General features: G+C 36.2%; 6 protein-coding genes and 2 non-coding genes across 11 annotated transcripts; 5 read left to right on the top strand and 3 right to left on the bottom strand.

The window, feature by feature from the left end:
* Positions 1 to 5,418: 5,418 nt before the first annotated feature.
* On the top strand, positions 5,419 to 6,053 carry LOC114354203 (uncharacterized). The gene is made up of 2 exons (XM_028306474.1): positions 5,419 to 5,889; positions 6,027 to 6,053. The coding sequence occupies exons 1-2, from the start codon at positions 5,419 to 5,421 to the stop codon at positions 6,051 to 6,053; spliced, it is 498 nt and encodes a 165-aa protein (XP_028162275.1).
* Positions 6,054 to 20,508: 14,455 nt separating this feature from the next.
* Positions 20,509 to 20,580, bottom strand: TRNAD-GUC (transfer RNA aspartic acid (anticodon GUC)). Its single transcript has one exon. It is a non-coding gene; the product is annotated as a tRNA-Asp (tRNA).
* A 492-nt stretch (positions 20,581 to 21,072) lies between these two features.
* TRNAD-GUC (transfer RNA aspartic acid (anticodon GUC)) lies at positions 21,073 to 21,144 on the bottom strand. Its single transcript has one exon. It is a non-coding gene; the product is annotated as a tRNA-Asp (tRNA).
* Positions 21,145 to 27,747: 6,603 nt separating this feature from the next.
* Positions 27,748 to 30,012, top strand: LOC114354178 (WUSCHEL-related homeobox 7-like). Its single transcript, XM_028306439.1, has 5 exons — positions 27,748 to 27,753; positions 28,684 to 28,830; positions 29,217 to 29,501; positions 29,563 to 29,823; positions 29,881 to 30,012. Exons 1-5 carry the CDS (start codon positions 27,748 to 27,750, stop codon positions 30,010 to 30,012), a joined length of 831 nt encoding a protein of 276 aa, XP_028162240.1.
* LOC114354211 (transcription factor AP-2) lies at positions 29,247 to 50,575 on the top strand. Of its 3 annotated transcripts, none has more exons than XM_028306486.1 (9): positions 29,247 to 29,326; positions 30,709 to 30,864; positions 32,967 to 33,080; positions 34,806 to 34,860; positions 38,193 to 38,382; positions 46,984 to 47,102; positions 47,380 to 47,522; positions 47,942 to 48,109; positions 48,396 to 50,575. In XM_028306486.1, the coding sequence occupies exons 2-9, from the start codon at positions 30,718 to 30,720 to the stop codon at positions 48,501 to 48,503; spliced, it is 1,044 nt and encodes a 347-aa protein (XP_028162287.1). In that variant the 5' UTR covers positions 29,247 to 29,326; positions 30,709 to 30,717; the 3' UTR covers positions 48,504 to 50,575. The 3 variants fall into 3 exon arrangements, with proteins under 3 accessions (XP_028162287.1, XP_028162286.1, XP_028162285.1); XM_028306485.1 differs by lacking the exon at positions 29,247 to 29,326 and adding an exon at positions 29,591 to 29,674; XM_028306484.1 differs by lacking the exon at positions 29,247 to 29,326 and adding an exon at positions 29,721 to 29,823.
* A 708-nt stretch (positions 50,576 to 51,283) lies between these two features.
* LOC114354202 (uncharacterized) lies at positions 51,284 to 54,113 on the top strand. Its single transcript, XM_028306473.1, has 2 exons — positions 51,284 to 53,658; positions 53,899 to 54,113. The coding sequence occupies exons 1-2, from the start codon at positions 51,520 to 51,522 to the stop codon at positions 54,007 to 54,009; spliced, it is 2,250 nt and encodes a 749-aa protein (XP_028162274.1). The 5' UTR covers positions 51,284 to 51,519; the 3' UTR covers positions 54,010 to 54,113.
* A 3,198-nt stretch (positions 54,114 to 57,311) lies between these two features.
* On the bottom strand, positions 57,312 to 63,380 carry RpL7 (ribosomal protein L7). 2 transcript variants are annotated; one of them, XM_028306464.1, is made up of 7 exons: positions 63,276 to 63,380; positions 62,344 to 62,491; positions 61,527 to 61,646; positions 60,720 to 60,809; positions 59,420 to 59,563; positions 58,483 to 58,632; positions 57,312 to 57,472 (listed from the first exon to the last, which is right to left on the bottom strand). In XM_028306464.1, the coding sequence occupies exons 2-7, from the start codon at positions 62,485 to 62,487 to the stop codon at positions 57,332 to 57,334; spliced, it is 789 nt and encodes a 262-aa protein (XP_028162265.1). In that variant the 5' UTR covers positions 62,488 to 62,491; positions 63,276 to 63,380; the 3' UTR covers positions 57,312 to 57,331. The 2 variants fall into 2 exon arrangements, with proteins under 2 accessions (XP_028162265.1, XP_028162266.1); XM_028306465.1 differs by lacking the exon at positions 63,276 to 63,380 and adding an exon at positions 63,200 to 63,221.
* Positions 63,381 to 63,630: 250 nt separating this feature from the next.
* On the top strand, positions 63,631 to 66,713 carry LOC114354201 (zinc finger MYND domain-containing protein 10 homolog; the record flags this gene model as incomplete). The annotated part of the gene is made up of 7 exons (XM_028306472.1): positions 63,631 to 63,785; positions 64,074 to 64,182; positions 64,309 to 64,422; positions 64,682 to 64,821; positions 65,111 to 65,233; positions 65,662 to 65,816; positions 66,562 to 66,713. Coding segments are annotated over exons 1-7 (897 nt in total), but the record flags the coding sequence as incomplete, so codon positions are not given.
* Between the last annotated feature and the right edge of the window lie 4,997 nt (positions 66,714 to 71,710).

The raw sequence follows: 71,710 nt of genomic DNA, 5'->3' as shown, positions 1-71,710 counted from the left end.
GTAGCCCCCGGCAAGAAAATCATCTGTGTGATATCTTAGGATATATGGTCCCTTACTTGGAAGTCACGACGATTTGTGTCTTGTCTACGGCATTATTTATTAACAAAAGGAAGATAGTGCACTTTATTCACAGGTTAATTCATCAACATACCTTCGAAGTTCGAACTGTAATAGATAACAATTTTAGTAAAACTCTGTCAAAGAGACAAGAAATAACATTTAAAAAACCATTTGTTATGTTCTTACATAACTAAAAAGCAATCACACACAGGTGGCACCACCAGTTACAGAAATGAAAATATTTTTGTTGGTCCTCCTGTAAAAAAATAATTTAATTTTTGCTCATAATTACGCACTTCATACTAAAAACCTTGAGGTTTTAGAATTTATTTCTCAAACCTTAAATTTATAAAACTCTGAAAACATATTTTCAGCTATGAACGAACATACTATATTTTCTACAACAGTAACATTTTATTCTTCGACTAAGGAACCCCAAAATACGTAAGTGGCATCATTACTCCATCTCACTGACGTAGGTGATGATAATTGGCGGTAATTATCCCGTCAGGACCGATCTATAAATCAATATCCGAAATTAAGTACATCTACGAATAGCTACGAATTAAAATCTAGTCTCTAATTATTCTAATTACGTAGGAATTTGAACAATAATGGTCCTTCTCAAAAAATAAATTGTTAGAAGGAATTCGCGAGCAAAAAGTTACAGGAAAGGATTAGTCACTGTATAGTTAGTACCTAACAATAAAAATTAATAAAGTCTACTTTTTTACTGAAAGAAAATAACTAAATTTATAGAAGTCCAAGAAAATGGAGTGACATGCTGTAAATATTTAATTATTTTAATAATAAAAAGTTTACTTTAATATGCACTTGCACAACACAATGTTTGTGACTCTACATTCTACATAAAGAGTCTGGTCCTAATATTTCGAAAAATTGCGAAAACCTATGCATGTACAGTATAAATAGCTACTTTCATATTCGTATTTTAAGATTCTATGATCAATCTTACTGAAAAAAATAAAACATCGAACGATTACAAAATAGCTATTAATCTTATCTTTTTTTTTCGTATTTTCTTCTGTATCACTAAGTAAGTGTTTTGTTTTGTTCTAGGTAAGCTGTGACAAGAAATTCCAATGTAAAAATAATTTTAAGTGTAAAATAAGTTTATAGAAATGACTTTTCGTTGTGTTCCTACATTTCAAGCAGTCTCCAATGATAGTAACGCCACCTGGGTAAGTTTTTTGAAACTACTACTTTAGCTACTCCTCAATAGATGGCGCTGTACATGCTTTTTATATTAGCATGCTTTATGTTAATGTTTCAATAACAATAAATTATAGGCTTGATATCAAGCATTATAAAGCAAAATATTAAAATTGTTTAATAAACGATTAAAATAAATTTTAATTATACGTTAATTATTGTCACTGATATTTTTTTGATCGTAAAATTTTTAAGTGTACAGCGCCATCTATTGTGAAACTATAAAACTAAGTGCATAGGAAAAGCATGGTTCTGACATGTAAATACTGCTACTCGACAATAGATGGCACTGTAGTATCGTTGCCATAAAATGTTATTTTATTTTTGAAAAATATTGTTTTGAGAATATTGAAAACTTTTCGCAGAACTTTAAAAGTCACTATTGTATCGGTAATCATTATTTACTTTCGAATAAAAGCTATTTCATTTTAAAATAAAGGCTTATTAATTATTATTATGTGTCACTATTGTATCGGTAATCATTATTTACTTTCGAATAAAAGCTATTTCATTTTAAAATAAAGGCTTATTAATTATTATTATGTGGTGAACTTGTGATAGAGAAAGTATTTTTCAAACATCAACATCATCCATCAGTAACTGTCTAAGCACAATTGAATATGATTTAGCGACAGCTTCTTGTTTGTCGGGCTATTGGGCCTACGCACTGCAGTCGATGACACGGTAAGTGCGTGGCAGTCGCTTGACATGTCAGTAGGTTGAAGATAGAGTCACCAATCTTCACGTTTTAATAAAACTGTACGTTAATAATAGCAAAAAAAAAAACAAATAACACATTGCCAAAAAAACTGCTTTAATATAATTTCCGTAAAAGAACCTCATTAAACTAGAAGCATTTAGTTTAAAAAATATTTCATGAATAAGGTTTTTATTTTCTTGAGTCAATGGTTCTCAATGTTTGCCTTTTAGACCAACTTTTAAGATCTTATACTTAGTCCCCAGTCTTAAAGAAAAAGCACGAGCAAAAGCTTCTACACAAATCATTAAGTTTGGCATGACTGCCAAAAGAACGCTACGACGATACTACCGTATACTACGAAATTGGAGTAGGTTAGGGATGATGACTGGGTAATGAAATCGAAATTCTATTTAGTTTGTCAGACAGATAATTAGAAAATATTAGACTCATATTTTTATTTTTTTCCATAATCGAATAATCACTTTCCATAATCACTTTTGAGTAAAAATTCTACTCAAGCGTGACGTATCGCGCCATTTCAACTCGATGTAGCACTGTTATTATTTAATTATGAAAGAAAATAAAAAATATGAGTCTAATATTTTCTAATTATCTGTCTGACGGACATATAATTGAAATTTTGTCATCTAGCCTATTTATTTTTAGTTTCTATCCGTTTTATTTTATTTTTCTTTCCTAAAAAAAAATACTCTTGCAAACTTGTCAAACTTATGGTCACCCCCAAAGGCCACATACTGACCCCAAAGCTGCGCCCACGCATCAGCGAACTTACTGTTTGATTTATCATAAAGTGAAGTTTGTTCTAACTGGACAGTTAGTGGTTTACTTTAATTTGGATGAATCACAGACGCTGTGACTAAGTTATTGCTAGAATGTGTAAACTTTCGTTTAATATGATGATATCTCATCTATATAGTTATAGAAATACTAGCTTTCCGCCCGCGGCTTCGCCCGCGTGGAATTTTGTCTGTCACAGAAAAACTTTATCGCGCGCGTCCCTGTTTCAAAAACCGGGATAAAAACTATCCTATGTTCTTTCCCGGGACTCAAACTATCTCTATGCCAAATTTCATCAAAATCGGTTGCGAGGTTTAAGCGGGAAAGCGTAACAGACAGACAGACAGACAGACAGACAGACAGAGTTACTTTCGCATTTATAATATTAGTTGGGATTTTCATGCTGATCTGTAGCAAAGCAAGTGTTTTATTCGTAAAAGAAAATGCCTCAGCTCAAAAAATACAAAAAAAAAGTTTTGCTCCTTGATAAAGGCTTGTTTAAATAGGGTCTAGAACTCTTCAGCCAAGTACAATGTATTTTTTTCTCAATACAGGTCAATCTCTAGAGTCTAGAAGATTTAAATCATTTTTTATAGTATCTCAAAAGCTAACCAAAAATGCCGCACTATTTTTTACAAACGTGTTTCTTTCTAATCAATTATTTAAATGCAAAAGACTTTAAAGTCAGTCATGAAATCTCGCAGAAAATTTATTTTCAATAATTTTCCTAAATCGTACCAATCATGTAAATGCCTGTCTGTGGTTTAAATACAAATAAATCAAATTTCAGGCGCAAAGAACATCATTGATGCTCTATCCTCATTAAATTTCTCGGTCCTACCGAATTTGAGCTCTACGTACCTTGTTATAAAAACGTTTAAAATAATTTACTTTCACGTTGATAAGCGTAGCGGAAACTGAAGCGTTTTTATAAATTTTCATACCTGAAAAAGCTTAGCCTGAAATGCGGGAAAAAATTATTTTGTAGGCATGACAATGCTATGCAAGTGTACGATGATATTTTAAAGAAAAAAAATTTTTAAACCACCTCTACCGATGAAAGGAGAGGAAAACAGTTGAGCAGAGCTTTGATTGATATAACCTGTGCACTATGCCGATCATCCCCGCACGTCTTGTCTCATCACTTTGGCGGAAAACGGCAAATCCCATAAAATAATCTCCTAAGCGGAGAGCTTTTATCCGCTACCCGCTCTGCTCCGCTTAGCTCTCTCCGCTCCGCTCAGGCGCGTGTCCTCCGCGTAGCGGTGTATCGCGCACACGCCGCGATCAAACTGGATATGAGAGGAACAATGTTATAGATTCGCGGCGGCGCGAGTAGCGAGCTTTTTCTGGTGTATACGCGCAGCTTTCAGATGAATGAAAGCTCTAAACTTTAAGTACAGATAAACTTAATAATTAATATTTGAGCATTAGAAAAGTTAAGATTTTTAGAAAACAGTCAATGTGCTAATCTTATTCAACGTATTAATTAACAATAGAAAACTTTTTTTTCAGTCAAAGTAAAGGTACAAGTAAAGTATTGGAATAAAATTCAGTAAGATTGTTTTTAAATTTATTTAATTTTTAGTTATCTATTAAAATTTGTACGTGATCTTTCGTGTTTACTTTATGCATGCTTTTTATAGCCCCATAACAGTTAAGACTGCATAAATTAATTGTTTTAATAAATTAATTAATTGTTCTGAATTTACTATAGTATGCTGTGCGGACAGCATCAAGCTAAACACAGTGGTGTCTTATCTCGTTGTGATTTATGGTTGTGGGCTATTTTGCAACAAGAATGTATATTCTTGTTGAAAAATAGCCCGTATACAGGCTAGACTATACAGTCTAATAATATTATGCTGTCGACTGTACAGCAAAAGCTCCCAAAAGCTCTTACCGTTTTATCTGCGGTCGCCGTATACTCGTCTCTCCCCGTCTCTATCATGTCTCGGGGCCTGCGTCTGCGCACTCCATGTGACCGCCCCGAGCGACGCGCGCGAAGCTCACGTGGCGCGCGAACATTCCAAATTTAAATCGACTCTCCCAAAATTCGAACTCGGAACGTGCCTTTTGTACAGTGCAACTTTTTCAAAACGTGCAGTGTTACCGGCCAGTGTTACCTCTAAATAGATAAAAAATCGATAAAGTTATCCTCCAACACTGAAATAATACCCCGCAAAGATAATCACATATTGGACGTGATGAACAACGATTTCCTTTACCATCAGTAACGGGGCAAGTAAACAATAACATTATTTGTTGTTAGAGCGGGACGGGTGTACGCGCAAGAACGAGATGGATTTCAAATCATCGATCTAAAGAAAATAGAATTCTCATACGAAATGTAATGGCGGTACAATAATCGTGTAAAAGTTCACGATGGTTGCCCAACGCTGTAACAATAGGTAGAGGCGGACCAGTGAAGGTTGGTCTTGAACAAATCGATTTTTGGGTTGTTGTTACATCTGAAATCGGGGTTCAGGGTATAGTGGTGGGTGGTGCGGTCATCATACTTGGAGATAATCATCGATCGATGATTTACGCCGTGTTAAACCGACAATGCGATAACCCCGTGCCGCGTACAATGTGACCAATTAGGTTCCTTTGAGCCTTTCGCTAAGATGACCAAAATGAACGTGGACCTGCCCGGCATGATTGGGCAACAAAATTTAATCGTCGACGACATTTTTACGGACAATTTTAAGCGCAAGAAACTGCAAGATGAATACGGTGATGGAAATCTTAAGAAGCCCGACGCGTTTAATAATAACAATTTGAAGTTGATTAACAAAGAAATATCCCCTAAAAGGAAAACTTCAAAAAATATAGAAGATAATTACGTAAATACGGAATTAAATATAAGTATAGACAAGGATTCTAATAGAACTATAAGGCTGGAGCTTCGGCATCCAGGGAGTGATTCAGATTACAAAAATGGTCACCGGGATGACACGAATGATCATAGAGGCATAGAGAATGGGATTGAGGAGTATTCTTTGAAGGATGGTGTGGATGTTATGGAGAGGGATGAGAACAGTGAGGACATGAACAGGCATGATGACTACGCGAATGGAAACGACGAGGAGAACGACGTAAGTCTTAACTTACTTTTTCCAATGAGATATTTTATAGAGATTTGATCTTATTTTAGATATTGGTCTTTATGTTCGTTCAAAAGCGACATCCATGGGATTATTTATTCAATCTTTCATGACATATAAATTCGTAGGAACATAAGGCAAACTTAATTCCATAAGGCATTCTCTACCAGATTTATTTATTTATTTATTTATTTATCAATGCCAAAAATATTAACATTAGGCGAACTTATTAACAGATTACCATCGCTATTTCGTTTATTCATACCTATACAATGTCGCCCTGTAAAAAGTATATTTTTATCCACTACGAGGAAGCTCTTGGCCTGTATATCACCTCATTTTGGAAAAAATATAAAAATACTTTCAATTATATTAAAAATATTAACATCAAGCGAAATACCAGTCAAATATGTAATTTATTTAATAAAAAGACGTATTTAGAATTTAAAAAATGGTATAATCACACGTCACATCACACTACACATTTATTACATCCTCTTTATAATAGAGATTATACTTATTGCAGCAGTTATCTAAACCATCATGTTTAAAGTGTGGCGGAATTAAATTTAATTAGCAAAAGGCAATAAAGAGAAAGCGATAACAAATGACGGCCGAATTTAAACTAGATCTAATAATTTAACTTTTAGATCGCTGTGACAATTTCAAACAGGTATTAGTTAATTGTAACTTGTTCTTACATTTTGAAGCATATTTATTTAAGTTTTTACAGTTTATTGATAGTCAATTTAGTTAAATTAAGCAACGATTAATTTTACATAATTGACTTTATTAACTCAAATTCCAAAAAAGAAGGCTGATGTTACACATTATTGCTTGTTTACTTAGCTACTACATACTTACTTACATTTAATTACTTCTTGTAAGAATTTGCAGTTTCGAAGATAATTTCATTTTATGCTAGGTGACAGAGAAAAAAAGAAAATTATAGTTCAATTAAGTATACTTTACTAGAAAGTTGAAACTCAAAAAGGAAAAAATATGCTAAAGTAATAATTAAATTATTAAGCCTCATTTACACTACCTTAACTATAACTTTAACCGGTGTTTGTGTATGGAATTTGACAGACTTTAACGTTAAAGTTAAAGTAAGATGGTACAAGCCTAAGGGTTAAAGACTTCACGATTTTCAAATGATACCCTTGAAGTTGCAATATTCATAATTCTCTCGTTAACATATCGCGTTAAGAATATTCTTTATGCGTAATCAAATCTCGGGCACTAATAATTGTCGTTAAAGCCGCCATAAACTGACTCAAACACGCGTTATCAATACGATAGCGGCTGATAATAATCCCGCGTACGAAAGGCTTTTGGCACGCGGAACGAAATTTTCGAAAGAAATGTTTTATCTCTTTACACTTGATACAACTTGTTGTACCATTATATCAAATTCTTTGATTTCATTCATTTGAAATGTAAAAACATTGAGAACAATACTGTTTTCAAAATGGGTTTGTCAAATTGCAATGCATGTGTAACAAGAAAGACACCATTAATTTGATTTTCCGAAGGCAATTCTTAACACAGCCCCAAGATGATTAGGTAACACACTTATCTATAGAAATATATTGTAGGTACTTCTATAGATAAGTTCTTGTACTATAGATAAGTATAGGAAATAATACTTAACTATAGTGCAAGGGATAAGGGTTTTTGATTTGATCCTTCAGTAGAAGTAATACCATACCATGTAATATTAATTTATTCAAACAAAACCACAGATCAGATGCAAGGCATTGCAAGGGCCTTTTAATAATGTTCAACCACAAACTCACGAATATACCGATATACATACTTACTTTTACAGTCGGAAGCACATCAGGCTATACATTTTAGTTGCAAAATCACCCCTATTCCAAGCACATAAAATTCCTTGTTTACCTCAATATGCCGGTATACATAATTCGCATAAATGCAATCGTGCGTCGGCCCGCACAAAGGTGCCCTCAATTGGGTCAAAATCACTGCAAGAACAAATGAGGATCTTATGGAGTCACGAACTTTCTAGAAAACCGTTAATTTTATAATAAAATTTTTGGACAAAAAAGTTTTTTTGTAAAAAAAATTAAGAAAAAATCGTAACGCGTTGAAGTCTAATTAAGGAAATGTAAAAAAAATATTTTTTAATTTATTTTTCTTTAACAATTTGGTGTTTTTTTTAAACAGAAAATTCAAAGATTCTCTTAAAAGTAAGACTCTTGAAAATCATATTTTTGTTAAACAGCATAATAAAACACTTAATTTACTTAATTTCATAACATTTAATTTTATCACTAAATATCACACAAAAAGTGGAGTGCGCAAATCTGTAGTTACATAAATTGGACAATAATTTTAAATAAATCGGACTGCTCTGGCATACCATTGCAACACTAAACTTGAAAAATGTCACACAACCTGTCTCTTTTACGGTCACCGAATGGATTCGCTGACAGGTAATGACCCTTAAGTTTTAAGAAATAAGATGCACTAACTGTCAATAATATACGTTCCAAAAAAATTTTTTTTTTCATATGGCTGCGTGCGGCTTGACTGTGGCACATTTGGCCAGAGTCAAGAAATTAAAAAATCAGTTAGGTATCGAGTTATGAAATTAATTATTTTTAAATCATAACCATTATCCTCACTTAACTTGAGTTTCAGTAGACATGTGTCACTTTGAGACCTCACGTGGACTTCTTGAGATAATTTAGAGTGAAAATGCCTACACTCATGTACTTTTACGTATCCCTACTTCCCTTCTAATATTATAAATGCGATGCGAAAGTAACTTTGTCTGTTACACTATATTAACGCCTGTACTTATGCCTTTTGTTGCCAAATAAAATTATTTTCTTTCTTTCTTTAAACCACTGATCTGATTTTGATGGAAAGCATCAAGATAGTTTGAGTCCCGGAAAAGGACATAGTTTTTATCCCGGTTTTCAACAGGGACGCGCGCTATAAAGTTTCTCTATGACGGACAAAATTTCACGCGAACGAAGCGGCAGGCAAAAAAGCTAGTGGTTCATTAAAATCCACGAATAATAAAGACTGACGAACACGAAGATTCACTTTATCGCAAGAAGTCAATTTTTATGCTGCCTGTACTCGTAAAAAGTAACAAAATATGGCGGTAAAATTTGTAAGAACTTATCGGGTTGACCTTTTGTAAGCCGAAAGTGGGCACCTGCGCAAGAGTGCTTTCCGTTATCCTTTGGTCAGGTCACATGTAGTTTAGGGCAGCCATTTTTAAAAATCTGGGGACGATGGATAACCCAATAAGTATTTATATTGCTCTTTATATGTAGAGCAAAAAAAGCTAATAAAAAATTATTGTCTTTTTTCTGATTTTCACAAAATCGTGAATGCTTACAGATATTATTATTGTTCAGTAGATAAGTCAAAGGCAAGGCTTTTATTCATTACTTCGGCTAAGTAGTTTCCAGGGCGTTTACGTCCCAAATAACGCTTGCCCTACACCACTTTGGGACAACAAATAGGCTGATGCTGAGTTAGTATTTCAAAACTATCGCCTTATTAGACCTTCGTCTTCCTAACAACTTTCCCTTGTAAAGTAATATTTCGATTTCAGTAAAGTGTCTCTATCTGTAGCATTTTTTCAATTTTTATCGTGAATCTTATTTCCTTGAAACGTTAATTAAGTTTATTCAAACCTTTTTTCTTTGAATCCATCATTTCCCACAAGCTTTTATTGCTAGAAAGTTTTATAAACTTCTATTTTAGAGTGTGTCGCGGCCTAAAATGTTTGCTACCAGACGCTATCTATCACACCTTGTAAAAATACAATGGCGTGTCCCAACAACTGGCCATATATTACTGTATAAACATTGGAGTTACTACAAGCGAGAGTTTAGTTCGATATAAGAGTGAGAATAGTGTGCTCAGAAATACTATACTTATTATTGTAGAGTTAAAAATGCGTGTTTTTTGCAAAATAGCACCTAATACAACTAAATGAGATGTTATAGGTAAAGTTTTAGCTTGACCTGTAGGCCTAGCCTACAGCCTAGGGATAGGTGCCATTTTATCGATTTTACGCGATAAGTATATGTTGTCTAAAATCATCGATATGATTTTATCACGGCGCATCCAAACCCGGCTTATATTAGCTCGCGAGTCGCCTGCTCTCTTTTTGTGACATCTTCCTTAGTTGTAACTGGCGCTGTTTTGCATCAAAAATAATTAAAATGGAATGTTTACTTATAGTTTTCTTACTATACAAGTCATCACCTCAGTCAGCAAACATAAGGTTGACCCTTTTACCACCATTATTCCTACGAAATACTTTCAGTAAGTGCCTTAAAATTATCAACTTTTTCCACCACCTCAAAAATCTTACAAACCTTATCAAGTTCTTATCAAATTAATAATATCTTGACACGCAATATCATTTTATTATTTTGGTAAGTAATTTATTACTTCCGAGAAACGATGATAGAGACAAGTTGTGCAACAACGCGTGGGCAGCCAGTGTGGCTGGACAAGGTGTACAGTCAGCGTCAAAAACTGACACTCAAAGTAGCCAAAAAGTTCGCAACACGTCTTTATTATAATGAGAATAAGGTTGTGTTGTCAACTTTTTGGTCACTTTGGATGTCACGAACTATTTGACGCTGACTGTAGTTATCAGAATATACATTTCTTGTCGCAAAAACACTCTTATTACAATGCTATTGATGTGCTGTCGTCTGTACGTTCAATAGACACGTAGTCTACTTGAATATTATATTTGGGTGCTCGGCTTAAACTCGATACTATTCGATTATTCAAATAAGCTACTTCACTAATTTGGTTGTGATGCGCGTAGGTAGGTACTTTAAAAAAAATCAACTTATTTTTTCACGAAACAAAAGAAGATCAAAAAACGATCATGCCTAGTTTTGATTATAAATTAAAAATAATAGTCGGTTGGTAATAAATTCCTATTTTAAATTCACATGGCTGTACTCACTGGAAAATGGATAGACTGGCTGAAAAATCCACTTTTCCACTTTCTCCACAGAACCTCATAAAAACTCGACCAAAAATACTTTTTTAAATTAGTCTACCAACTATTGGAACCATGATTCTTATGGTAGTGACCACAAAAGTCCATAGCTTTCAGCAAATTATTTCCTAGATTTCTTTATCGAACTATAAATAATGTCCGTCTGACAAAACTCAATCCATTCTAGTGTCGCTTTGTCGGCCGTGTCACTCTTGACATATTTAGTGGGGGTCAGCCACCTCCGGCAAAGATACATAAACAATAAATCAATTTGAATCGAGCAAAAAAGACCGTTAATTGACTTGGATTGTTCGCAGTTTCCGAGTTAATGAAGCATCAAACTGCTAGTTGGAGAGATTCCATTGTTTGCACTGTGCAATCATGGTAGATAGAAACTTTTTATTTAAATAAAACAAATCGAACTCGGTGGTTCACGTGGTTTCTTCTTTACTATATTTCTTGGTGTTATCGGACGAATGTTGTAGTCAAGGAGCATTTTACTACAACATTATTCGTCAAACTACAATTATAATACTTAGAATAGAGATGTACAACATTGTTGCATATTTGTAAACAACTATGCTATATTCCTGCCATATTGACGCTTACAAATGAATAGCATAAATAGTACTTTTATAGATCCCATTATCCTATTTTATTTTATTAAAAGCCTCCATCTTTTAAATAAGTTCTAAAACAATCTAATGACAAAAATCAATACAGAGGTAAATTCCCGCGCAAACCGATCTGTCAATTGAACGCCATAGATAAAAAATGGATGCTCATAAGTTTTCAATTGATGCTATCAGCTCTACAGGCAGTTTTCGGTGCCCTTAGATCTGATATTTGGTGGCCATTGTGTTGGTGGTGTCACACAGTTTATCTTTTAATTGGCAATGCGGTATCACCATGTTGTAATTATAGATTCAGGGTCAATGCAGTGAATGCGAACTTAGGAAAAGCTTAGCTGTGTATTTTTTATACAAACCTAGGAGATGAAGTTTCAGAGATTATGTACTTTTTATTTTAAAGAGACCTTTCTTAAACTTAACTATTTATTTGTTTTATTTGATCCCAAAGATATTATCACTAATGGCGTCTTGTAAGTGTTGTCTCTACTACCTCTAATTTTATTTAACTATGTACTTAAAAAGTTATTGCTACCCGAATTTCAATGGACTTTATGAAGGTCTATTAGCGTATTATTTAGTCGCAATAGTACTCGTAGGTAAGTCTTTTAAAAATTTTTGAGTATAAGTAGGTAATTGGTGTGCAAATATTTTATCAACATAAAATTATCTTTAAGGAAAAACTTCTCCTAAAATAAAATGCACAGTCCGAAGTGCAAGTGGTCGCACTCCTACAAATTTCGACAGCCGTTACGTACGCACATACACATACTTGTTTATACTTATAGAAAGTTGCTCCCAAATCAGACGACTTGTCAACATTACCCAATGGGGTCTTTACCGCCCACAAAGTTACATTTCGACCAAACTGACTTTTATACTTTCAACAATAAGGACTAAAAACAAATATTTAATTGCAAAATAAGTTTGTTAATGCGTGCGGTTTTTCGATATCTATTCGAATATATTGACATTGCGATATGAACATTAGATTTTACGTAACGAAGAAAGTGCTCATTGGAAATGTAATTAATAATTGTCTAGTACTAGATTTATATGTCCTTTTAAATATATCGAAATTATATCACGTGTTCGATAATTTTATGTGCCAGTTTTACCATATTCGTTTCATTATATTAAACTTGAAAAGACCTCAATAATTTAGTATTGAAAGAAAAACTCGAAAATGGATATTTACTTGCTAATCAAAGATAGAGGGTTATGTTAATTTTATTTATTTAGGACAGTGGGTATAGAAAAATCAGTGCCATTGCTCGATCTTATTTCCTTGCAAGATTACCTACTAAGATCTATTGGTTCAAACCACACGATACCTACACATACAGGTATCTGATCTAACACCAATACAATGACGCAGTCTCGTAGCAGACAGGTCATCATCAGAGCCATTTTTACTATCAACAAAAATGCGCGTATTACAGTAACTTGCGTATGAAAATATTGTCTGTCACCCCTACTTTTCATTTCCTATTTTCAAACCGGCAGATAGTGGCTGAGTTTGTTGCGGCGCAAATATTTGTTCTTAAATAGATAAATAGGCTCTTTAACCCAGATACTCCTGAAACTTTTTATCCTTGTCAATTTTTGTAAATTTTTAGTATGTTTCTAAATAGAGGTCAAGTATCCACAGAAAAATTTTAGAAAAATTCTTGGTCAACTGGAAAAGCCGGAAAATGGGTGGTGTTTTAACACCTGGTCGGAGAATGGACTACTACTACGTGAAAAAATTATACTATGATTTTGTTAGGTTTAAGAGTTAAAAACGAGTTGTAAGTTATACACATTTATTTAAAAAATACCAAAATCTTATTCAGAGGAGGTAGGAGGATGGTGGAGACATAAATCATAACCCAGGATACTTTAGTACGTGGCGCATTTTTTACACCAAATTGATTTTTTCTTGCAAATTTTACATGTCAGTTGCATGTAGTACTCGTAAGTACAGTAGTACGAGTATGTACTCGTCTACGGGTCTACCGGGTCTACGGAGCTTACATCCCTATGTACATACATAGGGATGTAAGCTCCGTAGACCCTGGTTGTGGCGCCATTCTTCATAAATATTGTTTGGCACAAACTTTAACAGAAGGTACTTGCACTATATTGCATTGTTGTAATAATTGTGATTGCGGTAGGTACTTTCATGGCAGAAGAACTAGCTGCATTGGAGGCATCATTAGATTCATTTCGTCTTACTTTAAAAAATTCAGAAAGCGGGATGTTATCCTCTTTGTCTGAAGAAGACTTGTCGTACTGTACTTCTGCCTCGGCTCTAAGTTGAGAACCTGGTAATTCACGAAAAATAGCAATAGAAAACTTACACGCTATAAGTAACTATAGTTAGATAAACGGAAGCAGGCTAACCTGGAAGATTTTGTAAGGTAACGTGGTCTTCTTCACCAGAATCTTCATCTGTTGCTTCTGCATTAGCATTTTCTGGTGGTAAAATTGCTATGTAATTCGGTATCTGATCATTGTCGTCAATGTTTTCTAATATTTCCACTATTTCGTGAAGTCTCAATGGTCTTTTATATCGTGGCCTAAACTTTTAATAAATATACAAGTTAGACGTCGATTATGCGACCAGGTGTTAAAACACCGATCGTAATTTTGTCATAAAAAGTCTCAAAAATGTAAAGCTTTTCAAAAATATAACTTTATAGTTTTGTAGCTAACAGTAGTACCTAAAATAATAACTAGTATAATCTGAGGTATTACTAGCAATTTTATGAAATATCTTAGCTTTTATATGACGTTTTTGCACAAAACTAAATAACAGAATTCAAAATAGTAAAATACTAACAAAATAAAGCAAATATGCGATATCGAACATACTCAATTACAGCTTGATTCGTAATGAAGAGAAAATACAAGGAATAGTAAATAAATTCTCGATATTTTTATAATTTATCTGAAGATATTCCCAACTACTTTTTAGCGGTGTTATAACACCTGGTAGGAGTAAGTGGGTTAAGAGCAAAATTTGGCGATTTGTACGTACTAATTCATGTACTCGTAGTCTACAAAAATAAAAGCATTTTTATGATGATTCCTTATCTGGAACTTTGACGATCTCCAGGTTGATAAAAGCTACCCAGTCCCGCATTCCTCATCCTCAATGGAATGAGCATGACCCAGTTGGTCGAAGGGCCATGCCGAATCAGCTGTTCGCTCTGTGAGGTCGGATCTCGGCTGGCTCCGGAATCCAGTTCCGAACTTCTGAGAACGAACGGGACGGCGGCTTTTTTTTGAAGTTTTGCAATTAGCTTTTTTGTTGCAATGCTCGGAGTTTCCTTGGTAAATTTATTTTGGGCGAAGCAGTCAAAGAAAGAGCGAATTTAACCCATAAACGTTTTATGCAAATAGCAATTTGATTAATGAAATACATACAGACGGTCCAAAAAGTAACTCTACATTCGCGATTTCCCGTTCGGCCTGTCCGATAAGCCCTTTAAAACAGAATTTGATGAATAATTTATTTTTTAAAAAATCTGTACAAACCACCACAGTGTTAACTATCCATTTCCGTTTTTGCTTTCATCAAATGGTGATTCTTTGCGATAGAACGAGACGACTTTGCGATAGAACGAGACGACTTATATATGTAAGAACTTTTATATACCAACATTGGAGCAATAAAGAATTTGAATTTGACTTGACCGGCAATGGGCAGTTAACACTGTTGCCGATAGTACTATACATACCACGAGCAATATTTCAGGAGACCGTACCTACCCGTCTATACATTTTCAGTACAAATTCTATCATTTGTTTAAAGAACTAAAAACCCAATTAACTAACTAAAAACGGAATGCTAAATCTGATTTAAGTTCGGAACGTCATTAGACAAACAGAACGCGTTTCCGGGCCAGAGGCTGGCAACACCGGCACCCCGCCATCAGCCCGGGGCGATACGGGCAATACTCGCGCGTTCTTTATTCAAAAATCTGATTCTACAATGGCACTTTATTTTATTTTTTTCTATTCACATGGCATTTTCATTGTACTCGAGTGAATTGGCCAGTTATATGTTTCGGAATATTCAATCGTAATTCGATTCGAATAAATGAATATTCGTCAATCGTTGCCGTCGTATTAAGTATTTCACGCTGTAAGAAGGATTTTAACACATGTTAATGGTAAAATTAATATTAATTAGGTTCTCGAGGTATTTTAAACTGACGGACCGCTGTCTGGCGTGGAAGCTTTTATGAATACATTAATTTCAGGCACTCGAAAGCTAGTCTGATGGCCGTTTTCACCATCAATCCCTATTTTAAGTGACCCCTACGAAAACAAAATTCCTGTCATGTGTTACCGTAGGGGTCGCTTAAAAATTAGGGATTGATGGTGAAAACGGGCATGATCCTTTTTTTATTTAGTAGAATCTTTACCCTTTATCCGCTAATCTAAGATGATTTATTTAATTCTTCAATCCTGTTTAACCTACTCAAAAAAAACAGCTCTATTTTCATTTAGTATTACTTGCAATGAAATTAAAAGTAATTCTATGCATTGACACATTATTTATTTATTCCAGTTCATGACGTTACAATATTTTATTGACTAAAAGCCTCGGGCTATGGAGACCAACTGGGGTGCCCAAATTGCGGAAACGAGAGCCATTCCGCCATCTTGTGAAGGGTGTTGCCATATGACAAAATTGTTTTTCTCTTAAACTAGGTACCTTTTAGAGCTTAAAAAGCTATTAAGTTTAAAAAAGCTTTTAATTAACAGCATTTCAATTGTGTAGAGTCTATTTAGTTAAAACTAATAATATTCAACTTCTGAACTCTAACTTTATGCTAAAAGTGTTTTTGCTGCGCATATTATAGAGCTGTGTGCAAAGTAAATATTTTTTTTACATTCTGGGAATATGGTTGTTTGTTTGCGTACCTAATTATTATAAAAAAAACTCTCCTAGCTACCCACTGCGTCATTATGCCTACAATCAATGTAACTCAACAAAAACTTAAAAATTCATTTTCCACAGTAAACCCAACGAGGTGTGACTTACAATGTAATTTGAACTCTATGTCTACGGAATAATTGTAATTGGCGTTTCAGTGAAGCTCAATGAAGAGTGCGGAAAAAAGGTTTTTTCTAAATCGGTCTATATTGAGCGGGGATAGAGTTGAGAATGATGTTTTGTGTACATTTGTACAATCGCCAATCGGATCCGTTGGCAAGACCTACTAATTAGAAACGCCCGAGGGTGGGGCGGCGGTCGGTACTAGCAAAAACTCGAACTAAACTCGCTTTAAATTCTAACAAGCGATTTGCATTCGAGTTTAGGTGCGAAAACTGTTGCTATTTCTTAAATTCATGGCAGTAAATAACATTTCGCACACTTAGATAAAGTGACCATTCAAAATAGGTATTTTTACAGGAACAGCTAGAATTTCACGTAGTTTTGAAGCAGGACTCGATTTTGGATTTTTTTGACTTGTGCAGTGTGTTCCGTTGCTATTTGAATTTGTGACTTTGTACAGATTTTTCTATTGTTTACCCGACTGTTCCAGAAAGAGGGTTATGTTTTTCGAGAGTATGTACATTTTCATTCTTGTCTTCTAGTAGGTACCTACCTACTAATGACAGTCTTGACACTTTTTTAAAAAACACTGTTTTAAATTGTATAAATTAGTTGGCTTCCCCCAAGACCTATTATAAGCAAGACAGTTTGACGCCTGCACTTTCACATTAATGAAATTGAATAGAATGTGGTTCTTTTCAGTTCCTTTAAAAACCGCCGACACGTGTATACCGAAACAATTGAAGTCCATCATTAGTCACACTTTTAATCGCAAGAAAGTCGCAAACGCTCGTAGTAATCGCGCTACTCGATTGAAATTCAATTAACCTTTCGCACCAATAGTGGAGCCGACAAAAGAGGGTCACAACACCACACATGGAAAAGGTCAAGGGTGAGTTGGACATGTGAGCTTGGGGTTCAGTATATTTACAACTTTCACCCACTTTTAATATCATTCTATCATTTCTATCCTCATAGATTATTGACATCAAATAGTTAAACCAACTAGCTTCATAACTTTATTTATGAAACCTAAATGTTATAAAATAGAGGACGGCCTTTTCCTTCTTTAAATTAGCGATTTAGCAATAATTCTAAATATACTTACTCGTATTCTTGCTAAAATCGACTACTTATTTTTAATCCTTCAACTTTTTGGACTACAAGAAAAGTTACGTTAACTCATTTATTTAACACATAACTCATTTATTTGATATATCTGTCTGTAAAACAGAAAAATACTTTTCGCAATACTGGCTAAGGACCCCTAAAAGTCTTGTAAAGGCCCGAGCACATGGTCGCCGAGGGCGGATCGCCGCCCTCCGGCAGTCTGCACTCGGCTCGCGGCGCGCGCGATCGTACGCGAGCGATTATTGCCGATTAACGACATCGTAACGACTCGCAATCGGCCGCGTATCGACTTAAAACTATTCAAATTCGGAGCGGGCGATGTTTTTTTCGCAAAGTTTCGGCGATCGCCTTTTGTCTTAACTGCCGGTTTATGTTTGTTTTGGCATTCATTACGACATAAAACAAAAGTTGTTTAACGATTATTAAGTTTTGATTGCTTTTCAAAAACTTTTAATTACGCAATTAAGTAATTATAAAATCAAATCAATCATGATAAAATAAGTAAATTAGATTTCGCTAAACTAAAACTTTTTCTGTAATAAACGGTTAATTAGATAAAAATGCGCGAAAATAAAATGTCCGTCGTTTCATGTAATTTATTTTCAGTCTTAAACCTTACTATGTTGTTTATTCTGTAACGTAATTGATACGCAAAAAGCTCGCATTCCGTACATTCACTAATTTCTACGTCCGAACGCCATAAAAATAGCTACAGCAATTGACATGTTTACAACAACTTGTTCTTAATTATTTTCCTATATAACGGTCCACTGTGTAATCGTTCTAATCAAGATATCACAATCGCAATAAAACCATATTTATGTTTTTCTATACGAAAAAAATACCGCGTCTTCTTATTACTGCAACCGTTAGTCATTTGAATACCATCTAAGTTTCAATAATCTTAAGAAGTAACCGTTTTAATTCACCGTCAAAAATTGATTTTGTACGCTTTATTTGCAAGCGCTATTAATAGTGAAGTACGCTTCGTTAATGAATTATATCGATAAATCAAAAATGTTAATAGCAATCAATTGAATTCTACCGTTTTGTCTCAAATTATTTAATTATGTGCAATCAATGATATTGCAGCAATATACTTCTCTTCTTCATCAATTATGAAGCATAAATCAATGTTAATAAAAAATAATTAATAGGTAATCGTGCTATATGTAGTCTTCTTTTCAAACCTACTTCAAAGTAATAAACGCATTAAAATTAACACAAATCATCTTAATATAAGACCCATAACTAACTTTTATGTTTTAATGTTAGCCAAATCACTTTCAATGCAACGTAAATAACGTGTAAAAATTTTAGTATCTCTAATTAGACGTCTTTGATTTATTTTATAGCGCTCATTCTGAATGACTTCGTCAAAATGGTATAAAAAATAATGAGGTATATCTCATTCTTAAATAAACATTCGAACGGTGAAGGCTTGTTTTGGTAGACGCGTACAAATCAGTCCGGGCGGTTCCGGTGCCCAAGACAGCACTTATTGAAGCATCAATTTAAAAAGCAATCTCCAGCGATTGTGGCCGAATAGCCCGCCTTTTAAGGGACCGTTAATTATCGACATATTCGAATTCCGAACGCAATCTACATATTGTTTTTGTAACGTTCGCTTTCACCTCACTACGTACGATTTATGTGGACTGCCATCGATTAGTCCTATTAAGTTTGAATTGAATGCAGCGATTGCATATTTTTGATTTTTTTTTGCCATACGATTTATCGATAAACTTTTAATTCTATGCATCCTTGGTTTTTAAATATCTTTGCGCCGCGGAATTGTTACTTCTGTATGCCTAATTTTAGGGAGTTCCAGAAAATAATAACAATATTATGTAAATAGGAAGTAGGTAAATAGGTTTCATAAAGGATTAATTAAGCCGATAACAAACTGAAATATGAATAATATGACGTGATTACAATCCTATAACTGATACAGACAATCACCAATCTAAGCACTAAACAAAAGCATATTAAGTTAAAACTATTCAAATAAATAACAATAATAATCTCGTTAAAGTTTTTATTAAAAATTAAAACTCTAGTAAAGCTTTATAGAGTGCCTTATTAATATCCGACCATTTTCCTCAAGTGCAGTGATGAAACAAAACATGTGAATGAGAAGTCAAGTTAGTGCTGTTCTCCAAAGTTGGTGTTTTTTTTCCGTGAAGTGTGATCGCAGACACGGCACTGGCGTACGTGGATTTGTCCAGTGTGATCGAGGTGCAGGTAAAAACTAAAAATATACATTATTATTTGTATGTTATACCGTATATTATAAATTAAGTAAGTATAATGTAGTAGACAGCAAATAAGACACAATATTCGGTTCATTATCGTAGCAAAATCTCACTTTATAAAGCCTCTTCTAAGCACTCTTATAAAAAAATATATCTATGTAGTATGTATTTTATGTATATTTTATGTTGTCTAGTAAGTAGGTACCCATAATACAAGCTCTTGGCAGAGCTTCCACCAGAATACCAATCTTGGAATTGGGACTAAAAAGCGTAGTTTAAAATGACCAATGTAGTTCGTATTAATACAGCAGTATCTGTTGACAGTTCTTCTGCAATGAATACAACTCAAAATGTTTAGCTTTAAATAATAAAATAGCTAAAAATGTGCAATGAGTCAATAAACTACACATCACTATACGAACATTAAAAGTTAAATTAAAAGGAGATAAAAATATTTTATTCGGGTTTACATTAGCAGTAATTACAGGGATTTTAACAGGACATTTAAAAAGCTTTGAGCAAAAAATTCTCTCCGGCGGGGAATCGAACCCCGGTCTCCCGCGTGACAGGCGGGGATACTGACCACTATACTACCGAAGACTTGCGCATTGAGGTTGAAATTGTAAATCAAAATTTTGAACATTTTAACCAAAGAATTTAAATTAATCTAAGAGTTGATTTTTCGTTGGCCGATAGTTTAGTCGGGCAGTTGATCAGTATGGGCATGTATGGGAGTGCGTACACTACGCCGATTCGATTTGACCGATTCTTCATACAAATTAAAATCGGGCACAACAACTATCGGCCAACTAAAAATCAACGGTGTGCGCCTACTCTAAAAGTTTGTAAAACTAATATGTAATTCAAAAGATTGCAACACCTAAAGTTAACTCTCGTTGATTTAAAATTAAGATTACTAATAAGTTGCTTTATTTTGTCGTACCTTACTTAACAAAAAAATCCAAAAATATTAAAAACTCCTTTAATTTTCTATTTCAGATTTCTTCCAATTAATTTGTACTAAACAATGATTTGCCAATTTTTATTTCATAACAGCATTTCAAAACAAAACAAAATAAAAATTAAAAAGTTCTCTCCGGCGGGGAATCGAACCCCGGTCTCCCGCGTGACAGGCGGGGATACTGACCACTATACTACCGAAGACTTATCCGAGCAGACGAAATTATCAGATAGTTAGTACTGAGCTGCGCTACGACGCCGTAGCAGAGCGATGACGTAATCACAGTAGTGCACAGTGTCGCGCGGTCGCCTCGTTGTTAACTATTCGTAGTCATTTGACTCGATATTTTTGAGATAAAATTGTTAGATTTTCAGCAATTTTTCTTTTTGTAGTTACAATAGTTATCTATGTATTTGTATAGTCAGAAACTAATTTGTCTCTTCAGTTTATAACTTTCAAACTTTAATATAAATAAAAATGAAACGCTATAATTTTGGCCAGTATAATTTATTTGTTTTTTAATTAAGTAGCGTTTGATTCAATTTTATTACATGAAACTCAATGAACCTGTCCAAGTTGTCTGGTACTTGGTTTTATAACTTAATTGGACGAATCTATTAGGTACTAGCGGCCGCCCGCGACTTCGTACGCGTGGATCCCGTTTTACCCCCTTCATCTGTCTTACGCGGTTTAGATTTATCATACAATTTTTTTTCCCGCTAACTCCCGTTCCCGTGGAAATTTTACAATATCCTGTTGTAACTAAGCTTTAAGTTTACTAAGGTACTACATGCCAAATTTCAAGCGTCTATATTACGCGGTTTAGATTTTTTCATACAAATGTTTTTTCGCGCTAACTCCCGTTCCCGTGGGAATTTTGCTATATCCTGTTGTAACTAAGCTTTAAGTTTACTAAGGTACCTGCATGCCAAATTTCAAGCGTCTATCTTACGTGGTTTAGATTTTTTTATACATATGTTTTTTCCCGCTAACTCCCTTTGCCGTGGGAATTTTGCAATATCCTGTTGTAACTAAGCTTTTAGTTTACTAAGGTACCTGCATGCCAAATTTCAAGCGTCTAACTTAAGCGGTTTAGATTTTTCATACAAAAGGATTTTCCCGCTAATTCCCATTCCCGTTGGAATTCTTAAGTATCCTATAACCTGCCCAGGAGTATGAAGAATAATTGTACCAAGTTTCGTTAAAATCCGTCGAGTAGTTTTTGTTTCTATAAGGAACATACAGACAGACAGACAGACAGACAGACAGACAGACAGACAGACAAAAATTTTACTGATTGCATTTTTGGCATCAGTATCGATCACTAATCACCCCCTGATAGTTATTTTGAAAATATATTTCATGTACAGAATTGACCTTCCTACAGATTTATTATAAGTATAGATTTACAAAGTAATTAAAACGCGATCAACCAATTAGTTTGAAAACCCAATTCCAGGTGCCATAAAGGCGGCAAAGTGTGAAACGGATCTGAGAAGATAAGATTCAGTGATATTTTTCTCAGCTATTACGAGGATTTGGCGAAAAAATACCGTGAGTAAAATACTCACTCAAAAGAATTTACTTACACATAACAATTAATGGCAATTAATTTTTGAATTTTAAATTGCTTTTCCGGACCAACTGACATACATCAATATGTTAGAAACCTGAAAATACTTTTCTCATACATACATAGATAGGTAAAGTACCTACTATATTCAATACTGGAGAATGTGGTGAATATACCTACTTACATAAAAGTCAGACTCTAAAAAAGTTCAATTTTTTGTTCTTACTACATCATAATTATAATACTGTATATGTATACTTAATTAAGTAACTTCGCCTCTTTTACATACCTTTATCACTGACTCTACTAAAGTTTTACGGAATTCTAAAAAGACAATTTTTATGGCCACTGTAAAATGTCATCCAGTAGGTAGGTACGGTAATTATATTGATAATTAACTTTAGTGAAGCAAAATCCACTTATTATTCACTATAACTGCTACTGTATAAAATTGTTTTCCTCATTTTTTAGTGTTTTAGTTTTGCAGTAATACCACATAGTTCAGCATTCGGTGCTTTTTTTAGATAAACTGGACAGCTTATTATCTCTACATGTAATATAGATTTTTTACAAAAATGGATAGTCTTATTTCCTATTCTGTAGCAGTCTTGGGGTTCAAAGATCAACCTTAAACCTTTATTTTTTCTAATTTCGTCAATCTCGTTTTTATCCTATCCTACTTATTATAAATGCGAAAGTTTGTATGGATGTCTGGATGTTAACATGTTTGTTACTCTTTCACGCAAAAACTACTGAACGGAATTTGATGAAACTTTACAATATTATTGTTTATAACCTAAAATAACATATAGGCTATAATTTATGACGGTCTGTGACAAACTAAATTTCACGCGGGTGAAGCCGCGGGCAATTTCAGTTCAATCTGAAATATTTATAACAGGTTAGCAAACAAACACTCAATCTAATCTTACTTTTTGCTTCTTGTGTGTCAATGTGTATTGCAAATAAACCATTTATCTATCTATCTATCTAATACCAAATTTTAACAGCCTATAAATTACACACACTGTATATTATACATTTGTAACACGTTACTCGCATGATGTATTCATACCAATCGGATGTTAATGAGACACACATATCGATCAATTTATATCTTTTGTGATAGAGATATCGACTGATTGATGCGTCAGTGGCGTATCAGTAAATCGTAATCGATCGCAAACGAGGTATCGATTTGATTTCGATTTATCTATTGTGATCTATGTCAAATATAGGTTGGTAGAAAATTCTTTTGAAACTTCTTAGATGATTAAAGAAGTCTGTATTTTTAAAAACGTCTATTTTAACCTGTGAAATCGTCGATTCATCGAACTAACTTAGTAGGTGTAAAAGTTTGGTGGAATATAATATCGTAACTAACGAAACTTCTAACAAATCTATACTAATATTATAAATACGAAATTAACTCTGTCTGTCTGTCTGTCTGTCTCTCTTACTTTCATGCCTAAACCACTGAACTGATTTTGATGAAATTTGGCATAGAGATAGTTTGAGTCCCAAGCTAGTTAGTTATATCTTCTATCTGGAAATCGAACCCAAGATCAACAGAAATAAATTCCAGTCACGTTTTTCATGAGATTTGATAAGAATTCATCTCTCTTCTCATTCATGTTGAAACTATTCGACTTGTATGTAACAGCGTCGTCGGCATATCAAGCTAAACGTTTTATCATTTTATTAAAGGTGCCATTTTGCAACAAACACATTAATCAGATGTGATGCTGGTCTATTAGCGACTTTACCGTAAAGGTTGTAAATAACTTTCCGATCACATGTAACGTTGGCCAACAATTGAGAAACCGCATGGTCGCAACGGGTTTGCTCGCCGCATCCGGCCGCATACATTAAAAAATAACCTAAACTAGATCGTGTCCAATGTCTCAGTCGGCAGCACATCACTAATTTCTAATTTGTAGACAAAATCAGCCCTATTACCAATACATAGATGCCACAGTTTTTTAGCGATGTGTTGTCATCTGTACATAGATTTTGAAATCGTTTGAATTTGGAACAGGGGCCGTTCAAGTATTACGTAAGCAGATTTCTTACCATTTTTTACCCCCCCGCCCCCCTTGTCATCAAAAGTAAGCAAAGCACTTACCCCCTCCCCCTATGCTTACGTAAACATTTTTAGTTATAAATGTTATTTATATTGTCATTTTTAAAATAGGAAAATTCATGAAAATATTAGGTTTAACTGATACACATAGAGTAAGAGACAAAAAAATATAATCAGAAATAAAGAACATAACAAACATAATTGCATCAATTTATGCATCAACCATAGCATCAACATCAACATAAACACAAATGATAACTTTCAATGCTTACAATACGTTTAGTATCCATAGGCCAGTAGAATTAAACACAAAAATTGATTAAATCGGAAATAATTCCTACAAAAGATTTTTTTGCTTTAATGGCTTCATTGGTTGCCCATTAAGACTCTCCTAAGTTTTCGACTTCGACGGAGTTGTGCTTAAGTGGTGGGGGCCCCCGAAAGGGGCGTTTTTTCGGTTTTCCGGTTATACCGCGTAAAGGACTTACCCTATCGAAAAGTGGTCTTCATGACGGTTGAAGGGCACTTAATCCTGCATTGAATAAGACCAAATTCAGAGAACGGTTTGTTCAAAACATATGAATTTGGTCTTATTTAATGCAGAATTAAATGCCCTTCAACCATCAGGAAGACCACTTTTCGATAGGGTAAGTCCTTTACGCGGTATAACAGGAAAACCGAAAAAGCGCCCCTTTCGGGGGCCCCCACCACTTAAGCACAACTCCGTCGAAGTCGAAAACTTAGGAGAGTCTTAATGGGCAACCAATGAAGCCATTAAAGCAATAAAATCTTTTGTAGGAATTATTTCCGATTTAAAAGCTAATTCTACTGGACTACCAAACAAAACAGGCGCGCGGGAGGCCGGCCTCGCGTATATGCGGACTACGACTCTCAAATTTCAATGGGCAGTGTCGGCACGAGAGTTAATTACACTGCACAACAGCATTTATTTGCATGGAATGTTTTTTATGGATCTAGCTGCATTTTCTACCCTGTTTCCAAATCTGTACTCGGATTTTCGCTAGCAGCTCTACTTTTTGAGATGTGAAGAGTAGCTATTTTTATCAAAAAAACATGGTTTTCTGTCATATAACAATTTATTTAACTATCTAATTAGAACAAAACTTTCATTTATGTGACTTTCTTGAATGAGTTCGAGTGTTACTACTATTCTGGATAATACAACAGTATTCAGCCATCATACTTTCTCTCCAATAGCCCTGGTACCGCTCTTCTATGGCGCAAATATCCTGATGAAAGGGTTCTTACTGCTCCTCGCTTAAATCTCCAAGATTTTCAGGAATTCGATCAAGGTGGCTATGAAGGAAATATATCTTAATGCTCATGTTGTATTCAAGTTGCTGAAAGTATAGTACTAACTGATTGACGTGGTCAGGAAAATTGACAGACTACTTATTTCCCAAAAAGTTTTTTACGAACCAAACAAAGTCATTCCAGGCATTTTTTTTTTCAGTGTTTGTCATACTTTCAGTAAAATTTACATCGTTTATTAATTTTCTAAGTTGTGGTCCATCGAAAATTTCACATTTTAACTTCTCAACACTCAATTTTCGTAACGATCCATTCGTTGAACATTTTCGTGCGGACGTACTGTAGTACAGTACCTGAGATGTACTTGGTTGGGGTTTTAGTGTATTAGTTGAACGCAGGACAGGTCTAGTAACTGACAGCACATTAGAATAAACCCACTTAGAATGATTTTAGCGGTTAATTCCTATTATGTTTAAAACGCAGAAATAACAGTCGTCGTGGTGGTTTGACGGTTCCCGCCAAATCATAGGACTAATAAGGTTCAAGGGATCCCTCTTGTTATTTTTCCATAATTGTAAAGACTCCACACACGTTTTACACACTATATTCGATATCCAGGGCTTGTTATTTGTTTCCAACAGCCGTTGAAAGTACTCCAAATAGGCATTTTTCACGAAGTTTCACACATTTAAACGGGATTTTTTGAATGTATATCTGCCACAAATGTGACAAATCTATTTCGATTGTTTACATAGGTCCTTCTAGACGAAGTCAAGAAAAAAGAAACAGAAACTAGTAAGACGTTGACGATTGCGATATCAGCAGTCAAATGGAGAGTACATTTTAAGAGGGTACCTGTATCTCATAAACTAGAGCTGCTAGAAAAAATCTGAGGGTAGATTTAAAATCAGCGAGCCTAAATTAGTAAACAACAAGTGAAAAATCTCATGCAACAAAAAAAAAGTTCGATTTTGTTGTGCAGTGTTATTAGACAAGTGAATAGCGCACGGTAATTTCCCTAATGTGCGGTAATTCCCCTAATCAGTTCTCAAAGCGAGTGCCTACGCATATGTATTATTTGCGGGAATCCCCGAAAAAACGTAAATAACTAACGATGACGTAATCATCATCTAGACCCCCCTACCCCCATGTCATCCAAAATAAGCAAAACAGAGACCCCCCCACCCCCCCTTCGTGCTTACGTAATACTTAAACGGCCCCACATGGGCAAAAACGGTTTTACATTGAGGATAATGAACCATGAAAATCTATTCAGAAATTATTATGAAGATCGTAACAATATGATTATTTTTACTATAATAATATATTACATTACTGCTGTCTTGCATAAATCTGCCTGGGTCAGAAATGGATAGAACATTAACTTTAACCTGTTCGTATTTTTTTATCTCTCTGCAATTTAAAAAGTAAATTAATTTTATTATTTCTGCGATTCGGCACTTTTGACAAAAAAAAATATAATCAATCCAAAGCCATCAAATAGATAGTGATATGCCATAGTAATTATTTAAAAATCTTAATTATTTAACGGTCAATTCGAATCAAATCATCATAATATCCATCTCTAAAACAATACACATATTAATACCCTTCTCGCGTGCGCCACGTGCGCAGTGTCCGAATATCATTATACGTGATCTATTAAGCAGGGGTTCCCAATCTTTTTCATCCCGCGGCGCACTTACAAAAGTATTTTTTCACGGCGCCCTACTCTTTGAAAAAGATCCAATCGAAAGACGGGCGGGTAAAGACGTGGGAGCAGTAGAGATCAATGGTTTTCAAGCGCCAACGCGACGTATAGGATTCACTCACGGCTAGAGATGTAAAATGACTGAATCTGACCCTTTGTGACCATAAATGGTGGTCAGTCAAATTCAGCCGCTTTAGTCATTTTCAACACAAGGTACTCAACTCACGGCGCACCTCCTTACTTTCTACGGCGCACTTGGGTGCTGCGGCCACACTTTGGGAACCCCTGATCTATACTATAATTACCTTGATTACCCGCCAACATTATTCACTGTTTAAAATGACGTTTAATTTGGAACAAACAATGCTATTCGATGTGAATTGCCTCAGACGGATCGGTGATTGGTAATTAACAGATTATTTGTAATTAAGAGTTAACTTAACACCTGTCAAACTTACGTGTTGCGTTACAGAATACAGTGTTATGAATCACAAAGAGAATTAGTGGTTTAGTTAGATGCATGTACGCATTAACTTTAGCACAGATGTATTAGTAATGTAGGAAGACTTGCAGCTTCGCTCGCTTTTTCCGATTCTACGAATTCTGATCAAACAACTTAATTGATACTTGAAACTCCTCTTTCACCCCTTCAGGATAGGAAAAACGTTGAAACACCTTCTTAATTGTTAGCCTAGAAACAAATATGTTTAGAGGAGGCAAGACATCTAACTTCAATAATAAATAAGTATCTGTGCAAAAATGCTAAAGGCTTTAAGCGTCTTAATTTACAATCGTGATTGAAAATACAGGCAACAACACCATCATACGTCATAAGGCATTTCTTAATAATATCCATAGTATTCCCAAATACTAAAGTTTATTCTGTCTATTGTCTGCAACATCTCCCCTAGATAAGTTACAAAACATCTCAATTGTAATTCCGAAGTCGCTCAGCCCTAGTGTTTTTAGTAACTTTGCTCCGTGAAGCGATATCAAAATTAAAACTGTCACATTTTGCAACTTTTCTAGGGTGACAAGGCATATAGCACTCTTGTTCACAGCCGTATTGTTTTATATTAAAGTTCCTTTTGCGTTGTCAACAGGAGCGGCTCGGCGGAGGCGGGCTGGGGCTGGGCGGCGGCGGCTTCCGCGGCGGCGCGCAGCCCTCGCTCGCCGACTTCCAGCCGCCGTACTTCCCGCCGCCGTTCGCGCCGGCACCGCACCCGGCGAGCCCGCACCATCAGCAACAGGTAAAGTGAAGCCCGGTTTCTAACCAAAGCGGAGAGGAGAGGAGTGAAGATGTGTGCTTTTGGGTGTGCGAGGTGCGGAGAGAAGATAGTAGGAAACGGGACGCGCTAGCACGATGGCCTCTCGGCTGCCCCACCCTAGTCCTGGCACATCTTCGGACCACCGCCTTGGTTGGTATGACCTGGGGCTAAGGCTGCGTGCAAACTGACCGCCAACCACAGGCGGCTTCCGCGGCGGCGCGCAACCCTCACTCGCCGACTTTCAGCCGCCGTTCGCGCCGGCACCACACCCGGCGAGCCCGCACCATCAGCAACAGGTAAAGTAGGAAAGAGACCACAAGAGCCTTGACCACAGGGCGACCCCCATACAAGCAGGTTACCAACTACAGGCGGCTTCCGAGGCGGCGCGCAGCCCTCGCTCGCCGACTTCCAGCCGCCGTACTTCCCGCCGCCGTTCGCGCCGGCACCGCACCCGGCGAGCCCGCACCATCAACAACAGGTATAGTAGGGCTCCGAGTACACAGGCCGCCGATCACAAGCATCCTAGCTTCCATACAACCAGGCTACCAACTATAGGCGGCGCGCAGCCCTCGCTCGCCGACTTCCAGCCGCCGTACTTCCCGCCGCCTTTCGCGCCGGCACCGCACCCGGCGAGTCCGCATCATCAGCAACAGGTATAGTAGGGCTCAGAGCTTATGCCGGCGATCACAAGAAGCCTAGCTTCCATACAACCAGGCTACCAACTACAGGCGGCGCGCAGCCCTCGCTCGCCGACTTCCAGCCGCCGTATTTCCCGCCGCCGTTCGCGCCGGCACCGCACCCGGCGAGTCCGCATCATCAACAACAGGTATAGTAGGGCTCAGAGCATATAGGCCGCCGACTATAGGCGGCTGCTGCGGCGGCGCGCAGCCCTCGCTCGCCGACTTCCAGCCGCCGTATTTCCCGCCGCCGTTCGCGCCGGCACCGCACCCGGCGAGCCCGCACCATCAACAACAGGTATAGTAGGAAAGACGCCACAAGGGCATTGAAGTCAGGCGACTCCCATACAACCAGGTTACCAACTACAGGCGGCGCGCAGCCCTCGCTCGCCGACTTCCAGCCGCCGCACTTCCCGCCGCCTTTTGCGCCGGCCCGCACCCGGCCAGCATCAACAACAGGTACAATCCTCCACCATGTTTCTACTAGTAGCCAAATGTTAGGAGAACACTTAGGTACTGCATCGAGTCGAGGTTTTTTTCCCTTTGCACTTAGTTACTCCCAACTCCGAGCATACAGGCCACAACAAGCGGCCGCTTCCTGGCCTGATGATGATGGTTATTATAACTTACTTATAGAAAGAAATTGGCTGCTAATGATGGTGGGCAACGCACTAAGCTGCTGGCAGAAGTCAGTCCTTGGCTTAGAGCTACCAGCCGGGTTAGGATACGAGCCATGATAAAATATTATCGATGATTTTAAGCGACAAATAAATAAATAATAAATAATAAATCTTTGGACAATTTCACACAGCGCCAGCTAGCCCCAAAGTAAGCAACTTAATGCTTGTGTTATGGGTGCTAGCTTAACGGATATACTACTTATATACTTTTTTTTTTTTTAAATACATAAATATTAGTCACACCCAGACCCGTCACAGAAATTAAAATTCATCATTTCAATTTCTGCCCGGCCGGGAATCGAACCCGGGACCTCTCGGCATAGTAGTCCGTTCTGAACCACTACACCAAACGGCCGACAAATGTATAGTCTTATCGCGTATAATCGATAAAATGGCGCGATAGTATCGATGCCACATCAATTTAAACTATATGCTGAGAAGATACAGTACAGTGAAAAAAAATGTTATCTAAACTCTTCTAAACTTATGTTTTGTCCCAACAGAGCCATGGCATGGAATACGGCGGCGGCGGCGGCGGCGGCGCGGAGTACGCGCAGCACTACGCGCCGCAGCAGCTGCTGCCGCGGCACCACGGGCACCACGAGCCGCACCATTTGCGCCACCACCGCGACCACCACGACCCCATCCATGCGCACCACGTGAGTTCACTTGACGCCTTGTCTCAAGGTCCAAAATCAATTAAAAATTAGAGCTTGGCTTTATATCCCTGTTCCTATCCTGTCTGTCCTCATTTCCCTCTTCATTTTATTTATTTTATTTTATTTTTATTTTATTTTATTGAGCGGCAACAGCGTATTTATACAATTTTACCATACATAAATTTAACATACAATATGGCCAATAACAGGTTTCCCTTAAATTATTACCAATAGTACTAGTAAAGGTTGGAATCTTCTTTCGAACTAATCCATGGACAAAGACCTGCCACGGATTTCCACAGCGACAGGTACTGCTCTCCTCGTATCCAGGCGCGAGAACAAAGTAGTCATTACCGTGGTAATGGGTGGGTAAACCGGTGGGTAAACCCCAACCCAACGAGTATTTAATTAACTAGCGGCCGCCCGCGACTTCGTACGCATGGATCCCGTCTTACCCCCTTAGGAGTGGAGTTTCGTGAAATCCTTTCTTAGCGGATGCCTACGTCATAACATCTACCTGCATGCCATTTCAGCCCGATCCGTCCAGTGGTTTGGGCTGTGCGTTGATAGATCACTATGTCAGTCAGTCAGTCACCTTTAAGTTATATTGTATATTTAGATTAGATTGACAGACACATGAACCCAAAAATACGTAAACGAGCTGTAGGTAGTCTCGTAGAGCCTACTTATTCAATTAATTTAACATAACATTCGCATCTTTCGTCTAAACACCCTTTCTTGGAATGTGAGAGATCGATCCAGAATCATAACACGGCGAAACTATGCGCCCTCTGCACACCCTGCATAGTTCGCGGGCCCAGCGAATTCTTCAAGATATTAAATGCACGGGAACTGATTTTAAATTGGCTAATAGAAATACCTACGTATGAAGGCGATTGCTGAGTTTGGGACCAAATTGCAAAAGTAATAAAAGTAAATAATACTTAATTTTACTCATATTTTACTTAAGAATTTAACAAAAGGTAGCAAGGTAGCAATTAGGTAAATTATTTTAAGCGTCTTTAGCGTTTTCCGTAGGTATGCATATAATAAGAATCCAGTCTGCCTTACTATCATTTTGTCGTACAATAGGATAGTAAGTGTTGGTTTAATTAACTACGAACTAAAAAAAAAATGCTGCTTTTCAACTATTCACTGAACGAAACCTCAGTGAACAGTGTGCGCGCATTTTAACAAAATAAACAAAAGAACATCAATCTTCTCTAAATAAATACAAATTCAAAAAAAGAACATTCTTTTCGAATCCATCTAATGTCATCGAGACGACACAATATTTTCGGCCAACAATACGTTTGACGTTAGGATGGCGCCACTTTAGCAGATTAGCCGCGGCTAATGTTCCGGTCTCGTCCGAGCCACAATAGGCTGTAAGCAAGTCGATGTCGTTGCGTGGTTCTATAGCGATTTATGAAAGCCAGTATGCGACCCATTTCGATCGGTTCTTGGGATTTTTTGTTATGTTATCCTTTTTGTCAACGGTAGTTTTCGAACGAAATACTTTTGTGTACAACTGTATTAAGCTATCTCCTAAAGTTATCGCTGATAAGTGTATTACGCCCGTATTCACAAACGTCTCACAGTGCTCGTGGACACACAGGGTAACACACGAACCAATCACAGAGCTCTATTCCACGCTGTGCGTTCGATTTGCTGCTTCACTTAAGCAAGCATTGTTTGTGAATACGGGCCTTAATACTTTTCTTGTCAGTTAGGTGTGCATTTTTCAACACTTTGTTGGGTCAGTCCTTACTTTCTGCTTAGTAAACAACTGTATATTGGGATAAGACGTAGCAAGAAATGTCCAGTCATAAAATTTAGATTTTATGTATCTAAGTGAACGGTATGGTTCTTTCAGAGTTCCACTATTCTCATGGCTGTCTTCAAAAGGCAACTAAAGGACAAATATGTGAACATCAGGCCTACCCAAGTACCCGTCCCGTCTGGCCAGCGTAGAGAGTGCAGGCCATCCTCCATTTGCCTCTTGTAAATTATAGAGAGGGCCATGCTCCCTTAGTAGAGACTAAACGGCCTGATGATGATGAGAGCTAAGTAGTATGTTATAATGTTGTTTGTTTGTCCAGTTATCGCACGGAGGGTTCAGCTACGGCGGCGGCGAGCGACGAGCGGATTACGGTGCGAGGGAGCAACACGAGCTGGCGTTACACCACGCGCTACATTCCGCCGAAGAAGCGCCGGTAAGTTACTGACAGTCTTACCAACTCAGTCACTCTTAGTAGCATCCTGTGGTGACAGATATTTAGCACTTAGCTGCAAGCCCTCCATCAATAACTGCACTCCGCTGCAAAGGCGCCAGAGTCATCATCTAACTGTTCCACTCGCTCTTACCATCATCATCCAGACTACTCTGCTACAACAGTGGAGAATGATGCACAGGAGTAGCACTAGTACTTAGTTGACTCTACACCACGCGCTGAGATGAAGCGTCGTGTCATGTTCCAACAATCCAATGTAGCTGGACAAAAATTGACAAATTATTTTGCTATGACCTTTAGTATGACAGATAGCTAACTAACTAACATAGTTTAAACCTCACTCACTCACAGTCTCAAATAATATTGTCCAACTAGATCGGCCATTTGGCCACTGTGCGTTGGTAGAATTACCGTCTAGTGTTCTCACTTATCCATAACCGCATCCAAGTGTTTGACAGAGATGCAGATCTCAGCAATATAAATAATAATAATAATAAATAATAAATAAATAATTTATTTAATAACCAAGAAGATGACGATTTACAATATTGTACGATGTATTAATTACTTAAACTACGATTGACAATCGTTCATCTTAAGTATGTCCCTGCCAACTAAACTAAGATTAAACCTGTATCTTAGATGACAGTGATTCCTCCAAGGTGATGAAAGTAATGTAAGTTAAGTGAATCAAAAGAAGAGTTTAAAGTAAGTTTACAATTATTAAGGTTAACGGACAATAAATAATAAACTAAAATAATAAATTCATGTTTGTGGTGCAAACGAGCACAGGAGCTGTGGGTGTGTAATGTGGAGTGTAAGTGTTGTTGAGTATGGTGAATGTGTATGGTGGGATGTGAGTGTGTTAGATGTGATTTCGCCTATGTTAGTTGTTTAGCAAGCTTTCGGTTTCTTTATAATTTATTGTAAGAAGGAACTGTGAAGGAAATATGAGTTGGTCTAACACTCTACCACGCTCTGCTGAATAAGCGCCTATAAATACATACATATAAGTACCTACACGGTGTAGGTACTTATATGTATGTATTTATATGCGTATGTGTAGGCTACACCATCTAATCATCTCACTGTATCTCACATTCTTATCATGACACGTGGACATGATTTGCCGCTCCATAAATCTTTTTCTTAAACACATGCCCAAGTGCTAAACCCTCATTATCTCAAAATTGAATTTTAAAAAAATATCAAAACAACATATCCGCCTCAAAAATGCCAATTACATCTCAATACCCTCCGATACCCGAACAAAAATGTCCGCCGGTCAATAGGAATTTAATAATAAGCTTACTAAATTAAAGAGGGAACCTCCCCACGTCTCCGGAATTTTTGTACTTACACATTTTTAGCTTCTACATCCTCATTATTTTAAGATACAGGATGAAACCGTTAATATTGGAAATATTTTGCAACAGTTATGTGGAGTTTTTTTTATAAAGTAAAAATTTTAATACAACGAAACTGTTAGTTCAGTCGAAAATATCTTCAAAGTTAGATTCCTGAGAGTCTCAAGTACCTAAGTTTTTCTTTAGATTAACAATGTCCGCCCCTACTAAAACAGCCCCTATTGCTTCCTTCCAACATTGTCTTAACTCAAAAATCTAGTAGAATCACGGTAGAGTTTGTAGAGTATTTGGTAAATAAACCACATTCTTTGCAATACTTAAGAACATTATTTTGTTTCAGAATGCGGCGATGGATGACACTACAGGGTTCATGACGGATCTCCCTCTACTTAAAAGTAAGTATAATTTATATTCTCCAATAATAAATAAATAACTAAAATGTATCGCTGAAAAATTTTCACAGCTATTGCATATCGTCATAAATCATCTAAACTCTGATTTTTAATTCGACGGAATTTTGACATTTCAGAAGTGTTGTCAACATTGAAACATTCCCACTAAGAATGGAGAGTATTTTCACAAATTAAAAAATAATCCTTTCTTGAATTTAAGGTTTCACTTGAAAAACTAAGGCTTAAAAATGTACTGATCATTTCAAAACGGTTATTTGAATTTTTATTATCATATTATGGAAGTTACAAAAAAAATTGGGAAATTATTTTTCTATTACTGGAATCCCTGCCCAATAATCCATGGGTTACAAACCTTTTTTATGAAAATCCTTTTGTTAATAAAATCTTAGCTTCATAAAATAATCAATTTAACAAGATGCCAATTTTATAATCCAAGTTGATTATGATGACGACAATGATGATTGATGATCAATACATATTTTCGTTTATGTTAATATGTTGTTTTACTGGGTTAAAAACACGTTTTTTTCTATTTAATCTCTAAAATGTACATAATAATTAGTGTACATTGAATTCACAATACAAACAATAGTTCATTCTTGTAAGTTGTATTTGATGAAATTTAATTTAATATTATTTATTATTAATTCTAAGCAAAAAAGGCTTATTACATCTGAATTGTCAAAAAATGACAGCTGTCAGAATTCCGTCGAATTAAAAATCGGACTATAGGACCAATTGAAATTGTACAGACAACTAATATAAAATCCTTATGTGCACAGTCATACGTACTACACCTTAACTTCGAACTCTTTTCTGATTAATTTCGTTACGAGTCCAATGACAGTTTAACTTTCCCCCGGGACAAACTTGACCTTCATTCGTTGGGTTTTTATTGGCGGTCAAGCTGTAGATCCTGGCTACACAGGAGTTGCAACATAGGCCCTTATTATGAAATGACGATCAAAATTCGATTCAATCCCAATCACATATTTTTATCACAATAATTATTATGTAATATCAAACACTATACTTTTCTTCTTTAATTGAGTGTCACGTAAGACGGACATTTTTAAAAAATGCGGTTAACTATACAGCTTTCATTCATAGGTTCACTTTCTATAATCAGCTCCATTCATAAAATAATAAACTATTTTTATGCGCAATAACCACTAATTTAGTACTACGGAAGCGAACGCTTTCGTTAAAGTAATTAACTACTACTTTATGATGATTTCATGGTGTTATTTCTTAATCTGCACTTGTTTAAATACGAAAATAAATAATCGTATGTAGAGTGAGGTAATTATTCAAATATTTGAAACTGTTACGAAGTAATTGTATCTTTTTTTTCTTGCGTAAAGCTATTTTCATAATTTTACAGCCTATATAATTATTTCATGCACGATAAGGTCATACTATTCTAATCTGATGATAAGTAATTCAATGAATCATCAAGGCAATTAATATTATCATTCAAAACAAAAGCGAAAATGTCAAATCGTAATGATGCATCTGGCCAGAACATCGATGCGCTGAATTAGTACATAATATTGTTAACTTATCAAAGATTTTGATTGTTGCAACACTGATGACCCCAAAGATAAAACTGTAATTAGGCCTCATACTGTACTTATCGGATGGGTGTATCAATTTTTATAAGTAGATTGTAAAAAACTCTCATTCAACGGCCGAGTGAATCGATATCGAGAAATAAAAGTATCGATCAATCAATCGATGTTTGAATAGTGCGTTGTGGAAATGAGACTCCGAATATGAATGTGGCTAATAGAGTCATAATACAGGGTGTTTCTTGTAAGGTGTCAAGCCGAAGGCAGGTGATAGGTGAGGACTAGATCTATCGATTTCACCCCCATGTATGTTCTACGATTTTTCGTAGTTTAGAAGTTATCGTTAATTTTGTGATTTTTTCAAATTTTATGACCTAGTGGCTTAATTTTTTTTTTATCTTTTTTTTGGGTTGACTTTTCTCAGATTTCTTTTTTTTGACAGATTCCCTATTAGTTGCAGATATTTAAAAAAAATAATCACCTTCCTATCTTTGATGCAAGATACAAAATTTTTGCTAGAAACATAAAAAATATGCTTTTAGCAGAACATTCTAAAATTTTCAACTGAAATGTATGAGAAAAAAAAAGAATTTCCATAGGTCCAAAATAATTTTAAAAACTGCGCAGTTTTCTAAACTTTCATAATAACACAAAAAAACATGTACTTAATAGGCCATTNTAATGGCCTATTAAGTACATGTTTTTTTGTGTTATTATGAAAGTTTAGAAAACTGCGCAGTTTTTAAAATTATTTTGGACCTATGGAAATTCTTCTTTTTTCTCATACATTTCAGTTGAAAATTTTAGAATGTTCTGCTAAAAGCATATTTTTTATGTTTCTAGCAAAAATTTTGTATCTTGCATCAAAGATAGGAAGGTGATTATTTTTTACAAATATCTGCAAGTAATAGGGAATCTGTCAAAAAAAAGAAATCTGAGAAAAGTCAACCCAAAAAAAAGATAAAAAAAAATTAAGCCACTAGGTCATAAAATTTGAAAAAATCACAAAATTAACGATAACTTCTAAACTACGAAAAATCGTAGAACATACATGGGGGTGAAATCGATAGATCTAGTCCTCACCTATCACCTGCCTTCGGCTTGACACCTTACAAGAAACACCCTGTATAACACGTCGAACAATGGAACGTGGTGTTCCAATTTCAAAAAGTTACCGCGAGTCCCCTTCCTTTTTCAAATGAGCTTTTTCTTTTTTAGTAAAAGCGGGTGTTAAATATTAAGTAGCCAGTATGGTGCAAAGTTAATGATACAGTAACGTTTATTGTATTAGGGTTGCCATAGCGGAATATTACCCATCACAATGTCGATCACGCTGAGAGCATGTTTGGGGCGTGGCGGTGATTGTTAAGATTGCCATTGTTTGTATTTCTAAGCCGGGAATTTTGTAATCACCCAATTTTTTATACATTGGTACCTACATCTATTATTCGTTAGTATCGTGCTGTTTTTATTAGCACCTGAATAGAGAATAAATAAGCTCCAGGAGATTTGAACAATTTTAACTTTTTGCATAGGAATAAACCTAAATATAATGTTCTAACAAAAATCTTCTAAAAGTAGGTAAAAATAAATACAAGTATATTTTATTATGCAATTTTTTGAGCCGCGTATTTAGAAAAATCCTAATGCGTCGAAATCAAAAATGTCTTTATTAGTTAAAAACCTTTTTTCCCTTAGAGTATGACAACCTAGACATCTCATAATTTACCGTCTATCCTGCAGCAATGAAAGGGCGCGACGGCCTCGGCGGCTCGGGCTCTTGCGCGCCAAACGACGTGTTCTGCTCAGTACCGGGCCGACTGTCGCTGCTGTCATCCACCAGCAAGTACAAGGTCACCGTGGCGGAGGTGCAGCGCCGGCTGTCGCCGCCGGAGTGCCTCAACGCTTCGCTGTTAGGCGGCGTGCTGCGGAGGTCAGTGGCTTGCTGTTCTTAGTTTACTTAGTTTATACTGTGTCTTGCTGGTACTGGGGCTGTCCCTGCTGTATCCACCAGCAAGTACATACAAGGTCACCAGGTGCAGCGCCGGCTGTCGCCGCCGGAGTGCCTCAACGTGTCGCTGCTAGGCGGCGTGCTGCGGAGGTCAGTGGCTTGCTGTTCTTAGTTTACTTAGTTTATACTGTGTCTTGCTGGTACTGGGGCTGTCACTGCTGTATCCACCAGCAAGTACATACAAGGTCACCAGGTGCAGCGCCGGCTGTCGCCGCCGGAGTGCCTCAACGTGTCGCTGCTAGGCGGCGTGCTGCTGAGGTCAGTGGCTTGCTGTTCTTAGTTTATGCTGTATCACCTGCTGGTACCAGGCCAGTTGTCCCTGGTCCCAGGCCGGTTGTCCCTGCTGTATCGACCAGCAAGTACAAGGTCACCGTGGCGGAGGTGCAGCGTCTTTAGCTGTTGATTTTGACTGAGTGAAAAGTAGGACCACCTCCTTCTCTTCTCAAAGATGTCGTTCGTTCTCGTTTCTGGTGTTGTCCATTGCTGAAAAAATTAAGGCATTAGTGAAACAAAGAAATTAATATTAAATCGTTTAGACTTCTTAAATTATTGAATGAGAGACCATGATCATTGTTTTTTACCACCACCAAAGAAATTGATTTAAACATTCTTCAACATATATTTTTTATACCTAATCAAGCATTTTAATTACGAATACAACTAGTTTTTACATGTTTAACAACAAAAAACGTGTCATTGATTAACCTTTCGAGGTGAAGAGGACAGTCGACAACGTAAAGCGAACTTTTTACATCAATCAAACGACTTTCGTCTGTTAAAAATGACGGAGATGATTCACAGTTTCATTCGAGAGCCGCACGTGATTAAAGTTCAATTTAAAAATAATTACAGACTGCATGCATAATACATTTTAGTCGAATTATTCGACCGCCACCTACCGGTGGACGGAATTAACTCCCATTTTACAGGCCGCGTACGTTTATTACGTTTTTTGCGCTTGCAACACTGTGGCTGCGACCGCTAAAGATATGTTTGACTTGGAAAGCTACGAAAATGCGCGCCACTACTTTGCGACATAAGACTTGTATGATCAATCAAGAAATGTATACAGACAACGGCAGCCGGGCTAGAATGCGCACCGTGATAAAATCTAATCGACGATTTTAGACGATAAATGTATGGGCTTATCGCGTAAAATCGATAAAATGGCGTGATAAAAGCTTATCGCGGCCCGCATCCTAGCTGGTCGGTCAAGCTAAGCATTGTGTCATCTTAGGGAGTTGTAACAAGTGCTATTTTGCAACAAACAAGTTTCCATGTGATGTACTTGTATCTTCACGATATTTTATTGTTTTCGGCCGTATTATAAATGACGCACAAAACTCGATCCATTATCAAGCCTGAGTGTAGACTATTAATACTTAACTGAGGGTAGGTAAAAAGTGCTTGCCGTTTCTTAACCAGCGTCTGCAACTTTGTGACTTTGTTATACACTGTAACGACGTATATCGTTCATTAGTTGTAAGTTGTAGTAACGGCAGGTGTCTATAAAGTTTTCCCGTGCAGCAAACCCTTTCCTTGTCTGGTCACAGAATAAATACTTACCGGGTTAAAAAGTCGCGTCTGCAACTCTGTGGCGGATACCACAGTCGTTTCGGTCGGTGCGGTAGTTATTAGACTATTTTTTGTGGTGCGGTCAGTCTCGGTTGGCATAGACGCGTTTCTTTCGCGTTTATCGATTACAATTATCGAGACAAGTTTCGGAGCGCACCTGTTTGAGTTTAACCCTTCGCGTGCTTTGGAAAGTCATCTAAGGCTGAGTTGCGCCATCTTACTTTGGTTTAACAAACGTCAGAAACGTCAAACTTCATACAAAAGCACCGAATATCGTTATAGTTACCGTTAAAGTTAGGTGGTGCAACTCAGCCTAAGTTGAGGTTAAATGCGAAACGCGAAAGCCAAAAAACCTAAAAAAGAAAGACGGGATGATCAATGTTTTTATTATGCACAAAAATTATGTTAATATTTTAATTCGTCTAAAAATAGTTGTCATGCCATCGAGATTTTCGCTGACTAAAATATGGAAATTATGTTTTATTTTCAATTAATGAAAGCTTTTGTTAACAAGTCCCTCGCTACAGGCTCGTCATTACTTAGCTATAGACTCTACATGCGACTTTTTTGCTATACCCCGAAATAACAAAAGAAAACTGTAAGTCTACTAGTAGAGGTGTACGTACTACGTACCTACTAAGTATGTCAATTTATCGGATTACTTGGCTTTGTAATACTACAACGCGCATGCAAAGGGTTAACCAAAGCAAACTCAGTGACCCATCAACAGTCAAATTTAAATCTCGCCCTTATTGCTTACAAGCGACGTAACTTTGACGACGCTTATCGCGCGACAAGACTAAGTGATCGCATTCAGTTGATAACTATACGCCCGTTATGTTACTGCTACCGGTTATCGTAATGGTTTTCAGAAGTAATTTAATAAACTATCCAATTATTGTTTGTTAGCTCACGTGGGGAAATTGTAGTGATCCTTTAAAACCGAGTCTCCAGCGCGTTTTGCCCTACACAATCAACAAAAACATCTCAACATTCAACAAAATTGCCAAAAAATGTTGAATGTTGACATGTTTTTTTTTATTGCGTTGGGCAAAACATGCGCATTTTACTATATCAGCAATTTATTTTAATGTTTAGGTTCATTGTGGTAAAAGAGACGCCATTTTTTCCAGAGGCATAAATAATAAATAGCTCAAAACTCGTAACTAAGTACATGTCATTGATGACAAATTAATGACAATCTTTAACACAAGAAAGGTAACCTTATTTAGCACCTAATGAAGAATAATGTAATTTGCATTTCCATCGGTAGACACTTTGACAAGAAAAATGCATTTATCGATGTTACAAATAACTTTATCGAGTGATTAGATCAAGACCATCGATTTCTGATATCTACCTTTAATATTGACAGCATTATCATACAGCATTTATTTAGTGTTAATCTGAATCATAATTTAAGAATATCCCTATATGAACAAATGGAATGATGACTACATTTTTCATTCATTTATCATTTAAAAAGACAATTACATTTTTAAATAACTTCATCGGCAAACGGTCGGCGCGATTTAAACATTACACAACAATTTTCTGCGCTAGCAACACCCGATTAAAATAAAGTTCAAATTAATTTGAATTGCGATCACCTGCGCCAATTTATACCTACCTACCCTCGTAATTACAAGACACGTGTCCGTTTAGCAGTGTCATCGCAAACATTGTAATTGCGGAATTACCGCTGTAATTTCAGAATTACAAGTGGTCGGCTAATTGAATTTAGGACGCGTTTAGCGACAACGGGTCTTAATGATGGTCATTAGATGGACTTGAGAGAGCTTTAAGGAATATTTCGGAAATATTGGCAATACTTTTTAAAGTTTATTCAAAGATCAAATGAACGAAACTTACAAACGTACGAATCAAACTTACTTCTAAGTAATTCTCTGTTATAAAAGTATCGTTAATGATTTCTTACAGTATTTCATTTAGCTAAAGAAATCTTTATATTTTTATTTGATCTTATTGAAGATCAGAGAGTGCGAAAGGTAATTGTTTATCTATATTATCTATCATCGATCTAGTTTATCTAGAATCTAGATTATTGTCTATGTTATCCATGCAACAAGTTGTCTGCTTCTTATTAGAAATAAGTAATTTAGAACAAAGAACCCCTTAATAGCAAACCCATACCCAACTTGCAACTCTATACCACACAGAATGGAAAAATAGCGAAGGATGCAGGCAAACAAAAGATGCGGTTCCGGACGTATCGAAAAAGTTCTCCCGCAGCCTCATCAGACTAAACAGAGACAGCCCGTTGCTAAAAAAATGTGACAAATAACGAAGCGGGAAGATTAAAGATATGTCGCAGTGGTGTTAATTGACGACATAATAAGGGCCATAAATATTTTAAAGTATAACTACTTTGAACGGGAATTAAGCAGTGACTTTAGTTCTTTTAAATGTTCAAGAAATGTTGTATTGTAACTGCTAAGTTATTTTAACTGAGTAAATATTATGAACAAAGCTTTCGTAAGTGCAAACCTGATGGATTAAAAACTACTCGTTTACATCATCATCATCATTTCAGCCATAGGACGTCCACTGCTGAACCATAGCCTCGCCCAACGTTTACCATAATGGCCGGTTGGTAGCTGCCTGCATCCAGCCAGGCCTGTTCATCTCCGCAAGTTTACATCGAAAACAAAACACGCACGATGGCCCACCTACAGGATACTATTCGACAAGGCCTCACATACGAGCGAACATTGACGAAAATAAAGAAAATGGTGTACTAAATACTGTGCAATATTTAACTGCCTAAATAATAATAAAAACACAGAATGTACTTTTTTAAGTTGCCTCAAGACACTGAGAGGTTAATAAGTAGTTAATATTATTCATGATCATTCATGCTAAATCATGTATTTCCTCCGCCATTTTCCGCAGTTTGGCACCTCATGTTACATCATTTTACCGAAGTCAGCCCTATAGCTTCGGCGCAGTGCCGATCACTGACGTTTGTCAACATAATTAACTTTTAAAAAAAATTAAACCGACTTCAAATGCGTGAACACAAAAAAAAAACTAAAAATTAAAAATATTGCATATAAAAAAGTTCATCCCCAATTTTCCACCCTTGGGGGTGAAATATTTTCTTCAAATTCGCATGAAACCATCCTTTTGATAATACCTATTCAACAAAAAAATAATCGTTCAAATTGATTTATAATCGGCGGAGATATTGCGTATAAAAAAGTTCATCCCCAATTTTCCACCCTTGGGGGCTGTTTTTTCTATTATTAAATTTAAATGGGACCACCCTTGAGGTATTACCTATACGCCAAAAAAAGATTTGTTCAAATCTGTTCATAATTGGCGGAGTTATCGCGTAACAAACATAGAAAAAAAAAAACTTACGGGTCGAATTGAGAACCTTCTCCTTTTTTGAAGTCGGTTGAAAATGGTGCTTCACTCTTGAGACAGGCTAAATTACACCATATTGTTAATGACATTGAGCATACATTTTTTTAAATACCTTCGCGAAGTAAAACTTCTGTACGTAGTACTTATTATTATTCTGTGATCCAGCGCTTTCCTGGGCCACCTAGAGATCGTCGGTCCACCTTATGTGTGGACTGATATAAACCGATTTCTAGTTCTCTTACTGTGTCAGTGTTAATGAAACTGTCCTAAAACTAACTGTTATAATATTCCTACCAAAGTGAATAGTGAAGAAAGTAATCCAAAGAGTCTTTATTGTCCAAAAATCTAATTTATTATAGACGCAAGATCGTCAATTATACCGGGCGTCAATACCAACAATGTAAAGTATAATAAGACACCTCGGAATGGCCGCCGCAAAACTGTATAATGACGTGCCCGTATCAAATGCCGATCTACGAGAAATTAATCATACGTGAATTTCACAAGCTGCATACCTATCTTTTAACAAAAGACAGTGTCAAAACACGTTAGGGCTGCCACTGGAAAACGTTATTTTAATCGGTAACCTTTTAGTTAGAGAGGACTTCCAACACACCAATATTGGAAGACTGAAAAGAAAGTTTGCGTAATTTTAAAATAATTTTATCATGAGGCCAATATACTCGTATTCCCATGGAGCCAAAACAATCCTGTATTACACTTAATAGACTACCTTATTATGAAATTTCATAGGCTTCTGAGCAAGCCTATGTATAACAAAAACTAATTATAAGCACTACTTATTGAGATAGCAATTTTTGCCCCTTCTGAAAACCCTGAAAATCTGAATCCCCGTATTTCAAAGAGCAAATGCTCAAACATAATTGTTATGGTCAAAGATTGTGTGTTAATAAATAAAAAATACTATGAGTATGTAGGGATTGTGGTTTTACTCATAAAGATCTTGCAACTACAGTTGGCAACCCTATATAGTGCCATTGCGGTACTATTTCGAAATTCAAAAAGTTATTGTGTCGTAAGTAGGCACGCCATTTCGATTGAATCAATCGAGTAGGTTATTAATGGATCGAGTATTCAAGTATTTATCGTACAGACGGTAATTGGACGAAAGTTATTTCGGGAATTTTAAACATTGGTGACGTGTTTCCGGTTTTGTTTTAAGAATACAGGATTTAATTTATGGAAGACACAGTTTTACCTCCTTACGTTGTAAGGAGATGTCGATTTTTACGATACGAAATTCTGATACTATAGCTAGGTATGTACTTTTTGATGTCATTTATTTGACCCTTGGTCCTGACCTATAATGCTACATCATCATCTTAAAATCTTTGTATTTCTCATGTATCAAGAGTGCTCAATATTTAAAGTTAAACTGTATCAAGCACAGAGACAAAACATGCAGCAATTTTAGTCGGTATCGAATAATTATGTCGAAATTATATGTCAATTTAGTCCATCACTAGTATCGCCAAAACTCATTTCTTAATGTCAATCAATATTGGACTTTAGTGTTCCAAAAATAAGAGTGTATAACGAAGCCGAATTTTACTTCATAATTATCGTTTATGAATCAAGGAGGATGATTGATAATCTGTATAATCGCACTGGCAGGCAACGATACGAGCGTGCACTCGAATACGCCATTAGTTGTATCGATGTGTCGATTCATCCGATTTAGTTTTCCATTGATTCGAAATTCAAATTCTTTGTTTGGTTCGTTATCCGCGTATGATTCTCAATTCTTTTGTGCCAGCTTAAGCGGACGTGTGAAAATATGGACGCTGACCGGTAAATTAAAATTAAGATTATTTCCTTTTAATGAGATATCAATTAGAAGCTTTATTCGGCTTAGCGGTTCTCACTTCACACGTTATTGAGTATGAATAGCAAAATGGGGTTTAAAAAGAGATTAACTGTATAGAAGCGTAGTTGAGTAGAAAATTTTAATATAAAGTTTCGTATTGAGTATTGGAATGAGGCGTTCTCCGTCATTATTTTTCAATGAGATTTGGAATGAAGAAACTCAGATTATTTTTTTATCAATGGTTTGCACTTGGCCACTTTTTTATTAAGAATAAAAAATATGAGGCGCGTATTTCATTAGAGAGCCATTCTGCCAATATAGGTAGGTAGGTAGGTAGGTACCTATTAGGTACACTTTTTGAAAAATCTTACATAATATTTTACTTCACTGGAAAAGCCGTTGTTATTGTTTAAAATCACGCCTGAAAAGTGCTTTTAAAATGGATCTAATAATTTAAAAAAATCGGAATTGTTTCCGTTGTTACACTACGTTAGCTAAGTACAGTTACAGTGTTAAAGGATTACAAATAAATTCTCCACAACATGCCAGAGATCGCGGAATGCCATCGCATACCACGTGCAAGCGTAGGTACCTACATTACAAAATTACTTAGCTATTTAATCAAAAACTATTTAGGTAGGTATTACTTATTTTGTTATACCTACTAAATATGTAATAGAAGCACAAAGTAACAAGCAATAGGTAAGTAGCAATAAGAGCTATTAACTTAAATAACTGTCCATGAACTGGGTCGCAATTATTCATTTTACGTCTAATCAGTAAAATGATCTGGTATAATTGATAGGTACCTACGATGAATGATTATAAAAAAACCTTATTTAGTCATAGGCAGTAGACTTCCAATACTAATCCACATATAGGGTGTCAGATAAATGGTATATCAAGCCGACACTTACCTAACACCCTGTTTAAAAGTCAGCGTTACGTCATGTTCATAATTTCTCACACTGTTAGGAAAACTTCCATACTTAATAATTTTTTTTAAAGAAAACAAATGCAATGCGTGGTTCAATTGATCAATGTCTTTGCATAAAAATCTATCATAACATAACAAGGCACTCAAATTCTTTCGGTCAATCCACTCACAAGTCCATCATTGAAATGATTTATCGAAAACAATTTCGTTAACGAGCTATAATATAATTTCAGTTAATACTAGTAGCCAGTTTTTGAACGTAACTTCCGTCATAAATTCGGTTACGAAACAATCAACTTGCAACTCTATACCCCACTTTATACGTTTAAAAATTATTTGATAATTGAATCGATTTGAATTTCAAACAACTTTCTACGTGTCAATCACACGCGGGGTAATCGGTTATCGGTAGCTACATCTATCGCGCAGTAGTTGAACTACGACATCTGGTTGTATCATGTCACGTCTGACGAACCTATTAGTGCTTTTTTGGTTCCTTCGAGTTCAATGACTGAGGCTGAATGGACAAACCTGCATAGTCATGTTTGGCTAGCTTTTTGATTGTGATACGTTTATAACGTTCTTTGTTCGCTGTTTTGTGAAAATAGACGCATGGAAACTTTGTATTTGTTTTTTTAATTTAATAATTATGTGGAACATTATCCTGTTTAAACATGGATATAAATAAACCAAACTCATTTTATATAAAAAAAAGTTTTTTTTTAATTGAACACTCTTAGCTACATCGTTTTACAGCAATGTATTTTACTAACATCTTTGATTGTTGTTTCAGAGCAAAAAGTAAAAATGGCGGGCGCCTTCTCCGCGAGAAGCTGGAGAAGATTGGGCTGAACCTGCCGGCTGGGCGGCGGAAAGCCGCTAACGTCACGCTGCTCACTTCTCTAGTCGAAGGTAATTAGTAATTTGATATCACAAAGGTTTAGTTCAAATGAGTGTTCCCTGTAACCTCAGTGTTCACAAAATTATACAAACCTGGTACGGCGCGGAAAAAGTGAAAGGGAAGTTCATCCCTCCAAGGTGCCAAATTTTAATATTATTGTTTAGGTTTAATGCGCTCACTTATTTGATGCCACAGGCGCGCGCAGACACATGAATGCCCAATATAAGTTTAAAAAATATTTGTAGACGTTTCCTTTTCTTCCTATTGAAAATATATTTTTTTCTACAGCGGAAGCAGTGCACCTAGCACGTGACTTCGGCTACGTGTGCGAGACGGAGTTTCCCGCGCGTGCGCTGGCCGAGTACCTCGCGCGACAGTACGCGGAGCACGACGCGCGTCGCCGCAGGGACTTGCTGCAGGCTACCAAACAGGTGAATTGCTTTTTATGTTGGTCTGGTTACATTGACTAGGTCAAGCAAATGTCGATACAAACACTACTGAATTTTAAAAGAATTTGGTAGTATGTACTAGTAAATGAAGTATTTGAGAATTGAGATGCTCGCTTCTGTGACAGAATGAATACTACGCGAAGTCGCGTGCAGAAACTAATCTTGCTGATTTGCGAATGGGATTAGTAGATACAAGGTCGCTCCAGTTTAGGCATCAGTTTACAAGCTAGATAAAATATCTATTGGTATCATTAGTCAAAAGTGGTTTAAAAAGGCGAGGTTTACTTTCATTTAGTTATTTTTTATTTAGTTAAAGATTTTTGGCTTAGTTACAGAATGTAATATTATTAAAGTTATGCAAAATCCTTGGACTGCATATCTAAACGGCAACATCCTTGCAGGTGACGAAGGAGCTAATGGACCTGCTGAACCAAGACCGGTCGCCGCTGTGCAACACGCGGCCGCCTCACCTGCTGGAACCCGCCATCCAGAGGCACCTCACGCACTTCTCGCTCATCTCGCACGGGTTCGGTGGCCCGGCCATCGTAGCTGCACTCACTGCGATACAAGTAAGTAGTCATCACCATCAGCAGGTCACTTAGTCTCCAGCTCTCCACTGATGGAGTACGACTCTCTCTAACTTACCAGAGGCAGACAGGCAGAAATATAAAACCGAATCAATAGTTAGTTAGTAGTAATATAATAATAATAGAAAACTTACAGATTTGAGTCTATTAATTACAAAAAATTCTTAACCGTAACCAGTTCTTGGCGTTGTTTTAGTAGGAATTCCCTAACTGCATTACATACTTATAAATAGTTGTAAAAAATATTCACATTTATTTTTCTTTCCAGAATTTCCTCAACGAGTCCTTGAAGCATTTAGACAAATTATATCCCCAAAGCGGCATGGTGTCTTCGTCTATGGACAAAACAAAAATGGACCCTGACATTAAGAAGTAACAAAAGTATCACGACGTTTTCGTCGGATTATTCTCAACGCGCACACTCAAGACGAGCCAGTCGGGCTATACGGGACTTATGATACTTTTTACCACTAGCAAGACCTTAATGTTGCCTGTAGAAAAAAGTATCAAAACTTTTTAATATCCTAAAATTCTAAACTGCCATTGACAGGTATAGCGTGAGATTGCGTATTTATTTTTATGAACGTCTGTGGTGACCCGCATACAAATAAAGTGCAATTATAATACTCAAGATTGTGAAAAAGTGTACATATAGATAGCGTATGAACTGTAGTATTAATTAAGCATTTATAGTGTACTTAACGTAATTTTGATTGCTCGTTGACTAAGGTTACAAAATGTTTTTTTTACATGGATTATGAATAGATTTTCACGGCATCCACCGCAATAAGAAAACATATCAAAATGTTAATTGTAAATAAACTAGAATATTTGAATGAATTTACATTTTTCACGAATAACAAGAATAAATAAAATTGGTAGTATATTTTGGTGAACATAGTTTTTTTTTATATGACTGAGCTCACTATAAAGGGTTTCAAAACCTTTTTATTTTATTATTGCTTCTAAAAAGTTACTCTTTGATTAATAAATTTTACCAAGAGGTTTTAATTTAATTTTAATATAATGTAAGCAGTTGAATTACAAAGATCAGTGCCATTTTAATTCGCACAGAGTCGTAAGTACTCCTATTTTGTTCCTTTGTTATGTACGGATCAAAAAATTATTTGTATGATGTCTGGTGACCATAGTAATTATCATTCCGTTTATAGTGAGCTTCATTTATTAAATATAAACAGTATTGTCTTAAACATTCCTTAACAAAACGAATCTCCTTAGTTGTTAATTTAAATTAGACATAGTTTTTGCTAGTGAATCAATGTGAAAGTGTGCCAATTAGTTCGTTATTGGAATTTGTAAAATATTCCAGTAAATAGGTATTTAATATTTATTATCATTGTGTCTTTGTACATATAAATTGCTGTTACCTTGCCTAAAACTTATTTTTGCTAAAGTACAACCTTTCTAAATTGAATTGAATTCTTATACATTGTACGTGGTGTGTTAAATTTTAAAAAAATCACTGATTGTTTTTCGTTCGTAACCTTTTTTACTTTATAAAGAACCCAAATACATTATAAGCCAGACATATCCACTACGAGTGGTAACTGAGGTAGAATGTCTTCGCCCAGAGTTTATTAAAATTATTTTATTTAAAAGTTAACTCGTTTACTTTTTGCATAATTCATTTTTTTATTGAAAAGAGGAAAAGGACTATTATTGATTGAATTAGTTTTTTCTGTCTCCAACTTATTTGTTTGCCATAAAATATATTTATAACATTTTATTTTAATAATTTCCGTGTGATATTTATTTTTTATTATAAATCGAATTAGTTAGTTTAAGAGAACCTTGTCTACTTTATGATGTAACGACATTGACCACACATAAATATTTTTTAAAGTACAACTCGTATAAATGTGCCAAATTTATAAGATGTCATAATTTTTACCCATTTGAAGAAAAAGTTGTTTTTTTCTTTTATAAAACTGCAGCAAAACGTTAATTTTGTATTATAGTAAAAACTTACATAGTGTATAAGTTCTCTTGTATTATTTAATAAAGAAAAATACTTTGATAATCTACACTGTATGTTGATTACCTCATTGTCGTAAGATCTAATTTAGGATTTTAAGTATTGGCACATAAAAAATAAAGGCAGCTCTGTAGATAATAAACGACGAATGTAATTATGTTCTGTTTGTTTAAAACCATTTTGTTATATCAAGAACATGTTGAAATGAAGTTGTGACACGTCAGAGACTCGCTATATAACGTGAAGATAAAGGTACGGACGTTGGCACATTAAACTAAACATTGTAGCTCCTTAGCAAAAATGTATAATCTAATGTGTTGGCGACTGTATAGCCGGCATTTGTTTTTTTTAGGACTCTGTCACACCATCTCGAAACGATGAAGATTCAGAAGTTAAACCACGTTATCTAGTGGGTCAGACAGCGACAAACACCAAAATTGTATATTCAAAAAGATCGTAAAAGTAATTTTATTTTAATAAAAAAATAAAAGCCAGTCATGCACTTTTAATTATTCATCTTTTTATTTAATTCTTTTTCAATACCTATAGGACAGTAAGTAACATTAACGACAGTAAAGTTTTTTTTTTTTTCATATATTTACAAGTTAATTTTAACTTACGATATTTTTACTCAAGGCATTCAATAGAAAACAAAAGAACAAACAATAAAACTGATAAAACCTTCTATTGCGGTTTAGGGAAAACCTTTGAAAAATGGTAATATAATTATGGATAAGGATAAAATAAAAATAAACAGTTAATAATATTAAATGATTTTGTCAAGTCAATAATTTTGGTAAGCAAAGTAGGATATAAATATTATTGTGTAGGTTAGTTCTACATACCAACAGGAGCGAAATTGAGGATGTTATTCCTCAAGTCAGCAGTAAGCAGTTAAACCATAGAGCAAAGTAATACAGGTTAAACTTTTCCATTGTAATAAATTTCACATCAAAAATTCAAATGTTTATGCTAGCGCCATCTGCCAAAAGCTTTGAAATAAAGCTTTGCGCGCTTATAGTGAGACTACTCCCCGCTAGATGGCGCTTCTAAAAATGATACGACGATATTTTGTCTGGCCACAAACTACAGAGTATGTTGTACACTATCTGAAAATGTTATTTAATTGTGAAAACTGAAAGTCAGATCATTTATAAAAACAAGTATCCCATTTATCATAAAAAAATATTATGGTAAAGCTAGTTAATTTCATATTTCATTGCCACGTAAAACAATAAAACAAAATGTCTGCTTGACAGTCATGTGGTATTTTTTGAAGCTTTGTTTGAAATGTCAACAAAGTTTGAATTGAAGAAAAAACCAGCTCACCGCCAGCTTTTGTCGCAGTTGTAAAAAAAACTGTAACCGATCTCAAAATCTTGTGATTTGCATCAAAATGGATATTCAAGATGAGCCTGAAATTCTGAAGAGGTGTTACAAGTGTGATCATCAGTTATTTGACAGCATAAACATAGTTTACAATGCATCTAATTCCATGATCGTTATTTGGAATAAATACCAAATATTCGTTTACGAAGACCTCAACTTTGAGAGCACTGCTAAGGTGTTCATGCCCGAGTTTCAAATCCAGCAGCTGATACTATCAAACAATTATTTAATATGTTTAGACAAAAGTGGCAATATTCACACAACATCTATGAAATTCAAGAATCCTGCCCAAAAACGGTTCAAAAGCAGCTTCCAGCCGAAAGAGCAAGGTATTATGATTTGTATTCAAACCCAGGATGATCATTCATCAAGTATCTTGAGTGTCAAATGTGAAAATGACCTGTACTCTTTGTGCCTTAACAAAATTAACTCCGAGTTTACTTTAGAGAAGAAGATTGCGTTGCTACACTCTGGCCGGTGGCCATTACCGACTGCCATACAGGATAAGTGCATTATAGCAATACACAAATTATCAGAAACTGAATTTGATTATGTAAAAAAAATATTTGATGTCAACAGTAATTATATCGTTAATGACTATAGCTTAATTATCATGTCTTTTGATAAGTTGTCAGTTTACGGCTGCTTATTTAGCCCCAAAATGCCTGACGAAGCTGTCAACTTGGTGAAATTGTACACATGCCCATCTGAAATATGTAACATAGAAATAACTGAAATAAACAATCTTTTTATATTGATTGGGCTCAACATTGGCACATTAGTGCGACTGAATCTAAGAAATGTTTCAAACAAGCCAGAATTGGTGCATTTAAACTCGGCCCTGTATAAATTTCTTACCCTGAAAGACACAGTCTTGTACACAGATGCTAAATCTATGTGGAAAACAGACAACACATTTACAGAAAATATATCATTCTTCCAATTCTTTGTCAAAGATGTTAAGGATTTCATAAAATTCGGTGACCAAATAATTTGCACCACATTCACGAATTTAATATACATCTTTCCTATTGACGACGAGTCCTCTTATATTAAGCCAATCACAACCGACGAGTATTGTGCAGCTGAGAAGTTATTGAACAACTCCGAGTATTTATATAAAATTATTGAGGAATTGGAGAAAAACAATACACTGACTAAAAAAATAAATGAGGAAGGCAACTTCGTGACTGCCTTTTCTTTATCAAATAGACAAGATATTATGGATAATATTATTCACCACACCATTACAGTGTATGAATACTATCAGGATGTGATACATGAGCATCCTGGTCTGATGGCAACAGAAGAACTGTATAAGTACTCGCTTCCAGATACATTTTTCATTCTGATCAACCTGTCCACTACCACACTTCAGCACATGTTCAACAACATACTATCGAATGTATTAAATGACGTCAAAATCCATATATCTCTATCAATGGACGGTAAATTACTGAAAACAACAAGCATGAAAGTTACAGATACATTCAAAAAGTTGAAGGTTCTGATGCCGGTAACTATTCAAGATGAGAACATATCAGAAATGGATGTGAATATGGAATTGGTTACAAGTGTGCCCGGAGCTTTTGAAGAGAAGCAAAAACTGTGGGTCACGCTTTACAGGAGACGCGTAGTACTTACCTCAGAGCATTTCATACAATCTGCTGTACCAAATACGGATTATCCACCTAAAAGAGAGACGAACATTGAGAAATTAGCCTGGAATTTCACTCAAGATTACTATCAAGAAATGGTGAAAGTCACTAACCTTATGAAGTTGGATAGCGTACCCAAATTCTCCATATACCTAAAACTGCCCAACAACTTTGCTGAATTGTTGAAGAAAAATGCTGACCATCTGAGCTATTTGACTAAAATGAGAGCCGAACAAATAGTACAGAATTACTCATCAGAAGAATTCTTGAAATCAAATAGCCCTATTACATTTGAAGTAGGCAGCAATAGCGTTGCTGTAGAAATCGTGAGCGATGATTTTTCAAAGCCACTTTTAAAGTTCTCATGTGGGAATATGACCGTAGCACACGATATAAGAAGCTTATTTTCAAAGATTATTTACGATGATTTCAAAAACTCTGGGCCTGGTCAGGAGTTTGTAAAACACGCACTGTATTATGAAGCTGAGGTATGTATAGTTGTAGCAATTTAATGAAATCATTTAAAACTTAATCGATTAAAATTATGCCTATTATATGAATTATTAACTTTCTAGAAAGCACACAATTTAATGTAATGTCTAGTTTTAAAACTTAGACCACTAACAGTAAAATACATAATCAGAGTTTACATGTCTACTTTCTTATTATTATTTAATTTATAAATATTTCTAATACCTATATTTATTCGTTTTTATTTTATTTTACAGAAAGTACTCAAGAAGATCAAGAGCTGTATACAGAACAAGCCACATTTCAAGGACTTTCAACCAGTTGCTGATGAATTTGAAAAAAATATTATAGGTGCTCTTCCAATTTAATGAATTTTTATCACAATTTAATAGTTATTTAGTAAGGAAATGTGATCTTAGTGTAAGAGAGAGAGGCTGTGATCAATATAATTTTTGTCATTATGTACCTCGTATATCGCATTCTTTATTTTACCATTACCATTAAATGATGTACAGGCAACAGCACATCAAAGTAGGTACACATTTTTGCTGCATAATCACCTCTATTAGCCTAGGCGCAAAACACCAACATTTAGTTGAGCGATCGATAGTTGGGTCGGGCTGTTACGAGGGCTGCACTAAAAGTATCGGGAATGGTATATTTCCACTGTTCCTATCATATTAAAATATTTTTAATTGCAAACTCCTTGGTTTTAAGCATCGAATACCATTTATTTATTTTAAAAAAAATTCTCGGTCTTATCACAAGGTCTTGTGAAACTTGTTTAGTCGCTGAGAAAATGGAATTGACTCGAGAAAATTCAAGAGCGATGATTTATTATGACTTTCGGAGTGGTTTAACACAAAAACCGTGTGTTGACCGGATGATTTCTGCATTTGGTAATGAAGCCCCATCCATAACCACAATTTATCGCTGGTTTGCTGAATTTCAACGTGGACGTGTCAAGCTCAGTGATGGTCCCCGTCAAGGTCGTCCAAAAACTGCAGTCACCCAATAAAACGTTGATGCTGTGCGTAAGCTGATTGAAGAAGATCGACATGTGACATACCGCGAAATTCAGGCAACTTTAGACATTGGCATGAGTCAAATACAAATAATCTTGCATGAACAATTAGGTGTAAAAAAGTTGTTTTCCCGATGGATGCCGCATTCGCTCTGTGAAGAGCAAAAAGCGGCTCGCGTTACTTAATGCGTCAGAACTCTCGGAAGATTACATGCAGGATCCTCAAATGCTGTATACAACATCGTATCAGGTGACGAATCCTGGATATATGCGTACGAACCCGAAACAAAAAACCAGTCACGAGTTTGGGTGTTCGAAAATGAGTTAAAGCGCAAATCACTTGTCCAAGTTCGGGACCTTGTCATTTAAAAAATATAGTTCTGTTTCTTTCGCTCGAAAGTAATAATGCTTAAGTATGAATGTGATAGCTATATTTTCTAGGCACTATGGTTGCTTTTCAACCAAATTTTTCTCAGTCTGTGTTTGAAGATGACGCGATCCGCGGTGCCCGTCTGGGTAGTGAAAAAGATGGATGTTTTTTATCGTTTAGATGCTTTGGAAGTGTGTTTTTCTTTATAAAAAACGTGTATAATGTGATTAACTTTGGAAATAAGTGTTAATATATAACATTGCTTCTAATTTTGAAGGTGAATCAAGTGCAATCACAAAAAGTGACAAAAATTGACGAATCTTTTTTTTCAAGTAAGTGTTGTACCTAAAATATATATTTGTTAGCCTTAAAAGTTACACCAAAAGACGGGTAATTTTATCCAGATTCCAAAAATGTGACTCGATAGTATGTAACGGTAATAATGATAAGCTATTTTAGGGAAAATGCGCAACGGGAATTTTTTTTTTTTTTTCCCGCGGGAAGTGGGGGGCACTTCACGCAGTAGCGCCTTCCCGCCGCAGGTCGCTTGAGGGGATAATTGGTTTCGTGTATGGAAAAATGTGTCAAATTTCGCGGAGAATACTTTAAAAAGCAATAAATACATTTTTAAATAGTAATGTTGTTTCACTTCCTTGATTCCCGAAATTTTCAGTGCCGCCCTCGTAATCAGTATGGAGATGTATGAAAGTGCGCACATAACACCAATTTGTTATCGGCCAACTAACAGTTGGTGGTCTGCGCCTAGGCTTACAACTAATTAAGATCCCCAGTGTTTTGATGTGCTGTCGTCCGTACAGTGGGCCACACACTTAGGCTAGGCTTAGTTATTTTTCGGTCATGTTGTCTACTTGTCTCGTAAAGGATTACTATTTGATCAGAGCGAATGATAATTGAAATTCTTACATGGAACTGTAGCCCAAAGTTCATTATTTTTTTTAGAAAAAAATATACTTAATAGTTTATATTGCATAAATTAGCACTAAATACCTAATTATTGTGTTACGGGTGTGTGCACCACACACAATAGTCCAGCGGGAGTCGGGTTCGAACCCGCGTTCCCCGACCCGACTAATCCCACCCCTTCACTGTTGGGCTGTTACAGATCGAGAATCGAGATCGCTTCACCTACACATACATTGTAAGCACAGTTTTAGTTTTATCAAATGGGCCCTCACATTTTGAACTCCTATGTTCTGATTAATTTCATTGCGGGTCTGATGACAGTTAACTTTCTCCCAGAACAGACTTGACCTTCTTCATTGGTTGGGTTTTTATTGGCGGTGGTAAAAGCTGTAGATCCTGGCTACAGAGGAGTTGCAACGGTGGGAATAGTGAAACGGACCCTCACACCACACGAATTAACCTGGCCATCCATCATCTCATCATCATACTCTTTCAGTCAATGATGAAATGACCTCTGTCCTGTCATTGGTCATTTATGCACGCACAGTGATCGCCGACGCGAACTACACACGTTGGTTTGGCCGAAGCTTAAGCCTAGGCGCAGACCACCGATTTTTAGTTGGCCGATAGTAATTTGTATGATAGGTCCGATTCTAATTTGTATGAAGAATTGGCCGATACCAAATCGGTGTAATGTGCGCACTTTCATTAATGTCCATGTTACGGTTAATGTGATAAATTGAAAATTATTAATAATAACCGGTTATTATGAATAATTACCGACAGTCGCGGTAAAAGTGATAAATTAATCACATTTAACAGTGATTATTTAATAATTCAACCTTAGTACTAACAAATTTCATAAAATAGTACAACATCTTGTGTACGTGCTCGTGTACAGCTAAACTTTTGAACGTTTTGATATCATATATTAATATAATTTGGCATAATGAGTTTGGAATGTTTCTTGCATAATATTACTTTTCCATGATGCCTATAACATAATGTTTTGATTTAAAGTGAAAAATAGGTTAAGGTGCGGCGGGGGTGGCCCTTGGGCCACCCCTAAGCCGCCTATTTAGTTTTATACACACATAAATGACCTCATATTAATCACATTTACCAAATCATGCGGTAATTATTCATAATAACCGGCGATTATTCATAATTTTCACATTTATCACTGACCGTAACATCCATACTGATTACATAACAGCGCGTCCCAACTATCGGTCGGTATCCCAAGTATCGGTCAACAAAAAATCGGTGGTCTGCTCTAGGTTAACACATGGATATAAATTCTGAAAAGGGTTAGGATAATAAACAGCTAGGTAGTAAATGAAAGTCGTAAATAAATTTAAATCTATTTATTTTAGACCATCCTTCTCAGCAGGTCATTGATCTTGTCCTCGCGGTTACCGAAGTCTCCGCCATCGACGTAGTGAATGGTCTTCTTGCGCCAGCCTCCAGTGGGGTTGTTCAGTTTGAAGGGCCACAGGAAATTGCTCGCGTACTGTTGACAAAATGACGTTTTAGAGTTTATTTTTGAATAACTAGAGTAGCACACGGGATAGAGACACGATTTCAATACACATCTCTGCGTTCACATATACGTTTTGTTTAGCGCTCGTCAGTCAGTTGGCGCCACTGTAAAATAGATCTAACTTGACCTTCACTGGTTGGGTTTTTATTGGCGGTCAAGCTATAGATACGCTAATTTTTAACGTCTCCAATACAAACGCGCTTCTTCTATCCGTAAGCGCGTCTGTATTGGAGACGTTAAATTGCAAAGTTGAGGCGAATACGTACTCAAATGTTAAATAAAATGAACATTGAATATTCAATACACTAGCTGCGTCGTTTCGTTAAATGTCTGCAAGCGAGACAAAAAGCACTTGTCAATCCGACTACGCAAAACAGCCTATTACGATAAAAATCTTTGCCTTTGTTGATGGCCTCAACTCTCCTTGCGCGATCTATAGCAGATGTGCGCTTCAGGCGTATATTCTTGCCATGCTATACACCACTAAATTTTTATCACCGAAAAAATTTTAACAGATTATGTAGAAACGTGTGAAAAATTTAAAGCAAAAGAAAAACAAATGTTTTTCATAAAGTTAATTTTTTTATTAAATTTTCTTTAGTCCATATTTTACGCGTCACAGCTGGGTCACTCCTCTGCTCGCTAGAGTAGTCGTACGCGCTCGCACGTTGCATCGATCTGTCTGTCTCGCTCACGCCTCGACCACGTTTCCAGTGTTGTTATTACATACTTAGCTAACTTAGACCATTTTGAATTCTAATAAGTGTTACATTATCGTACGTAAATAGTGCTAGCGACGTGTGTGTCAATAAATTACCAATTTTAGGAGGATATTTTGAGTCACTTTATTTTACTTTTTTTTGCACAAATGGGATCAGTATCAATAACTCATTACCCAGAATTTTTTTTTCGGTGATTAAAATTTAGTGGTGTATACAATCTAATCATTTCCCCAATAGTGTATACTTTGGAACACCCACCTTGAACTTGTCTCCGACGGTGAAGATCTCGTGGATGAGGTCCTCCACGCAGATGATGTTGTTCTTGCCGAGCTTCTCCTCGATGGTGGTGTTGGACGTGATGGGAACGCGCTGGCCCTTCACCTTCGCGAAACCACGCTTGTACACCAGCTGGGAACATCAATTACAAGGTTAAAAATGCTCATCGACTTGCAGTCTGTTAACCGATTGAGTCCCAGACGGCATTAATTAATGTCATAACAATTGATTATCTATTGTGTCTAGATTCGCGGAGCTTGAAGGATTAATCAGTATGGGCATGTATGAAAGTGCGCACACTACACCGATTTGATATAGGCCATTTCTTCACTTCATACAAATTAAAATCGGGCCCAACTATCGGCCAATTAAAAGTCGGTGGTCTGCGCCTGCGCCCTAAAAACTCCAGTTTCGAATGTTACTATCCCTCTCACGCAAAACAATATGCCTACGTGTACTACATAAACGACAGTGACAAATAGACCCGAAACTACGTAAGTAGCATTTGGGAGTAGCCCTACAGGCACTGATTGGTGGACCACCTTCTCTTTTTTTTAAAAGGAATCCTTTTGATTTTATCGTATTGTCTTTAGGTTTTTTAGGTCTATCAGTGCATTTTCTTACTTCAATAAAGGTACCATTTTCTAATTGTTTATTTTTCAACACACACTTCTGTCTTCATATGGTAGGAAACATGAAACCATCTTTCTGATAGACGATCTTTGTCTTTAGACAAAAAGTAACATGTTTTCAAGATTCAAAATTCATAAAAAATAATTTAGTGGTTACAGGAACAGATAAAGACTTGACAGAATTACTTTCCAACTTACAACATTAGAATGGAAACTATGAAAAAGTAATACAAAACTGATATGTAGTTACTTTCCTATTCCTACATTAGTAAGGAAATTATACTGACCTCACGTACACTCTTCAGGTTGGGGTATCCCCAGGTGATGTAAGGCTCAGCGATACGCAGCATGTTGACGGTAGCTTTGTTCAGTCTGACGAACACACCGTTGTTGATCTGACGCAGTCTGAAGAGCTGCAGGACTTTGCGGACCTGGTACGGAGAACAAGAATGTTAATGGGTTTGATAAGCATAAGATTTTTTTATATTTGTGAGTATGACGTCAGATTAGAAAGTTAACAGCATCTTTATCAGATGAACTATGCCTTTAATTTGGGATCATCATTTAGAACATGAAATAGAATTTGAATGAATGAATAGATACTAAAATAGAGAAACTCGAGTCTCAACGTTTTTAAATCATAAGTATACAGGGTGGAAACGATAAGTGATCTCACTCGATTATTTCTAAACTATACCAGATATCGAAAAACTGGTTACTGATCCTGAAAGTGCTTCACGAGCTCTTTCAAATGGTACCAATAACAGGTTACAGAATAAACGGGATCTATCCGAAAATTCAATGTTTCCAGCTTCCATACTAAATGTATGCCAACCACTCAATATTAGTTATTTAAAATTATTTATGGAAAACATTAGTTTTAGGCTTTATTTGCTATAATTTATCAAGAGATGAGTGCCATATCTGTGATAGTACTAAATGTATGGAAGATGGAAACATTGATTTTTTAGATAGATCAAGTTTATTCTGGAACTTAATATTAATACTGTTGGATAGAACTCGTGAAGCACTTTTAGAATCAGTAACCAGTTTTACGATGTCTTTTGTAGTTTTTAATATTATGAGGCTGTACCAAATGTATGGAAGCAGGAAACATTGAATTTTCGGCTAGATCCAGTTTATTCTTCAACCTATTATTGGTACCGTTTGATAGAGCTCATGAAGCACTTTCAGGATCAGTAACTAGTTTTTTGATATCTTGTATAGTTTAGAAATAATCGAGTGAGATCACTTATCGTTTCCACCCTGTATGCTAACAATAAAATGTACTTTGACAGAATATTTTTTTGACAAAGAACTCTTCAGGAATTAATATCTATTAATCAGGAATAAATAAATCTTATTATTATTATTATTATTGTCGGTGTACACTTTTGTGCCTCAGCTTTTCGCCGGTTTCGAGGGAATGCACGGGCCTAATATTATTATTATTAATTCTAATAACATGAATGCACAATATTGCAGATGTTTCATACATATCTGCTTGAGACATGCCCATATTTGGGGGACCAGTAGCGAAATATTATGCAGTTATTGTTAATAAAAATAATGAAAATGGCAAATTACCTTGGGTGACACCTGGTTGATACCACGAATACGGATGACAAAGGCCAGTTTAGCTTCACCAGGAACATAGTAGTTGCCACGGTTGCGTGCCTGCAAATAAATATTATTAAATATAGATGACCCACGCTGAACTGTCCCACCAAACTCAATGACAGGGGGGCGCTACCATCGTTCAACTATATGGTTTCCAACATGGCAAAAATCTCTGAACCAGCGATCCGGTATTGACGGTGGCGCCCCACTGTCAATGTCATCGACAGGACAGTCCAGTATTTTGGAACTATAACAATCATGTTTCTTCTTCTAGTTTTCAAGATAAAAAAAAAGAAATGTTTTATTAGTCTGTATTATGTTATGTATAGTAACCAAAATCATGTGCAAAGTATGTTTATATGCATTGGAGCTTCTGCAAGCCTATGAATGGTTTTTTGGCCAATTTATTTGCTAGACAACATTATTTTTCTTGCACTATAAAAACATTAATGACAAATTGATTTATATTTGAGAGAAAACTGAAAAATACAGAATCAAAAGAAAATATTACAACTAGTGTAGCCAAAAAGGGTTGGTGATAAGAGTAATCAAAATCAAAAACATTTTATTCAATTTAGACCAAAAGTGGCACTTATGAACGTCAAAATATAATAAATAAAAAAAAGGTAGCCCTTATGGGGCACTTTACATGTCTCCTTATCTTTTGGGCCCTACCAGCGCTTCGAGACAAACATATGGCAAGTGCTGAGAAAAAACTGCTGGAAAAAACTCAGTCACCACTAGTTGCCAATAATCATTGGAATGCTGACTCACCTGTCTTGCTAGCCTAATCTCATCGCGTTCCTTGATGCGGTATTCCTTAACATACTGTTCAGCCCTCTTGAAGATTTCCTTCTTCTTCTTGATGGCCGCTGTACGCCTCTTGAGTGTGACCTAATATAAAAAAAACACATTATAACAACAATTTCTACACAAAACTATTATTAAAGTTGATTAGACAGGTCAGGTATAAAGAGTAAACCATCATGTAGGTCAGTGTGATTTTTCATCATTCAACAACAAATTGCTATACCAAAATTAAAGTAGCAAGAGCATTTATTGCTGGAAATGCCTTGGTACGACAATATCCTTTTCAAATTGAATGCTAACAAGGTATTTAAACAAGAAATGAGCCTATTGCACAGCCACATCAAGACACAAAATCCCAAAAATTATCTCTCCTGGAGCAATTTAAGTCATTGAACGCCGAGACGCTAGACACAATGGAAAACTCACCGGTAAGCCGCGTGGCGTCCAACGTGTTAAAGTCACAATAGACGTTTAGACTATTCTTACTATCAAAAGCAGAATTTAATGATAGGCAAAGGCAAAATAACATGATGCCCTAATAGAAAATGCTTTCTTCTTCTTCTTTTATTTTGGCAATGACTTGGTTTTAAAGACCATGATTTCGCCAATGTCAATGTAAACAGTAGAAAATGCTTGCCAGCAGAAAATACCAAATTAACAAATCTTATAGGAAAAAAAGAATAGAAGATTTTAAGTTTTAATAAGTTTCCAGACTATAATTTCCTTGTTGTCTTGATGTGTAGTGCCACTATTTTCCAAAAAGTCAAATAAGAATACGTACTTGGAGGCGGCGAGTGCGGAGATGTTCTCTCCGTTTGCGGTGCTTGAGCACTGACTCTGGGACGGCGGGCAGCTTCTTGCTGTCCTCCTTGCCCTTCACGGGCTTCTTCTCTGCCGCTACCTTCTTCTCTGTAGTCGCAACCATCGTGCTGCAACACAAAATAATTTTATCTCAACGAACGCTGCTGAAAATCAGGAACTTTACCCTATGTTTAGGCTAAGGATAAAACTCATTGTGTAGCTTATTATAACAGCTAGTCCACTTAATACTTTTAAATCATATGAACATGATGGATAAATTTGAAGAATATTGTGTCAATAAAAAAACAATCTGGAATACAAACAAGTTTGAGATTTTCTATTGCTGGCAGTGTTAGAAAATAGTTATAAAAACCTAGGTATTATTTTTAACTAGGTCCCTGCCTAGTCTAGTTGAGGATAAGGTATAAAATAGGTCTAAATGGTGAGGAATTATGAATGTGTGAGGTTAGCCAGAAGGAAGTTGATGAAACGACTTTTAACTTATTAGATAGTATCCACTTTAAATTTACGTTTCATCTGTATAATAATCTAGAATGACTAGCTCAGGCCAGCAACAGGCCGTAGAAACACTCATTGTGCATGGCATGAAACATTGGAGGTTAGATTTTGGTAACAACACAAATTAACTTCGTGGACACTAATGAACATAACGAGTGTAAAAAGTCACGAATTAGCATATAATTGGATCGCAGAAGGCAAAATAAAGGAGAAATGCTGTAAAATCAAGACATCAACCAAGAGGCGGCATGTCATCCAACAATGTACAATCTTTTCACTTTTTCACTGTATTCCACTATTATTTAACGTATACTGACACTGTAAAAGGACTCCTTGATTTCTTACAAACTAAATTACACCAGTTTTACTACAAAATACAAAATAATTATCAACCTGCGGGGCAAAACTCCACGCGGCACGTGTGTCAAGTTATCAAAAGAAAGACAGAAAATTGACTTCCGCTGACCGCCATATTTCTATTATTTTATTTCTGGCAACACCACAGAACAGTTCAGAAACTTAAATTGTAGCCAGCCGTATTATTTATTTTCTAAAATTGTTTGTGAAGATGCACAAAAATATTGCAAAAACTGATCAAAAATATTCAAGGAACGTGTGAGGCTGAGGTCGTGTTCACAAAGTGTCAAACTTTAGAAAACAATAAAATTTATTTTTGATTTTCTTGACATGACGTATCTATGACCGGAAAACATATTGATCAAATCAAACGTTACTACAGTTACTGGATAATTTTTATTAATAAAAATAAACGAGAATTGTTAAAGAAAAATCTAAGAAAATGGTTGATAAAGATCCCCAATTAAGAGCGCTAGAAATAGGAGAAGTTGACATGTTTGTGGAAAGCATGGAACCAGCGCGTATAGAAAGTATTGGAAATCAAGCGTAAGAATTTGAATTGCCTCATGGGCTCATCCACTTCCTATCAGATTATTTTTTATTCCAAATATAACAAACCAAACAAAGAAATAATCTGACTATAATAATTCAAATTAATGTAGAAAAGTTTATAAAAAAAATTCAAAAGTTAGTCTACTCACCACTAGATGGCACTGTACTAATCGCAAAATTGCAGTGTTTGGTCAAGGTTCTATCTTCCTCGGAAAGAAATCCATAATTAATTATTTCTTTTAATCCTTAATTTTAGGTTCTTAATTTTAAATATGTTTGTAGCTGGATAGACTGGCACATAAGGCTTCAGAAAATCAACCAACAAACTGTACTAGAGGCGCAGTCAATGCAAGAGGAGTTTACTAAGGAGTTGCTTATATCTTGTGGGAAGGTAACTATTTATTACCTATTTTAGGTAAAATTTTATTAAAAAAATATTAAGGTGTTTTTTTAAGTTATGACGTGTTTTTGTAGGTAAATAGACGAATTACTTAAAATAGTTTATTTAAAATTACAGTTACCTGTACTAGTCCGCGAAGCCATATGCATCCAAGTATGGCGTCTGAAGGTATACCCTCAAATTTTGAAACTGGAGCTGTCTCCACAACATACTTTTGGCATTTACGTAGTGGTAAGTATTTGTAACACATCTTAGAGCTGATAGCCGTTGGGGCAAACAAGTTCTCGAGTGTTGACCACGGGCCGGAAGACGTAGAGTGGACAAACCTCCCACTAAGTAGACCGACGATATAATAATATGGTGTAAGTACCTGCATGCGGGCAGCGCCGGTTGTTGTGGCAATACTTGGGGAGGCCTTTGCCCAGTAATGAACGTCATTTGGCTGAAACGAATGAAGCAATTTAAAAGGTTTACAAAATGTCTTTTTCAGCTGTATCATGAGGCTGTAGCAGTGGGTCTTCTGGAAACTGTGCTGTTCCATGAAGACGGAGCTCAGTGCGTAAGCGAGGTGATGGTAGACTTGCTGCACTATGCAATCGAGCAGTTGACTACTCTCCTGGCTCTGATAAAGTAAGTTGACTTACTTAGTTGCTCTTTATAACCGATTTAAAAAAGGAGCAGGTTCTTAATCATGCTATGGGAGCTCGGCCAATCCCAAAATGATCTAGTGCCGTGCCCCACTCCAGAAAATCTTACAAATACAAAATTTATATACCTACTTATGACACTAATAGCACCCGCGCGGCTTCAGGTGAGGGTCCCCCCCCCCCCCTGATAACCCTTGATGTTCTCAATTCGACTGTATGTTTTTTTGTAAGAATCACGAGTATTTTCTCATTTATTTTTCTTCTCTTTCTAGTGACAACTACTTGAAGCCACGGTCAGCCAATGATATAGAAAAAGAGACACCGGACCAGGAGCTGGAAAGGCAGAAACGTGATCTGCAGTTTGATATTAGCATGAGATGCATAACTATTGTACGGTATGTAATATTCACTTGATTACTTATCTAAGACTAGATTGCATTGTGTTAAATGTCTAAGTGTTCTAATCATGATTCTATCGCCCGTATTCACAAACATTACTACAGGGTAACACACGAACCAATCACAGAGCTCTATTCAACGCTGTGCGGTCGATTTGATGCTTAACTTAAGCAAGCACCGTTTGTTAATACGGGCGTATTGAGGTTCTAAAGGCGCCTACTTATGGCGCCTTTAGAACCTCAATACGCCCGTATTAACCTACCTACTGGTAGGAACTAATTCTTTCACCAATAGAAGGCTACATTATTTAGAGTAGACGTGTTTAAGTGATGATGATGATGTGTTTATACTTAGTCGTTTAATACACCGCGAGTATCCAGCCTCCCGAGCAACCTCACATATTGATATTTTTTCTTTTCCCCAGCTACATAGCAGAGCATATGGAATCTGTGGGGGTGGGTGCGTCGATGGCGACCGACCTATACAAGACCCACGATGTGCCGTCGCTGCTGGCTCACCTGATATCGCTGCGCCCGTGGACGCGCTCCAACGACAGCGGCGAGCAGCAGATTTTCATCCGTATTTTTTATACATTATCAGCTAATATGATAGACATTTGCCCCTTCCAAATCATTAATTTGTTCCATCATCTTTTAATGAGAATTTTTTCAAAGCTGTTACCGGTTTTTACCTAATGACCCCAAGTAGAGTCCGACCGTTTACTATTACCTACAGTGCTGTGACGGTGACATTGAAAAAAATGTGGATTCTGAGTCGAATATTTAAATAAGTTGCCTAGTATTCATGAGGGGGTTGGAGTAATCAAGGGACCCCTTTCCGAAAAGTATTTCGCACATAGTTGACTGTTTTTTTTTTTTGCTTTAATAGTAGATAAATAACACATCACTTGCCTATTACTTTAGTGGGCGACTGGTTAAAGTAACTAATTTCGTTAAAAGTCATACTAATAACCAGAGTAAATACAAATGAGTAGGTCATCTTCATAGAAACGCACGGGCGCGGTTTGTATGTGAGCGCGCAAACACGTATGCGGCGCGCACGCACACACTGACAAAATTTAGCGGGGATTAGCGGGGAGCCAGTCGTGGTTGCGCCGAATTTTGTCAGTGTGTGCGTGCGCGCCGCATACGTATATTGGCGCGCTCACATACAAACCGCGCTCGGTGCGTTTCTATGAAGATGACCTACTCATTTGTATTTACTCTGTAATAACGTAAGCATCCGAGAAAGACTAGCTCTTTAGCTCAATATTGCAAGCTCTGCTGAAAAGATTGAGCACCCATTCATCATTGTTTCTTGCTAGACGGCCGCTGGTCGAAGCCTTCTGCCGAGGACCTGTCGCAGATGCACCGCAGCGAGGCGCAGCTGTGGCTGTGTCTGCGACAGTTGTTGTTAGAGCCTCGTCTCCCGCACCACTACACCATCGATGACACACGCCGCAGTACCTTCTGTAGGGTAAGAACGAATTGTTTCATCCACGAAGACGCGCCCCACCAATTTTTGGTCGAGAGAAGCGCGGGGTGGTGGGCAGTTTGATCCGAGCAATCCGAGCGTCATTATTGTAGTGTGCATGTACAATCATTCACGCACATGGATAATTTAGCGTGTACCGATAACACTCAAACATTAGCGGGAGAATGGTGGGGCGCGACTTCATAGATGAATCGATCTATACATAATCTGACTTTGTATTTTATTGTACTTAGGTATAGCCTGACCAGGAACATAAAAACCCTGGCATAGAGGCGCGTCAATTGCATTTGATAGTGCAACACTGAGTACAGTCGTACCTGTGTTAAATTAATAGGCTAACTTTATGTATCAGGATTCAGGATTACGGGCTAATTTGATATTTTCATAATTAACGAAAAAATATTATTATAGGTAACCTGGTTTAAATAAATTAAATGAAACCATCAATCGAGCTAGTAGGATTTATTTTATTATTCATCTATACTTATAATAAATCTGTAGAGAGGTCAATTCTGTACATGAAATATATTTTCAAAATAACTATCAGGGGGTGATTAGTGATCGATACTGATGCCAAAAATGCAATCAGTAAAATTTTTGTCTGTCTGTCTGTCTGTCTGTCTGTCTGTCTGTCTGTCTGTCTGTATGTTCCTTATAGAAACAAAAACCACTTGACGGATTTTAACGAAACTTGGTACAATTATTCTTCATACTCCTGGGCAGGTTATAGGATACTTAGGAATTCCCACGGGACCGGGAATTAGCGGGAAAATCCTTTTGTACGAAAAATCTAAACCGCTTAAGTTAGACGCTTGAAATTTGGCATGCAGGTACCTTAGTAAACTTAAAGCTTAGTTACAACAGGATATTGCAAAATTCCCATGGGAACGGGAGTTAGTGGGAAAAAACATTTGTATGAAAAAATCTAAACCGCGTAAGATAGACTCTTGAAATTTGGCATGCAGGTACCTTAGTAAACTTAAAGCTTAGTTAAAGTGACAAAAAACTTTAAAATAGGTAGTTGAAACAAACCACAGCTAATTTTCATAGTTGACTGTACTATACGATAAACATGTCAGTCAATTTGACAACCTTTGTCGGAAACATTATTCAATGAAAATATTGTCCGAACCCATAGTATTTCTCTTCGACAAATACTTTAACACATTGTGAACCACTTTTCTTTCACGACTATAAAAAGATTTTAGCAATTTAATTCACAAAATCAATTGCGCACATTTAAAATAAAGTTTGTTTACACCATGACAGCAATAGACTGACATGCAAGGTGACATTATAATGAAGTTTTCAGTTACTGTTGCCATTAAAAGAAATTAGTACCATTAGTTTTCCGCAACATGGCGAGGGTTTTTATGTTCCTGGTCAGGCTATAATATCTAGGTTAACAATAGCACAAAATTGGGACGATAGTGACTGAATTTCTTGTGCTGCTTTTTTTTAGCTACGGTCGCTCACGTTTGCAGCAACCAAGTTCTATCAATGTAGGATAACATTAACTTGTGCGTATAGTGCCATCTAACGGGGAGTGGCAGCTTTGAACTATTTAAATAAACGTTTTCCATCATGCCTTTTTGGCAATAATTTGCAGTAGGTTACACTACCTGTTTTTTTTCCTCGTTCCCTCAGATCATAGAAAGAGAATAGATTATGAAGTCGCGCGTAACTACAACGAGAACCAGTGTCCCCACATTTCCCCCACCACAGCTCCCACACACACATTCAACTGTGTAAAAACAAAGCGACTGAGAGTCTACGACAACATGTGCAACCGGCTTAAAAGTGCTGTGATTGGCCAGAAGGCGTGCCTTATGGCCAATCAATGGCCGCGTGACGTGACGCACACTTTGAAAAAAGCAATTAGAGAGAAGAAAGATAAAATGGAGTCGATAAGATATCGATACTTTAAATCCTGGGGGCAAGGCTCGAAATTGGTTTAAAAAATGCTTGTATGAAAACCTTTTTATTATTATACGTTATTATTATGTTCTTTAACGATTTTTGCATAAAGGAGTCAGTTCCATTTTGTATGGACGAAAAACTCAGAATCAATTATTGGGACTAAATGAAGTTACCTTATATTAATTTACCCCAACCAAAGCTCAATGTCGTTATCGATGGAGTATAGAAGTTATAGACTGACAAAGTTTGTATGAAAAGTCATGGGTTAAGTAGGTACTTGCGATTTTTACCAGTATTTACAATATTGGTAATATATTATTATTTACTTTAATAATAATAACAGGATCACTGTAATTATTATTAACTACTATCGCGCATTAACTTTTTAATTATGGCGAAATTCGTACCGCCTATGTTTATCAAAAATAATGCCTATATTAGGCTTTCAACTAGCTCTTATAGTAATTACATAGTTGACAGTTACTAATCCCTTCTACTATTGTTATTGTTTTTGTAAAAACTTAAAAATCGCAAGCAACTCATGATTTTTTCATTCAAAATTAGAAAATAGAAAATAATAATTTACTTCTATTTATCGATAATAGGAAACCGTATTAGAACACGAGCCCTGCACTATGTTACGACCGGCACATGCGGCCGTACTGTGTATTTTCACGCGTCAGTGGATATCGGAAGAAATAAAATACATTGCGCAGTAGTTACGCATGACATAAAGTGGTTGCTAACTAAATCGTCAATGTACAACGTGTTTGAATTTTTATCACCACTAATTTCGATATCGCAGTAAATGTCACGGCACTGAATTCGTTCTTAAAAAAGTTTTTTGTTTTTTTTATTTATAAGCAAAATACCAATGGATTTGCAATACTTACATGTGGTAAATGACTTCATTGTTCCTGTAGTTCTTCGTTTCACTTATGTTATTGCACGTTACGACGCATTATCCAACAATATCGGAGAACATTTCCTCAGTACGACTGAATCGCGACTAACCTGGCGTCGCGGCCGATGTTCGTTTCTGGGCATATCGCGGAGACACGCGCCACGCCCCCGTTTCACATCTATTCCCTTCTATGATCTGAGCTCGTTCCCCTTTCTACTAAATAAATAACTGCCATGCAAACTTGGAGTATATTAAAATTTACAACTTGAAGTAGGTATTATATACGAGGGCTGCACTAAAAGTATCGGGAATGGAATATTTCCACTGTTCCAGTCATATTAAAATCTATTTAATTGCAAACTCCAGGGTTTAAAAAATCGTATACCATTTATTTATTTAAAAAAAGATTCTCGGTCGTATCACAAGGTCTTGTCAAACTTGTTTAGTCGTTGAGAAAATGGAATTGACTCGAGAAAATTCAAGAGCGATGATTTATTATGACTTTTGAAGTGGTTTAACACAAAAACAGTGTGTTGACCGGATGATTTCTGCATTTGGTAATGAAGCCCCATCCAAAACCACAATTTATCGCTGGTTTATTGAATTTCAACGTGGACGTTTCAAGCTCAGTGATGATCCCCGTCAAGGTCGTCCAAAAACTGCAGTCACCTAAGAAAACGTTGATGCTGTGCGTAAGCTGATTGAAGAAGATCGACATGTGATATACCGCGGTAAAACCAAAAATCGCATGTCTCTATCCCTATTACAACATTTGCTATGATCGTTTGAACAAAGGCCTGCCACAACATTTTTCTCCGCTACAGTTAGAGACAATTTTAATTTTAACTAAAATGCTTATTTTACTTTGAAATCTTTTGTTTTTATTTGAAATCTAACTTGTCTTTATCAAAATAACAAATCTAGAGCCATTTTCAGTTTCGTTGTTAACGAAGCGTTGAATGGCGCGCCCGGAGAGGCTTAGTTCAAACGATCATTGCAAACGTTGTGATAGGGATAGAGACATGCGATTTTTGGTTTTACGAAGGTAATACGATAGAAAATAATACAAAGTAATAAAAACCACCGGTTATAGGGGCATTTTTTGGAGAAATTTATCAAATAACAAAAAAAACACGAATTTAAAAGCAGATTTTTTTCAAAAAGTTAATTTTTTTATTATTTGTTGGCCTTTTTTATGTATTTTATGTATTTTTTTAGTATTGCCTGTTATTTAGCATTATTACTGTTTTTATTTTATCAGGATATACCGCTTAGTTTAAAAGTTATTACGTTTTCTTTACAATAAGTAATTGGAAGAAAAAAAATTGTATAAAAAATTAAAAAAAAATCTCAAAAATTTTTTGACCTCTTTTTTGTCGATAAAAATAGGTCTAGTTTCATCTTTTTTCATATGTACACTTTAACGTGACTCACACTGTATATATAATGAAGATTTTTCTCATGTATGACTTTTACTGTTTTTAGGGTTAGGGTTCCGTAGCCAAATGGCAAAAAACGGAACCCTTATAGATTCGTCATGTCTGTCTGTCTGTCTGTCCGTCCGTCTGTCCGTCCGTATGTCACAGCCATTTTTTTCCGAAACTATAAGAGCTATACTGTTGAAACTTGGTAAGTAGATGTATTCTGTGAACCGCATTAAGATTTTGATGCAAAAATAAAAAAATAATAATAAATATTGGGCGCTCCCCATACTTAGAACTGAAACACAACAATTTTTTTTTCGTCGAACACATACGTGTGGGGTATCTATTGGATAGGTCTTCAAAAATGATATCGAGATTTCTAAAATACTTTTTTTCTAAACCGAATAGTTTGCGTGACAGACGCTTCCAAAGTGGAAAAAAGTTGGTCCCCCCCCCCCTCTAACTTCTAAAATAAGAAAATGAAAAATCTAAAAAAACATGTACATTACTATAAAAACTACCAACGAAAATTGTTTTGAACGAGATCTAGTAAGTAGTTTTTTTAATACCTCGTAAATCGTAAACCGCTTATTACCGCGTAATCTTTCATACTAATAACTTAAATAAAAATAAAAAAAAATTCATAAATCAATGGTACAGAACCCTCGGTGCGCGAGTCCGACTCGCACTTGGCCGGTTTTTTTTAATAATACAATGCTTAAATTAGTGAA

The sequence above is a fragment of the Ostrinia furnacalis genome, unplaced genomic scaffold (assembly GCF_004193835.3).
Source record: "Ostrinia furnacalis isolate ACB-3 unplaced genomic scaffold, ASM419383v2 OfSCF1955, whole genome shotgun sequence".
NCBI lineage: Eukaryota > Metazoa > Arthropoda > Insecta > Lepidoptera > Crambidae > Ostrinia > Ostrinia furnacalis.
Note: the sequence above shows the minus strand (reverse complement) of the source record. Positions and strands in the feature narration are given on the sequence as shown.

What these genes read in the sequence shown, in the direction of transcription:
- LOC114354203 (XM_028306474.1), top strand. Translation starts at nt 5,419, where the DNA reads ATGACCAAAATGAACGTGGACCTGCCCGGCATGATTGGGCAACAAAAT. An exon ending in GAAACGACGAGGAGAACGAC is followed by an intron (nt 5,890 to 6,026) that starts GTAAGTCTTAAC and finishes ATAAATTCGTAG; the next exon opens with GAACATAAGGCAAACTTAAT.
- LOC114354178 (XM_028306439.1), top strand. An exon ending in GCCCGCACCATCAGCAACAG is followed by an intron (nt 28,831 to 29,216) that starts GTAAAGTGAAGC and finishes TACCAACTACAG; the next exon opens with GCGGCTTCCGAGGCGGCGCG. An exon ending in GTCCGCATCATCAGCAACAG is followed by an intron (nt 29,502 to 29,562) that starts GTATAGTAGGGC and finishes CCATACAACCAG; the next exon opens with GCTACCAACTACAGGCGGCG.
- LOC114354211 (XM_028306486.1), top strand. Translation starts at nt 30,718, where the DNA reads ATGGAATACGGCGGCGGCGGCGGCGGCGGCGCGGAGTACGCGCAGCAC. An exon ending in GGATCTCCCTCTACTTAAAA is followed by an intron (nt 34,861 to 38,192) that starts GTAAGTATAATT and finishes TCTATCCTGCAG; the next exon opens with CAATGAAAGGGCGCGACGGC. An exon ending in GCTCACTTCTCTAGTCGAAG is followed by an intron (nt 47,103 to 47,379) that starts GTAATTAGTAAT and finishes TTTTTTCTACAG; the next exon opens with CGGAAGCAGTGCACCTAGCA.
- LOC114354202 (XM_028306473.1), top strand. Translation starts at nt 51,520, where the DNA reads ATGGATATTCAAGATGAGCCTGAAATTCTGAAGAGGTGTTACAAGTGT. An exon ending in CACTGTATTATGAAGCTGAG is followed by an intron (nt 53,659 to 53,898) that starts GTATGTATAGTT and finishes TTTATTTTACAG; the next exon opens with AAAGTACTCAAGAAGATCAA.
- RpL7 (XM_028306464.1), bottom strand. Translation starts at nt 62,487, where the DNA reads ATGGTTGCGACTACAGAGAAGAAGGTAGCGGCAGAGAAGAAGCCCGTG. An exon ending in TCCGCACTCGCCGCCTCCAA is followed by an intron (nt 61,647 to 62,343) that starts GTACGTATTCTT and finishes TTTTTATATTAG; the next exon opens with GTCACACTCAAGAGGCGTAC. An exon ending in TCAACCAGGTGTCACCCAAG is followed by an intron (nt 59,564 to 60,719) that starts GTAATTTGCCAT and finishes TCTCCGTACCAG; the next exon opens with GTCCGCAAAGTCCTGCAGCT.